This window comes from Phaseolus vulgaris, chromosome 9 (assembly GCF_051622355.1).
Source record: "Phaseolus vulgaris cultivar YP4 chromosome 9, ASM5162235v1, whole genome shotgun sequence".
Lineage (NCBI taxonomy): Eukaryota > Viridiplantae > Streptophyta > Magnoliopsida > Fabales > Fabaceae > Phaseolus > Phaseolus vulgaris.
The window spans coordinates 13,396,453-13,448,731 of record NC_143506.1 but is presented as its reverse complement, the minus strand read 5'-3'; the positions used below and the strand labels follow the sequence as shown (position 1 = coordinate 13,448,731).

The window sequence follows — 52,279 nt, the reverse complement described above, 5'->3', positions numbered from 1 at the left end:
ATTTTGTGAATATATATATATATATATATATATATATTTTATTTTTTTTATGTAGTTTAAAAGATATTTTTGAACAGTGCTGTCAAAACAAACTCATAAAGTTAAGAGAAGGCACATGAATGGTATTATATTTCTAATTCTTAAACATCTCCTTTTCGAAGCCACTTGGATTTTGGGCATGTGCAATGCACAGGCTCACACTTCCTTGCACTGAAATTAAACTTATTATTTTGATAGTGTCTTGTGGATCATAAAATTAATAAAATTGGTTGTATTGATAAAAATAAAAGCATAAAAAAAACACTTATAAAAAAGAAGCTCACTTATTAATTACTATAGATTGAATAAAATAAAATTTTATTAATTTTTTAATATATCTGTTGGGTCATGGATCTGGCCCGATGTTTGGTCATTTATGGATAGTTTCCCGACCTGTGTATCTAACATTATGAGGGAGCACAAGTCAAGGGATCTCAATCAATCAAACTTAATCATCATCAATGACTCAATTAAGACATAATCATGACTAAAGGTGAAAAGGTTACAATTTAATCTATATATACCTGATTATGCTCTACAGAAGGAAGGGATCATCTAAACATCTAATAAACAACACATAAAGTACTTTCAACTCTTATTTCATATTATACTCATTATATTTATGTTCTTACTGACTTGAGCGTCGGAGTGTCATCGGAGAAGGAGCCCTCTCTCGTTTCCAGAAGGCCTTGCTCATCTAGATTCTGACCGACCTTAAATTGGCTAGAACAATATTTATTCACCTTTTTAATCTTTTAATTTTTCCGTAGGTTTTAGTTATTAAATTTTGAAATTGTCACAATTTTAATTATATATTTTTTATCCAATTAAATTTTAGACCTATGCATTTTAAAAAATATTTAGTTAATTAAAATATAACATTAAAATAAATATATTCAAATAGAAAATTAAACTATAGGACTTACTAAAAAATTGTAATATTTGAGTCCCTTAACAAGATAACTTAGGATTCAAATTCTGGCAAAATTACTTTGAATATGAAATAAATTTGTGTATCGAAAAGAAAATACTTAGCTTATATACATTTTATGTAAATTTAAAGTTTTTAATCATAACATAATAAAGTCATTTTTGTCATTTGGCGACTTAATTTTCTATCTTTTACTATCTTTCCCTTGAGTTATTTTGAATTAAAATCACTAATATTAAATTACTATTATTTTAAGTAGAAAATATTTTGAGATTTTAATTCGACAGTTTAATAATCACTTCTTCCCTAATCAATTATTTTGGTGTAAAATAAGTTATTGAGCTTCATTCTCCAATTTCAATCTATAACCAAACACCACAAGTGTCTAACCTATTTTCCAAAGATTTTCTGTTCGATTTCAACCATTATAATTTAATTTATCAGAAATTTTCGTGCCTCAAATCTTACTCCTTCTAACTAGTAAGAATAAGAAAATCAGAATGAATTATAGATAAAATCTAACTATTTTATTCGTAGTGCATTAATTATAACAATGGTCAGGCATGATATTGACTTCCAGTAAAAAAAAAACTCAAAAAGTTATGTTACAAGTACATTTATACTTACTTAAATTGATCTTTAAAGTATATTCTTAGGATTCTAGAATCTTAAAAATAATTACACCTTTTTGGAATGAACTTCTAGAGTCAGTTGAATAAGATTGAAACTTTCAAGTATTTAAAACATGAATATTCGTTATAAAAATTCTAAAAGTAATATTTCAGTAACATTACCCTAAAAATTTTATCTAACACTTAATGTTTCTTTTAAGGTTATTAAATCGTTAGTGTATTTGTGTATCCTTCTTGGGTACAAAGCAAAAAAGAAGAAGATAGAGTTAGCAACTTGCAGTTAATAAATCCTCATAATCTTTCCATAATATGGTCCAAAAAAACCAATAGCACCAAAAAATCTTACAAAAATTTAACTTTAAAGTCCTGACATAACTTCTCAAACATCTTTAACATACTCTTGATTACCAGAACAAAAATTTCTTCCCCAGATAAATAAAAGTATCATCTACACACTCCATTCAGTTAACCTTTACCTTTAATTTCAACTAATAATAATTGTATTTATATGTTAAAGTAAAGAATAAACAGAACCAAACTCGTGTTTATATTTCTATTGTATTTCCATTAATTTTAACAAGACTTCAAAACCCTAAAAAACGATGAAGTTAATTTACTAACTCATTGATGCACTAAGGGTGAAACAAACTCTCAGTAGCCATCACCATCAAATGATTAAATAACTACAAGGACAACAGAACTAAAAAAGGAATTACAAACATTGTAACATGGCATCGTGGCTTTATTTCTTTTTTGTCTTTTAGAATGATATAGGTAAGGTGCAGCCCAAAAGAGAATCATATGTATATGTGTTTAAAAAAGTGCAGGAATACTAGCTAATATTTTATCAAGTTCGAGTTCTTCAACCAGAGTAGTACCTCCGCAAGTCCTTCTTTCAACCTTCTTGGCCTATAGTCTAACTCACTTTTAGCTTTGTCGCAAGAATACTCCCACCGTTGTCCTAGAACATGTACTGTCTGCTCCAAGATTTGCACAACAAGAAGATCAAGGAATTCGGAATTATCAGTGTAAGAAAACATTTTTCTGTTTTGGTTAAGATTTCAGATTTGGAATTCTTGTTTTCAAACAAGCATTAAAAATTTGAAACAAAATTAAATTTCAAGTTTGAAATAAAAATCTAATCCAATAACTGAACAAGTCATAATTGATTTGGTTTGAATTTGAAGTAAATATAATTAATGATAGAACCACTTTAATTAGTTTGATTCTGAATGTTGGATTCATTAAGTAAATCCAACCTATTATTTGAACTAAAGTATCTTTATTCAATCTTTACCTCTACTAAAAATAAAAAATTGTATTACAATGTTTCATGTCTTTCTCCACCGTCAATTTTTCCAACTAAAAGAATAATCACAACGTAACATCGATTTTCCCTTTTCCATTATTTTAAAATAAGGATATAGTTAGAAAAAAAAAATCACTAGAGCTTGGATATAGTTAGAAAAAAGGCTAGCTTGACTCAATATCGACCTGGGCCAACTCGACTTGACATCAATCCAGGCCAGTTCGACTCGACAAAGGTCCGGGTGTGCTTGACTTGAAATCGGGTCAGCCCCGCTCGACTCGATATGGGTCCGGGACTGCTCGGTTAGACATCGGCTCGAGCCCACTCGGCTCGACATCGGCTAGATTGTCTTGGCTTAACTTGGATCGGGCCAAGTCAAAATTCATCCCAAGATGCAATTTGAATAATCCAAAAATGTATCCAATCTATATCTAATTCATATCCAATTAAATGGATTGGATTTAAAATCCAAAAATATGGATTTGGATTTGAAATAAATCAATTTAAATGGATTAAAACTAATATGGATATGGATAATTATGGATTGAATTTTGTAATTTGGATTTTTTTTTCATCTTAACTTCCACACCAAAAAAAAAACTCTAATTAGTTATCTTTAATATGTTTTATATTTTAAATTTTAACAAATATTATTTAATTTTTTAAAATCTGCTCAACTGATCTCCAAAAAGATATTCTTCTATTTTTTTGCTAAAGTTGTAGATAATGCTAGTGAATCTTACTTTAAATAAATTAAAGAAAACAATAAAAAGTAAAAATAAATAATGGTCTACATTTTTAATTTTTAATATGATACACACCATCTGTTTTAATAAATAAATAAACTTAATACTTATCATTTATTTGAGAGTATGCAAAGAAAATAAAAAAGATGAAATCCTTGGGAATTAATGTTTGGAAAGAGAAGAGAGAACTGACCGGTGGACTGATGAGAGGTAGTTTTCCAGTGATTCTAGAGAATAAAACTGAGAGCCACCCATATACTTCAATCACCCACAAAGGGATGCTAAACACTGGTTTTTTAGTATCAGTAATCGCAGCAGCCATATCAAAAACATGGTTGAACGACGCATTTTCCCCCGTTAATAGGTACCTACTCCCGACTTGTCCTTTCTTCATTGCTGAAATGTGCCCCTCCACAACATCCTCAACATGACTGAAAGAAAATTTATCGCTTCCATACCCTATGTAACCAGGCAATCGACCACTAAAGCGTTCAACTATCTATCATCAAATGAAACAAACCCAAATATTAAGCATTATGAATTTCATTTAAAAGTATATAAATAAATAGTCATTTAATCATATAGCTAACCAGAATTCAACAAAAATCATATACCATTCGTGCAACAACGTTTCCTGCAGTGACCTTGCCAGGCCCATAGATTACTCCAGGATACAGTAGCACTATTGGCACCCCCTCCGACGCAGCTTGCACCGCAATCTTGTCCGCAGCGACCTTTGATTTCTCATATTCCGTACAAAAATATTTCTCGTGATGGACCTGCAATTACAATTGGAATCAGAATCGGACTTCAGAGTATCAAAACGCCATAAATAAATGCACAAAACACAGCATCTAGAGGATTCTGAATTGCACTTGATTCTCGTCGGCAACGCCTCCGTCCGTTGGTCCGAGGGCGAAAAAAGACGACGTATACAGGAGTTTCTCCACCGTGCGAGTCTCCGTTATCGCCGCTAACACGTTTTTCAATCCTCCAACGTTGACCTAATGAAAATGAGGAAAGCGATTGAGAATTGCGGTTCGGTGATAGAGGAGCGAGAGTTGGGGGAACTTACGTTGAAGAATTTGGAGGGATCGGGAAGCCAGGGTTCGACGAGGGCGGCGAGGTGGAAGACGATGGTGCAGGAGGAGCAAGCGGCGAGGAGAGAGGCGTAGTTGGTGATGTCGCCATGGAAGATTTCAATATCCGGAGAAAGAGAAGAGATATCGCTAGTGGACCTAACAAGAACCCTCACGGAGTAACCTTGCCGGAGCAGCGCGTCACAGAGTCTTCCCCCGAGGAAACCGGATGCACCGGTCACCAATATCTTCATTGTTCCGGATTCAACCCCTGAAGAATTCCCTGCGCTCTTTCAACACTCTTTCTGCTTTCTTTGACTTGCCAAGAACTGAATTGGAAAAAATAAAATATGAAGGGAAATAAGATATTATTTCGTAGAGGGAGAAAGAAGAGTTTGTTCCAGCTCCTATCAGAAATTTGATTCCCCCACTGCTGTCTAGAAAAGGAGTGGATTTTTTTTATTCATAAATGGAATGAAAATTCGGCATATAATCAGTGATACTATTATTTCAATAGTTTCTACATATATGATTTTTCATTTTTTTTAATATAAATAAATAAATATTAAGTTTATGTTCATATCAATAATGTAATAATAAACTAATATTTTCTTTTCTATTTCTTAAAATTTAATAATTTTCATAACATAAGCCTTAAAAAATTTGTAAATAAAAAAGGGAATAACAATTTTATTTTTTAATGAACATAATTATTTGTTTAATGGAGATGGATCTAGAGCTGAGACTTACCTGCAAAATTTAATAAAGAGGAAGGCAAATATGGAGGATAATACACCTTGCTCAATACTTGCACGTATAAATATACAGTTATTTTATTAAAATATCCCTTATATTATTAATTATTAATTTAATTAATAAAATATAGTATTGAATCCCAAGTCAAGCTTTTAATTTGATGAATTTATACAGGACCAATGATAGAGAGATAACTTCAGAGATGATGAAATTTTATGTAGAAAAAATATAACATGAATTAAAAGATACAAATGTGGTAGTAGGTTATAGAAATTGCTTAAATTATAGAAATCTTATATTTTAGTAGTTGCTAATTAAAATTAATTTTTAGATATTTCTTGTACTTTCAACCAAAAATCAGTATGATGTATTTGTTTGATTTTTAGTTTATTAAATGTTGGAGCTTCAAATGTTTGAACTAGTGAGCATTCAAACTAGCATATATACTATAAACATAAAAACAAATCTCTCAATTTATATTATTGTCTGATTTATGTATTTTGCAATCACTAACATAGTACTATGAAGAGGTAGGATGAGGTCTGTAGGACAAGAATGATGGACATTAATACACAGCAATACATGACAAAACTTATTGATAGACAAAGAGATCGAGTAGCATTCCATTTATTCAACGACGTCAAACAACCTTGATTCTTAACGAACTCAGAAGCAGTGATTAGGACTACTTTCTTTATGAACAGAACTTAAGGTTACAATTACAGTTCCCACTATATTCTCTGTCAAACCATTTTTTTTTCCGTTGAAGTAGCTGTACAAATTACGTTAAAAAAAAAAAAGACAAGCTGCTTAATCACATTACTTAAGTCCACAGTGCTTAAAGAACAGCTAAGGTGGTAACTGTTAGTCCTTTTGGCTCATATTTCAGGTAATACTCTTTACATACTCTTTACATCTTTTGTGCCCATTACATATCCCCAAAAAATTTGAACCTTGAAGAAAACTCCACCTGAGGATTTGTCAGTCAACAATCTTACAACCTTGAACGCCGCATGCATTTTATAGGATTAAATGGAACATGCTTCCCTGTACCTGTTGATAAAGCATTCTTCGAATTTGACCTGATATCCCAATCCTCAACATTCTTAGGCACACAAACATCAAACAATATTTGGCTAAGAAGCCCATGTGCATTGATGCTCGGACGGCTTGGAAGATGAATGTACCCTCCCTTGCGTTCATCTGCTATGGTGCCAAGATCTTTGCCCACGTAATACTCCGTTGAACTAGAAGACAAACTATCACTTGGAGCAAGAGCAAAACCCTGGAAACTAGTTGAGGTTGTTGCTGCTTTCCTCGATTCTGAGAACGGATCTGTGATCTCATCTTTTGCTCCTTCTATACCCAGTTTCTCGTCTTCAACTTGTCTACTGCTTTTGCAACGATAAGTTGCAACTGCCTTGCCAAGGATCTCAGTGATAGCAGCTTTGTAATCAATTGGATGATGCCGAAGATGACCTGTGACATTCAATTCAAGTTCAATACTTTCATCCCTACTCTACAAACTCATTTTAAAATTTTACCCGGCAACTGGCACTGCACTAAAAATTAGTAGGTTCATCATTCCAATTTTACATAAATACCATGAAAAATTACCAATTTTTTCCTTTTGTACACACATTTAGCAAAACTAATTGCCTCTACCAGTTTTAATACGGGAAACAAACTCATTTATAATTTTAGTTTGCAGACTCAAGTGATTGGAACTTTGGGTGCAACCTAGCCCTGCAAACTCGTGTTGGAATGTAAAATGCAGATTTCATCTTAAGGTTAAAGAATTTACCTACTTTTCAAAGACTGCACATAAATGAATGTTGTTTCATCCAAGGCAGGCAAAAAACTAAAACTAAATAACGGATCAGCTAGCTGCATGCAGCGCAGCAGAAGGCTTGCAAAATGTTTACACCAAATTGCTTGATGCAGAAGGCATGTATTTACACCAAAAGAATCGCATATATTCTCATAATGAAATGGCATATATTCTCATAATGAATAGTCATCATGTTGACCATGGAACTAGCATTAACAAAGCTTTGATATAGTAACCAGTTACATCTTAAAGTACAATATCACAATAGGAGCTACAAGGTATTTGAAAGGCCAAGTGCTGAATTAGACCATTATAATTCTGAACTACTATGTGATTAGGAGGAAGTTAGTTTTACATTAATTTTGGATTAGACAATTATGGTTATGGTGTGAGTCGTATGATGTAATGCTGAATACAAATTACATGCAATACAACTATATACCTGTTGTCCCTAAGACAAAATGTATCCAACAGAGAACATTCTCCGTTCACAAACTGCAAATAATACACCTTCTGCTAATTACTAACCCTAATGTATAACTGTCATCTGTTATTTTCTAGAATCAAAGCAGTTTCTAGTCCTAACAATACAGAATAGCACATGCAGGATGCTATTTTATTTTTTATCACATGCAAACAACACATTAATAGTCGTATTGTAACCACCCATAATTGTGAACGTGACAGTTAACAGTACACTTTTATCCAAAAGTACACAGCTGCTCATGACAGTTATTATTGGTTCCCATAACCAGCGCCAGCTGAAAAATCAACCTTGCCTTGCCCCCAAGGCTGAGAGTAGGGAAGAGCTTCTTCTTATTCTCTTCCTCCACTTCAATAACATTACTTCTCCTTCATTTGGTGCTTCAGTGTCTTCAAAAAGCACCAAGGTTAACTGTTTTCCCTCTCATAGGTGTAAAAGACGGAATTTCTCTCCACCATATTGGAAACATAAACCTTTGGTTTTTCTCTCCGTAAGTGCCTGATAAGTTAAATAGTGCAGCTCCTTACTTTTTTCCACAAAATACCTTGATCTATCTCATTCTTCCTCCCTGTTGAGGTGGAAGAGGAAGTAAGGTCACTGTTTTGTGCAAAAATCTAAAGCCACTAAACCAGATTTGAAGACATTTCTCCCACTGCTATTCGGCTCAGCTGCAACAGTTACAGAAATTTGATCCTAATTTTGCCACCCTGTTCCATACTTTGAAGGCCATGCAATAATGTCTTGCTGCCAATTTAGACTGCAACTGTAACTGCTAGTCTCATGATGAATTTTGGCCATTTCAATATCTCTAGCCGATTGCATGCCGTGAAGGCAGGACGTGAGGCTAAAAGTACGGATCCTGCACTAAATATTTGGTTAAAGTCTTCTCATGAAATGGTAACCCAAATATTGCTTCCCAAGAAGCCTATTTCTCAATATACTCCTCTGTGTACATTCAACTTTGTTAATTCTCATATGGATTATCAAACCTTTTTTTATTTCTCCCAAGTGAAATTTCTTCACAAATTGAACCAGTGTATGGTTGATCGCACCATACTTGACCTGTCTGTTTCACTTTATTAACTGTCATATGGTACTCTTCCAAACCGTGGAGATTCAAATCTGACACTTGATCTATTGTTCCATCCTTATGATTGGAACTCTTAATTCTTCCAATGCCCTCTTCCTAAACAGCCTCAACATCCCACAGAGAAGCCTCTCTCCCATGTATCCCACCCTCTTATTCACTTGCATCACGTCATTTCACACTCTACCAATTTTTTCTAATCTATATGATCAGAGAATCATTATTAAATCATTAACTCAATAGTCTCCAAAGATCTCAGTTTTCACCTATATTGAAGGTTGGACTAAAATGATAAAACAGTAATTGATAAACCAATAAAATATAATGTATAACACAAATCACATACAATACAGCACCAAACTTGCTATCCCAGAGACAAAATCTCCAATAGAGAGTACCCTCTCTCAACAAAATGCATATAACGACACCTGCGTAATTTACATGCCCTGCTGCCAAATACACCCTAATAGATTACTACCACCATCAGTTATTTTTTATGAATAATTGTTATTCAAGGTATTTTTCAATTCTTATATAGAACATCTAAAGTAGGATAACTTATTTTCTATAACATATTATAATAACACAATACTGCTCCTAACTTCAACCCTTAACTGCCAACATCATGTTACAAGCGGTTCACATCAGACGGGTATAGAGTGATATATAGGCAATGACAGACTACAGGGCAATTAAGACATGAGATTGGTAATTCCAATGGTTTGAACGAGGAAACTTTTGTTAAGGAGAAACCCTCAGTTTGTTGATGTCTGTACTCAAGTTCGGCCAAAAGCCGAATTATTTCTATTTCATAATTCAATGTTTATTTCTTCAGTCCAACACTATATGTTTGTCAAGAATAAACTTAAAAATTCATTCATGTACCAGTATGCCAAAAATTAGTCTAAATACTGACCTACATGAGGAGAGGCACTCCATTTTAACAGTTTTACATCCCCACCAAGGTCCTTTAGTCTTTGGAAAAAATTTGAAACGACTTGAAAAGGAGCAAGATCATCATTTTCTGAACATAAAATGAGATACGGGACCTGCATATTCTGCAAAAATAACTATTTGGTAAGCAGATAACTCGAGAGACCTGAGAAAAGAAAAAAAAGTGTCAATTTGTTTACTGATTCTTAGCTACTTACAATGGTGGAGTAAAGTGTCTGCCAATATTCTGCTCGCTGTGATTCAAATCTACTGAGGAAAAGAGAATCAAGACCAGATGCTATGCCATTTGCAACCCACGAAGCAAATCTTGGTGGATGGGAGACTTTTAAAACAGTTGGGTGTAGAAGAAATCGAACACCCAAATCACTGGTAAAATCAACTGGACTGGAATCATAAATATAGCCAGAAATACACTCTCTAACTAGCTGGTAGTCATCCTGCGGCATGAAAATAAGTGGTGAAAAAAGTAAAAGATAAAAAAAAACTATTAGTAAGCATGTATTTGTGTGTGGGTGGGTGAACAGGAGACTTAAAATGATAAAAACTACTGTCCCCAATCATAAGTCCAAGTAACAAGAACTTGACCAAAATACTTGGTGAAAGGGAATATATGATCAATTACATCATGGAGCATAGAATGCAGGGTTTGATTCAATCTCATTTCACGAATTAAAATGTTTTGAAAAATTTAAGACAAGGATGAGTTTATCAATTATATAGTCTATGTAACTCAACCGTCCTCTGAACTGCAAATGGAAAGAAACATACCATGTTATGGGCTTCAGAACTGCCATTAATTATCTGGAAGACAAAAAACCAGAGTCATCAGACGTTAGAACTAAGAGATTGTATAGCATGTTGGTCAAAACATAAAAATCAGTCTAGAATAGAATACCTGAAGAATCTTGTACATACAAGCTTTGGCACCGCCTGAAAAGGATGCAAAAACAATGGGGCAATGCCTGATTTTCAGCACCTGTATGTTGAATAAAATGCAGTATTTTTAAGCTTGAAACCAATGGATTGACTTTTGACTAAATTAAAAAATATTACAAATTCAACTGTAGTTTAAAATTAAAAGAAAATAAATTTAATTGATTTCATACTCCTTTACAAAGGTTGTACACAATGAAGATGTAAAGGGACAAAACATGTTACAATAATGCTTTCTATCTAATCCAGACTCACTTTGTTGCAAATCTTAATCAAGATCATCCAAATGTAAACCACTTTAGAATAAATTAAAAAGGAAGCTTTCAGCTAACCTAAATTCATGCTGACTGACCAGAGAAAAAGAAGACTACAGTAAAACTTACCTCAACAAGTTCATTAAGAATATCAACAGCAAGAATTGTGGCTTTCTCAGGGAAGAACCTGCAAATAATAGCAATATTATAATCATCTTTTAGTATACATTGAGATTGAGATGTGCAAAGAACCAAAGTATCAATGGCACCATCTCTCATGAAAATTAATAAAATCGCAAGGCACCTGCAGATCATTTTACATAACGACTAAACCTTTGACTTTCAGTAAAATAATTTCCGCAACTTAACATTAGTTTATCACGCCCCTAGTAAACCCATTAAAGAAGAGATTTGAATGTTGGAAGATTAACCACCCTTTTAAATAATTAAAGAAAAAAATGAAACAAAGTTTGCACACGTCCAATAAAAAAGAAAAACAACTAAAATGCAAATAAACAGCTACAACTTTGACCATGTGATTTGTCAAACAAAAGCTGTGGTTTTAGCATAACAATCAGCTCAATCAAACATTCAACAATTGCAATAAAAACCCCTTCCATATAAAGACACGGCATAACTCCAGCTCATTACGTGTGGTGGTCCCATCAGCAACCAAAAAGCAGCTACACTGGACAGAAGGAACCCCCTCTCCCCCACGTTATATTTTTCTAAAGCATAAATGTTGATCAGGCTTGAAGTTTCAACTATACGAGTAAACCTTATGGCCAGGTACTAATAGTTCACAACAGTAATGCTTATCTGGGAAAATCTCATTCCTCTTCTGCTTTGAAAACATTTGTCTTGAAATGCTCACTTGGCATCCCCACTATTGTATAATAAGGTTTTAGTGGCGCCAATTCCTGCTTTATAATTTAGTTTTGGAGCTGTTACTACCTCGCCGATACCGTTTGCACTATGTATCCTCTTGCCGCCATTGCTCTTTAGTCCCTAATCCCATCTATGCTAAGACAGCAAGACACAGTATGTTTGGTGGAAGAGGGTAATTAATTAGTCATTCATGAGTGGTTTTCTTACTAAGTGGGGAGATATTTTAAAGGGTGGAATTCGTATCCATTACTTGACACAATTGAACAAGAAATAGGTGAGTTTGGCCGTGACAAAGCCTTCCTTCTTCGATTTGACTTCTCTAAAGTACATTTTAGAGGCTAAACTGTGGAGTAATAGATGAAATTGTGACAAAATATTTACACAAGGATAACAAAAGTGGATAGAAAAGCTATCACCACATGCTTCAGGAATCAAATCCTGTCTTCTCACAACTCTGTGATCATTTATGAATGTTTGTGACTAGAACGATGATTAGCATATAACATAATTGAGGGGCATCCAATAGCGAATTAAGTTTAGAACTCACATATTCAGAAATTGAGAATGGCAAACGAGTGAATTCCATCCCACAGAGGAGTAGAGGTCCACGTATTTCATCAAGTGCTTCTCCTCGCTTGACATCCATGCAAACACCACAACTATCCCATCAGCTTTCTCAGAAGCCACCTTTCTCCCCCAGTAATATCTACCACCAAATCCCCACATTCTTCTTCTTCTTCTTCTTCTTAATCCTACCATGGCAAAAGCCACAGAGCTCCCAACATTCAATTTCCAGAGAACTAACTAAATGGAGAAACTCAATTCCAAATTTGCACAAAATCAAAGAAGAAATAGAAAAGGTTTACTTGAGAATAAGACAGGCAGGCGCAATTCAAGCTTTCTCTTAGTTTACGACAATATGGCGCGGGAAAAACAAAACCGTTGTTGGAACTTGGAAAAAGCGAAGTAAGGTTGTCTCAAGCAGAGGTAAGTGGTGTTGTGTGCTTGAGCTCACGCTCCTCCTTCGAAGATCGCAACACAGAAGAAGAACATTTTCTATTGGTAATTGCTTCACCCACTTTTCTTATTAGGTCTGTAGCCTTGTCCACAACTCGTGGCATAGAAAACGGGATTTGGAATTCACTCATAAAGTCAGAAACCTTCACCACAGATATTATCAACACAATTATTATTATTATTTAAATTTGTCTTTACTGACTAAGTTTAAAATTAATTTTATAATTTTAAATAACCTATGTTAGTCTATTTATAGATACAAACAACTATTAATCTCATATAAAAAAGTCTCTAATAATATTTCAATAAAAAAACAAAAATACAATATTTGTGTGAACACGTTTTAGAAGATTTGGGATTGCTTACCACTTACACTTCACAACAGCGTCTAGAATCAATTATTCAATGTAATCAGCATGTTAGAATCGGTAAAAGAACAAGTATTTTATTTCATAAATTGTTTAAAATATATATTTATGATTCAGCAATCTAATCTTCATCTTATGAATGTATTCTCGTGTTTAAATTCAATTCATATCATTTCAAAACCTAACTTTAAAATTTATTAATTTTTGTATATATTGTTTATCATTGATTAAAATGTATTAAATGTCTTTAAATTGTAAATAAAATTCCTTGAATGAACTTCGTACTCGCTTAGCTTTATAGATGATAATAAATTTTAATTGACAATGTAAAAATGTTTTAAAAAGTATATCAAACTATGGATTCCTAATACTCACCACATTGCTTGTCCCGTATTGCCTCAACCCATAAAATAATTTTGAGTAATATTTTTATATATTTGCTTTTTTGGATTTGTTGAGTAGGAGATGAGGAAACTTGAAGATAAATACGAGTAGAGTTTGATGATGGTTGTCCTTATCCCTCCAACGTTACCTTTCTCTTCATTCCAAGGGTTAGGTTTTTTATTTATCTCTCAATTAACAATGTTTTGCATGTTTTACGTCCTTTTCTACTTTCTCAATGACGTAGTTGTTATTACATGCATGATTTTTTTTTATAAATTTCTTTTTGTACCGGTTGATATAGGATGAGAGTTGGAAATCTTACCTCGTGTTTGCTTCTATGGATGTACTGTTTACAGGCAAAGAAGTGAGGGGTTATTAGTTATTTGGATCTATGGTTGTGTGAGGAAGAGAGGAAGAGGATATACCTGTGAACAGTAGATATTCTCTCCTCTTAAAATGAAGAAATGTAGAGGGAAAGCCATGTCAGCATCCCTTATTTTCAAATTTGCACTCATTTAAATATGTCATAGTGCTTCATTTGAATGTATTAGTATTTAAATTTTTTATTGTACGATGTTTAATATATATATATATATGTAATATTTAAAATAAAGAAACAATTCATCATAAGTTTTAAGGAAGTTTTAAGTTTGTTTATTATTTTATAAAATATAAATTATGTAAATAATGATAAACCAGTGTAAAAAAAATATAGTTAAATAAAATCTTCTATTTATATATTAGTTATTAGAGTAAATCAGGTTATACCTATTTTTCAAGTTCTAATAAGATATTTTATTAAATGTGGTTGGATTTAGTTTTGTTTAAAGAAAAGAATATACTATATCTAATTAACATTAAAAATATTACTTGGGTTGGATCATGAGCATCACCAATACTAAAGACTTTTCATTTTATTTTATCCTTATTTTTTATTATATTTTTTTATGAAATCTTTTTCTATGGTTAATTAAGGTATATTTTTATTGTTGTAGTATTTTTTAGATTGCTTTATTGTGAGGTTTTTTAATATTAAAAATTAGTAACTTTCTATTTATATAAAATGTGATTTATTTTTTAATTTTATAGTATATGTTTAATATTTAAAGAAATTATTTGAAGTTATGTTTTTATTTAATTTGTTGTTGTGTTTATATTAATATATTTCTATGTATAGTTATTATGTTTATGAGTTATAGTTTATTTATTATAATTTTTTATGATTTTTTTTATATTTTTAATTACGTTATATGTTTTTTTAATATTTTTTATTTTTCATTACTACAGGGTTTTTAATTTTAAAAAATAATATTTTTTATTTATATAAGATTTGATTTATTTTTCAATTTTATAGCACATATTAAATTATTTGAAATTTTGTTTTTATTTAATTTGTTGAATACAATTTTTTTTCTAATTATAATTTTTATATTATACATATTTACATTTAACATATTTTTTTATAATTTTTAAATATACGAAATATGTGAAAGTTGTTTATTTAAAAAAAAAACAACTCATTTTATTATTAGTTTTTTTAATAGACAAGGGTAACTCTGTAAAGTAACATTTCACACCTTTAAAAAAATTAAAATTCTCTCACAACCATCACATCACTCACAAATTCCTATAAACTTTTCTCACATATTCACCCTAACATACCCCAATCCAAACACCCTCACTTTCTTCACACTTTCCTCACACATCCACTATTTCAAATCCTCACAGATCCTCTCCCTAATCCAAACAGAGCCTTAGTGTTCAATTTGTACCTACAAACATTATCAAATCTATTAAACAACAATGGATTTGCAAGCAAAAAAAGTGATTAAGCATTAGGTGATATAATATGGTCTAATAATAACGAGTCTATAATAATTATATAAATAGTTACGAGTTTCAAGAAAAATGTACATGATTATCGCTCATTAATTACACTGAGTACCAAATACCGATAATTGACTTGAGCGTAAGAGTACCCTTTGTAGGTACCATTCCGATTGAAAGTTTACGAAAGAAGGAAAAGCCGTGAAGAAAGAGTGGTGAGAGTGATTAAAGGAGAGACACTTGTTTAATAAACTAAAGAAAAGAAGAAAAATGTTTGACAGATAAAAAAAAAAATAATAATTATCTCCATCTCTCTCACTAAGAGAACATTTTCTTTCTTACAAAATTGCATATGCATGATTAAAGTTACAACCCGATTTTTCTTTTGATGACCAAGTATATAATTTTCGTATTTGTAAGGATATTAGATAAATCTGTTTATGCACGAGTTATAGGATTAAAACCTTACAAACACAAAGAGAGTGTATAAAATATATAGGCTAGTGTACAAGCTTGCAAATCCATAAAATAAAAAACTACGGAGTTGCATAATATTGGTAACATCATCCTTCAAATTGAATTAAAAACAATCATAACTTATCTTCAATTCAAATAAAAGGGAAACCAGATACAGATTTAGAAAAACCACAACTTTAAATATTTTGACTTTGATTGCAGACATGGAGGTACATAAAGAAATTGTCAGGCCCAGTTGTAACTACTACGTAAAGAGAAATGAGAAATGATAGTTTGAGAATTATGTATAACTTTGATATGATTGATTTAAATATAATTATATATAATAAAAAATAAATTTATAATTAAATGATATAAAAAATATTAAAATAATAGTATTAAAGATTGTACTGTTATTATATAAAAAAAAAGTAGCATTACCTACCTAAAACATAACCCGTTAAAGGAAGTTAATGGCTAAATCAAATAGCAAATAAGTTTCTATATAATATTACAAATTTAACTCAATGGATAATGACAACAATTAACAAGGAAAAGGGATTATTAGGCTTTATTGATAAAAAAGTTTGTCAGAAATATTATTTTTCTTCTTTAGTTTATTTTCTTTCATTTTTGTTATAAATTATATTTTTGTGATTTTTATGGATATTATTTGATGATTTTTTGTTTCTTTGTTTGATATTTTGTTGTTGATTAACTGGTTATAAAAAATCAAATAATACAAAGTATCTGTTCCTATATAACAAGGTTTTTCAATCTAACTAATAAAAACGTTATATACTTTTTTCAATTAATTATTTATTAATTTTTTTTTCAAAATAGAAGTAAAGTAACTGAAATAGAAATATATTAACTTCGAAAATTTAAAAAATATAAATAAAAAAAATCAATTTTCCTTAAAAACTTATTATATAATACATAGGGAAATAGAATTTAATTTGAAAAGAAGGCGCACGTTAGTAAAAAAATGTTGTGCGTAGTTTAGCAGGACCACCATCAAAAATCGCGGAATCACCGAAATGATTAGGTGTTCCGTCTAATTCCCAACTCATCCAACCACCTCAGACAAAAAGCGTACTATGGCTTAGGTATCAGAGAGATCACCGCCGAACAATAGAGAACCCAAAATCCCAAAATTTTTAAAATAAAATTCAACAAATTCTCCGTCCAATAACAAAAGCAAATCGCTAATTGGTGGCGCAGGCTTGTCACTTGAGGTTTTGTTCGATTCTTCGATCTCAGATTAAAGTAGTTGGAGAAGGCTTTTCCCCATAAAAAGGAGGAAGTTTGCAATGGTGGGATGAAGAAGAGAGGGAGAGAGGAATATGGCGAGAGGGAAGTGGGTCTTTTCCTACAAGAAAACCACTCTCTTAGTTTGCTTCTTCAACATTGCCGTTGCTCTCTACGTTCTTCGCTCTCTTTATGCTTCTCTTTATATATATTCCGGTAACGTTTCCCGCAACGGTAAGTTACTTCCAGCGATTTTTCTTCCTTTTAGCAATAGTGGAAGCGGTTGCTGCATGGGTTTTGATTATTGTGTCTTTTTGCAGTTGCTTTGTATAACCCAGATCAGATTCGGAAAATGGAAGAGTCAATGCAAATCCGCAGGGAATTTAAACCCGTGGAGTTAATTAAGTGGGTAAGAAGGTTGAACCCTTTATCTGCTTCCATTTTACGCTAGCTGAAGTTAACGTTGTGAAATCGTTGTGCAAAAAGGTGAAGGCTTTAGAGGGGGAGTTTTCGAGTGAAACTGTGGCGGTTGAGTTGCCCAAGCATTTGAAACAGAACATAATTGATGAGATCTTGCAGAGACTAAGGGGCTTGAATTCCAGTAGCACAGATATTGCCAAGGAACGAGGTGAGTGTATGCTTATAAATTTTTTGGATACGAATCCTTTTTTTTCTACATCTGTAAGTATAAACATTGTTGAGCATAAAGCATTTTTCGTATTGAATTGATAACACTTGTTATTAAGTATCGTGTTTATATTCTTGCTAAGCTGACATGAGATAGGATTTGCACTCTAATTTCTTGTTGCCTGAGGCTGTCTTACTACAACTCTGGCATTTGGCTTTTCAGTTATGAATTGCGTTTTCAATCTCCTTACTGAACTTTTTAGTTTTTGCAATCAATTGCCAGTCTCCTGTGCTCACTTCGTTATTACGACATTACTGCACCAACTGCTGGTCTTATAGCTGTATCTTACTTTTCATTCTAAGGAGTTGGATGAAAAATAAGGAATTGCATTGAAGTTCTTGTTTTTTTACTGTTAACCTAGATCAGTCCTTCTCATGCACTCCTCTTTTGCAATAGTAAGTCCTATGCTAAGTTATAATTGTGGTAATCTATGAGAATGAAGATTCTATTATAACTTTAGATATGAAAAGGAAGGAACATGAAAAAATTCCATATTTAGTTTTAGCTGGGGGATCTCTTTATAGTGATGTGAAACTTAACACTCCTTCATCATGTTGGAATTCAAGTATGAGATAAAATCTCACATTATGTGGAAATTGGCAAATTGAGTAACCTATAAGCAAGAAAAACTGAAACTTATAACATTAATGTTTTGGATTGAAGTGATGTCAAATTCTTTTGTTGTGTTGGCTCGTGTTCTCTCTCAAATTGCCCAACAAGTGGTATCAGAGCCAATGGTTCATCTTGATAACTGACTCAAATGAGTACTATATCACACTTGAGGGGTAAATTGTTGGAGTTTAAATAGAGTTGAAGTCTCGCATTGTGTAGAAATGGACAAGTTGAATAACATAAATTAAAAAGACCCACAAACTTATAGTATTGAGGTTGAGTTGAAGGTGATGCCAAGTTCTCATGTTATTAGCTCGTGGCTTATTGGTGAAGATCTCTTTGTTGTTTTCTCCCTTCTATTTGAATATGATTTTTACTAATCCAATTGATACGTCATCAGTATACAATGTTTGTGTTAATCTTTCTAAAATTTAAGCAACAATAAGAATATAATTAAATGCTTCTTGTTTTATATATTTTGGTAGTGTATCATTAATTTTGACGCATGTTACTCAGGTATAATTTTGTTTTAAATAAATTTAAGATTTTGTAAATAAGTCCATTATTCTAGAAACTTTCAATACAATAGTTTTATACTCTCTTTTCTCTTTGTTCTGTACTTTTTCCACTTCTGATGACTGGATCTCCCCGATATAGAAATCTTGAAAAGCTTTGCAATGTGTTTGATCTTGGAGCCCATCCTCCAATTTAATTGTCTTTTTAAGTAAAAATAAGGCATTGTGAAGATAAAGGAGATTTGTGAAGTAACGTAGCATGTAAATTTATGTTGTGAAGATTTGTGTATAATCATTCATTTCATAATGTATCCAAAGGGATGTGGGCAGCTGAGGAAAAAGGTTCATTCTAAGAATGACGAGTCTATTCCTCCTGTTTAATGAATTATAAGCTACTCTGTTTTGGACATTAAGTTTGGTGGTGTTATGTAAATGAAAAGTTTAAAGAATTTGGAAGTAATCTTTGTCCTAATTCATTTGTAACACAACTCATATATGCATTTTGGTGATATTACATTTTCATCAATACAGAAGTAGTTGAGAATTGGCGCAAGGGAAAACTGGAAGAAGTCAAGTTGGCTCTTGTGAATTCCAATTCAACCATCCCTCACGAAGAAGCTGGTATGAAAATTGATTTTCTATTGTGGAACTTTTAAGATATTGTTCTTTGCAATTTGGTAATGGATGCTTTACAAATCTTTGACACCTTGTTCATAATGTTATTTCAACTTCCTAGGTATACTAGTAAGAGCCCTGGAGTCTGATTGGGCTTTGTTTTGTGAAGAAATTGGCCTTTGGATACCTGCTCAAGTTGCCAATGAAGAACATGATGACAAACCTGAGGGTGAAGAGGAGTTTGGTAATATCAGTCGTACTATCCATTTTTTTTCCTATTGTAGTCTTCTTTATATGCATTGCCTGCATTTGGTTTTTAGAAAATTCATCACTTGAGTGGTTTTTAGGAATCAATTAACAGAGCATGTTCCATGATAGAATCTGGTGGTGTGCACACACACACACACACACACACACACACACACACATATATATATATATATATATATATTTCTTGCACAGATTTATTCTTTGGACTTACCAAGTATACATTCTCTCCAGAGGAGGAGGTTCTTCCTGGCAGGCCCCTTTCACCTGAGTGCCATGCCGAACTTCATACAGATTATGATGGTTCTGCAGTAAGATGGGGTCTTACACACCACAAGGATAGTGCAGCTGATTGCTGTCAAGCTTGCTTGGATCATGCTAAACATGCCAAAGAAGGTGACAAGAAATGCAATATCTGGGTTTATTGCCCATCTGAGTTTGGGTGTCATTCTCCAGATATTTACCAGCACAAACATCAGGAATGTTGGCTGAAATATGTAAGTTCTACCCTATTCTAGCTGTTGATACTTTTATTATCTGATTTAGGAAAATACTATTGAGTTTTCATATATTGTCTGGTTTAAAATATTTCCTTTTGATCCTTTATTTGCCCTCCTCACCTGGCTAATGTACTCTAATTTATTATTTGGATCCAGGCTGAGAAACCTCGATTAAATTTTAAGGATAAGTACCCTGAATGGTATCGAAATTCACACCCTTCTGCACCGGTGATCGTTCCATGGGTCTCTGGTATTACTAGTTCATGAGTCCAATAACCAAACACCAAATGTAACGTTATCAACCAGAGCTACCGTCAGAAGAGCTCAAACATGATCGTGTATTATATACCACTATTCTTCAACATGTTTTTTTTTGTGTAGGAAATGAACTGGGGAACAAAGAATTTTCCCAATGGTCATTTAGGACTTGGTTTTGGTCAAAATGCGGTTTTTGACAGACTCGCCTGAGTGCCAAAGGTTTTCCACGAAGATCGGGTCTAAAACACTGAGGAAAGGTGACTTTTAACCGATGAGGAAGTTGTTTTGTTGTAAGCCATCTAATAACATTATTCATTGTGTCTGTGGGACTTCGGAATCATACTCACAGTATCATTCTTGTTCCTCCCGTGTTGATTCATCAAACTGTTCTCTCCACTTCCCTTCCTTTCTAGTCATCGTCATCATACTTTCATTTATACGTGTACGATAAAATGTATATGTATATCACATGTAGTCGTAGTCATTATATATTACCCACTTTGTTTTCTCAACTCAATAAGATTAAAATACTACCAAACACAAGAGGTAATTAATAACTGATTACTTGTTTCATTTAAGTTATATTCTCTAAAAGGAAAATGCTTTGTTATATTTATACCACCCCGCTTATATCCGTCAAAATGGGTTAGGATTGGAGCTAAAGTTTGTCATGTTACCTTAGTTTAAATCTATATACTTCTAGTTCATCGGGAGTTAAATGTGGTCCTTAAGTCTACCATATTCGTTTATTTTCCCTACTTGGGTTTAGTGTGCAACTTAAGCTGCTTAGGCTTAACTGTTCAACAACCACTGTGGCTTTAACTAACATAGTGTTATACATTAAATTTTGCCGATCAAGAACACAAATTCAACATTTAGAAAACAAACTACGAATGTAATTAAGTCTTATATTTCTCATTTATTAAAATATATACAATTTAAACCTGTATAATTTTAGTTGATTATACAATTTACTATTTTGAAAGGGGATTACTTACCTATGTGTGTCCAAGATTAGTCATTATCTCTCACGATGAATAATAACGACTTAGACTTAGTCATTATCTTATGTTTGTCAGATACACTTTTTACTTATCTCACTGTTTTTAGTTTAATGTTTCTCAAACGTAACACAATGAAAAGAAATATTTAAATGGTGAGAAAAGAAACTACCAATTAAGCACTCTAAGCATAATTATCAGAAAGTGGTCTATAAAAATAAGGTAGAATCAGATAAAACTTGTGGACAAAGTAAAGAACTAATCCTATCATTCCTAGATAAAATATTTTTATGATTTTAAAAATCAAACTTTTCTTTTGTTATTTACTCAATGTGAAACTTTATTTAAAACTCTTAGAATACTCGCATAAATATGCAATATTTGACCGGTACAAAGTTAACTCCTTGCTGCAAAAACTCATGGAAGAAAACCAGCAATTAAAGGACAGAATCTGTATCCTCTTCGGCCCATATTAATGCTTTAAAGTTCATCAATTCAGACTAGGCAGAATCTGATCCATAGTTAATTGTTGCCTTAAATTCAACGAACCAAATTCTTGACATAATTTTTCTTTTTTCCAGTACAAACCACATACTTTTTACAGCAAACGATTCATTGTGAGTCGGATATGATAACATCACATAATTTTCCTTTATTTTCCTTGAAGTCCTTTTCTGATAAAAATCATCATACCATGTGAGCCAATTTCAAGGCATATCATAGGGTAATTTAGTTTAACATGTCACCAAGGTGTAGTCCCTTTCTGGTTTTTTCCCGATATATAACTTCAATTGGATATTTATTCGGTAGCACGTCCCATTAACGATGACTTTAACTTAAAGTGTAACACTCATTAATCACTATCTCTAGGCTCAGAAATAAAACAAATAGTTGAAAGTTACCTGGTGGAGACTTCTTATGTGTACCACAGGCATAATACGCTAAAAAAGACGTCATATATGTCATATACTTACTTGTTGACATGATACAAAATTCCTAGTGCATACAAAAATCTTCCAACCAAATCACTTACCCTTGTCAAATAAACATTTGAATCCTAAATTGAATATTATTGCCATTAGTTAAAATGTCTTTAGGCCATTTTATGTTTGTCTTAACCTTAAAGAACAGAGAACTTTTTACGGCTCCCAGTACGCTGCTGGGCCACTATCAATGAAGCAGGTCGATTCAAACATCAAATCCAGAGAATTGTCAGTACCTTATATATGTGTGTGATCTTTTCCTATCTGACAAAAATGATGCATAAATTTCCACATGGGTGTCTTCTACCATGAGGACTCACCAAATCAACCCAAGATATGCAAATACATTGTTGCAACTCTTAAGGAAGTATTTTCCAGTTGCCAAACTTTTGGTGCACGGCTTTCAACTTCAAGTTTTGAGGATGAGTACCCAGTGAGCGATTTTGACGAAGAACAAGAAGTAAGTGTGTGTTTATTTGAGCGCAGAAACGTGATTGTGATTTTGAAATAAAGTATTTGTGATTAAGTGCTTTTATTTTAAAAGTAAATATATTAATGGTAAAAATCATTCTATAACCTTTTAATCTGAAACAAAATCACATACCATGGTTGATTGTTGTTTCCTTCGTTTACAGGTGTTTATCTCAGCAGTGATAAGCCGCACAATGGAGAAACAGAAGCTCAAGGCAAGCGTGTTGAGACACAGCTTTTCCTGGGTATACTCTCCTGCAACGAAAGAACTTTTCGTGACGGAGGCAGTGGCACCGCAGAAAAGGGCGGAGGGTGATGAAAAAAACGACGAAGGAGAAGAGTTTTTGTCTGTCAAAAGTTGTTTCTCGCGCTGTTCGAGTTCTCCCAGTGGGTCAGCATTCTATTCTGTGAAGACAAACCTTTCACGATGTTCGAGCTTCAACGACCTTCACCAGTCCAAGCATTGGAGACGTTCAGTGATTGAGGAGTTTTGTCACTGCGAGGGATGGCCCTTTGGTCTGTGCCGCAGAGCCGTGTTGCTTCCACCACTGCCCAAGTCACCTTCTGAGTCATGGTTATCGCGTAAAATGCAACCAAGTACTAAGAAACCATGAATTTCTTCACCTGCATCTTCTGTTACTTTATGTTTTCTCCTTTTTCACTTGCAAAGAGTAATCAATATCGGAATACCAAAGCATATATAAGCTTGTTGTATGGTTTTTATAGTGTTTATCCACTTTCAAAATAAAAAATAAAAACACTTAATATATTTTCATTCCATAACTCATGTCAGTAGTTATCAGTTTTCTGAGCATGCCTGCAACAGAAATATTCAACAGAAAATACGAGGAACATACCGTTGCATTTCTGCTATAAAAGTTCAGACTGTCCTCAGAAATTTATACACAAGATTAATCTGTGGATTTACTAAGAATTAAGAATATATAAGAATACAAACTATCTACGACAGAATCTTTACACTTTAAATTTGATAATTTTAAAGCTGGTTTATAAAAAAAAATTTATCTTTCATATTATTAAGATAAAAATGCATTTTTTTTAAATAAAATTTTTTATGTTAGTCATTATTATTTAACTTGACATCTTAACTATGCTGACACTTCAAATAATAACAATGATTTGTCATCGCATAAAAAAAATATTATTAAAAAAAAATACAAAAATATGAGAGACTAGACCAAAATTCATGTATTAACAAAAACGATACATAGATAAATTATACTTATTTATAAAGAATTTTAAGAACATACTACATGATAGCCTATTATACTAATGAAAAGATTCTCTATGAATAAATTCAAAATTAGTCAACTTATCAGCACCTGTATTTTCTAGATAAAAATGCATTTAATCTCCTTAAAGTTTATCTTTTTATAAGTACCTTTTTAAAAAAAAAATCAATTCATTTTTATTTTTTTTAACATTTACTTTAAAAAATAGATTTTTAAACTTTGATCTTGTTCCAACAAAACTTTAAATTTATCTTTTTTCTGTATAAATATTTTAATTTCAATTTAATATTAATTACTTCTAAAATTTATCCCCTTATAAATAGTCTCTTATATTAAATTCGAATTAAAATATTAATAAAGTAAAAACCACAACAATTTCATTATTTTAAATGTTAATATTTTGATTAGTTTTATTTTTATTAATAACTTTTACAAACATTGAAGCTTAATAAAAATTTACTTGAAAAAACTTATAACTAAAATATTAAATCAAGATCTATTTATTTATTTTCCAATTTCGTATTTTTTTATTATATTTCAAAACATGAAAAAATAAATTTTAAGAAAAGACTAAGAAAAAAAAACAATGCATGATTGACATTTAACATGAAATTGAGTTACAGCTGTCTATTTATAAGAACGTAAAGTTTAAGATAAATTGAAATGATATTAAAGTTTACAGTATCTATTTGAGAATAAAGATAAAGTTTAAGGATGTATTTAAGATAAAATTAAAACTTAAAGTATTATTTTATAAAAAATATTGAGATTTAAAATTTAATTTGTATTTCTTTGTAATATATATACTTTGTTTGCATTCAAAATTAATTAATAATTATTTTCCACCACGATCATTGATTTATAACATGTTCAATAGATAATATATACACTATATTATCAATATGAATAATTTAATAATTAATATTTATTGAAAAATTCAATAAATTATTTTTAATAAATACTTTTCTTGTCAAATCGTGAATTAATTTGCTGTTATAAAAATGGGGGAGAAGATGGTTGTAAAGTTATTGTGAGTTGTCTTCTATCTAACAAAAGGGGTGGGGAAGTTGATCTCATAATTATGTCCATAACTACCATCTTATATACTTCACTTTCATTTTTTTTATAGTATTAGAAAAGTGATATTTTTTTTTTCAGTTTTACATTAAAGAAGTAATTTAAATATATTTTCTTAAACTTTTTATATATTTTTTAAAAATAAAATCAAATTTTCAATTTTAAAATGCACAATATCTTGTATTTAGTGATTGACTATAGCAATCATCTTAACAAACTTAAGATTGAAATATTGATGTTATTTATAAAAATCAAAAATTTATTTTTTTAACTTTTAATTAATTAAAAATAATTTATATTTTTTTAATTTATTAATATGTTGTATAAGTACAAAATTGTGATAAAACTCCTTATTTAAAAAATAGATAATATTTTAAATTCGATGATCGACTCTAATTTAAGATTAAAATAGTGTGTTTAAATAGGAACTCAAATATAAAATTAAATATTAATAATATAATTCTCATACATTTGACAATAAATTATAAATCACACTTATATTTTATCCATACAATTGTACTTTAGTAAAATAATATTATTGTAAACAACTTTCATCTAAATATATTGTATAAGAGTTGATTTTACTATTGCCGACATTGTTTGCTGAACTAACTTTACATATAAATATAAATATAAATACATTATTTTTTTCCTTTTTTTATTGCAAATTTTTGTTTTGGCTCTTTAATATATATGATGTTGTTGTTAGGTGAGATATGAAATTACTAAATAGAATAACATTCATGAATCACCATGCTACAGAATTGTTAAAAAAGCATGGTCATTACTGGCTTTTAAAAAAAAGCGTAAACTAAAAATAATTTATATGTAAACTAATTTATATAAATTAGTTCACATATTTTATCTAAGTTTTTATTTTTTAGATGAACATACTTTAATTTAATTTATTTATTTACTTATCCTTTTTATAAAAGTACAAATTACATATGTATATCCTTAAAATAAATAAATATCTACTTAAAAAAATAGAACTTTTCTTCACAAGAAGTAGAAAAAGAGTTTTCTAACCAGTCCCATGTGATGGTGAAAAGTAGCAAGCAGTTTAAAATATTTTTTATTCAAATAATCTAAAAAAAAAGATTAGAAAAGAAAGAACAGAGTGTATTGAATGATTGATTACACATACAGAGGTTAGGACGTACCTATCGAATTTTAACAAACAAAATCATTTGATATTTTTTTTTTCGTTACTTTGACCTTTCTTTTGGATATAACTAGAAAATAAATTAGGAGAAATTTAAATTATGACAATAATATAAAGATTATATCATCTTAGAATTGTATAAGACAAAAACAAGAAAAAAAATTGTAAATATATAAAAAAAAATAGAATTAATTGTGTGCACTGCACCAATCATTGAAATTAAATTATAATATTATTTTATAATTTTTTTAAAATTTATTATATTAATCAAATTATTTATAATTTTTCATAATTTATTTAGTTTTCTTCATCCAAATAATCACAATTTCTACTATATTTTTATTCCTTCTTATCCTCTCATATCCAAAACAATGTATAAAGTGAGTAATTGTGTGTTGAAAAATACCATAACAACATCTATATAATGAAGAGTAAGCTATTTTGTTAAAGAAAATCAAAATCGAATCTTAAAACTCAAATTTCGAAAACATTTTTAGTTGATTCCACTTACCACATAGGAAATTAAAACACTCGTATTTAATCATTTTTGACATGAAACGAGAAATTTCTAAAAATAATTTGTATATCTTAATAGTTTTGGATTTGAAATATATATTTAATTTACTTTCTCATTCAATAATTATTTCATTAGTTTAGTTTTCTTTCTTTTTTAAACTTTATCAAACAAATTTAAATTCCATTTTTTTTATTAATCTTACTTTTGTCACGAAACAATATGTAAAAAAATATTAAATTTGTTTATTAATAAACTTTGAACGCAATTGAAAAATAAAGAATTGTAATTTATCTTTTTTATAATGTAATTTTAATATATATTGTGTACATTGTTTTGAATGATATCATTTCGTTTAGATAATTCTTTTACTACTTTACTTGTGTGATCAGATGAATTTTAGAGAAGGATATTTGGTTTGGTTAAACATATATATTACCTGTCATATTTTTTATTACTTAAACTTTACTTCAAGATTTATGTGGGAGACTAATTGTATAATCCAACAACTTTTAAAACATAATATATGATGTACCTGTTTGGAGAAATGGGGCCCAGCACGGTCGGTTGACGTAATGAGATTGTTGACGTGTCGATGTTCTTCTCCTTAGGTCGGTCGTTCCTTTTTGGTGTCTCCTTCAGTTGGTCGTTCCTTCTTGGTGTCTCCTTCGGTCGGGCGGGGAGGGTACCTGCGAAGGCACTCCGACGCTCAAGTACGTACCTTTCTCTGGCTTGAGCACAGTATTTATAGGGTGCCTAATGGGCTTTTTGTCCCTTGGGCTCAGGGTGGTTATGGATATGTCTTGCCAGTCGTGCTCCGGAATACCCGGGGAACATATCTTCTTTAAACGCATATTCCTTATTCTTCGGAGGTGTATCTTAACCACCTTAGCTTGTTACATAAATGCCCTTACATTTATTGTGCATCCGGTCGGTCGGTCGGTGTGCATCCGGTCGGTCGGTCGGTGCGTACCGGTACATATGACATTTTACTCAAAGCTTATGTGATCTCATTGTTGCATGTAAGTTAAAACATGAATAAACGTAAATTGAACACATACAATAATGTGTTCACATATAGATTTTATCATATCATGATTCTCACACAAAACATAAAGGGAAGAAGAAATAGGCACTTACCTTGATCCATGAGTGATCCTAATTGAGCAGTTACTTTATCTCCTTTATCCCAATCTATCTCTTGCAATTCCGTTCTTGTCTCACACTTTCGTGATGGTTAACAGTGAGACAACTATTATTTGCAGAGACAGAACCTTATAGCTTTAGTACCCAATCTCCATCAGATGTAGGTTTTCATTAGGTATATCATCATATATATATATATTTCTCACATTAACCAATGAGCCTTTATTCTATTATTATTATTAAATCATATTTGGGTCCAAAGCCCAAACTCTAAGTCATGTGAGTCACTTTATAGAAATTAATTTACATAATTTCTTACATTCTCCCACTTGACTCATATGAGTTATAATACTTTCATGATTTAATAATTACATAAATGCGCATTTAAAAGGCCTTACATAAATTGGTTCTATCATTATTCATAATCAAGAATACAGAAATAATAAGAGTCATGGCGGTTACATGTCATTTGAATCAACACATTTCCTTCCATGTACTACTATATCATTCTTTCTCCTTAATATGACTTTATAGTGAGAAATCCATAATAGGTTCAAACATAATGTCATTGTCATCAATAACAACATAATTTGTTTTCTACACCATAATAACATAATTTGCATGCATATACATAAAGTAGAAAACAACATAAATTTCAGAAACTTTATTTATCAATGAGCTCAGAGTGTCAAATAAGCATTAACAACATTCATAATTCACTAGTAGACATAATGCCCATATTTACAACATGACCAGTAAATGTTTTGGGCGGTAACCCTTTTGTTAAAGGGTCAGCAATCATAAGATTAGTGCTAATATGTTCTATTGACACTTTATGTTTCTGAACTTCTTCTTTAACGGCAAAGTATTTCAATTCCATATGTTTAGCACCTTTGGAATACTTGTCGTTTTTAGAAAAGAAGACTGTTGCGGAGTTATCACAATAAATTTTCAGCGGCTTGGCAATACTGTCAACAATTCCAAGTCCTGAAATAAAATTCCGCAACCAATTAGCCTGAACTGTGGCCTCAAAGCATGCCACAAATTCAGCCTCCATAGTGGACGCAGCGATGACTGACTGCTTCGCACTTTTCCATGAAATCGCTCATCCGGCTAAAAGATACACATAACCAAATGTAGACTTTCGTGTATCCACACAGCCAGCAAAATCTGAATCTGTATATCCAATCACCTCAAGATGATCAGATCTTTTATAAGTAAGCATGTGATCCTTCGTTCCTTGCAAGTATCTTAAAACTTTCTTTGCAGCTTTCCAATGATCCAATCCTGGATTACTCTGGTATCTACCAAGCATACCAACTGCAAAACTAATATCTGGTCGTGTACAAGTTTGAGCATACATTAAACTCCCAACAATAGATGCATAAGGTATATTCTCCATCTGTTTCCGTTCCAAGTCATTCTTTGGACATTGCATGAGACTAAATTTGTCTCCTTTCTGTATTGGAACAGGAGATGTCGAACATTTATCCATTCTGAATCTCTCTAAAACTTTATTAATATATGCTTTCTGAGACAAACCTAACAGTCCTTGTGATCTGTCACGGAATATTTCAATTCCTATCACATAGTATGCCTCACCCATATCTTTCATCTCAAATTTATTAGAGAGAAACTTCTTAGTCTCACTTAATAGACCAAGATCATTAGTTGCAAGCAAGATATCATCAACATACAAAATCAAGAATATAAACTTGCTCCCACTGACCTTCAGATATATACACCGATCAACGATGTTTTCCTTAAACCCAAAGGACACAATAGTATCATTAAACTTAAGATACCATTGCCTAGAAGCCTGTTTAAGCCCGTATATTGATTTCTTAAGTTTACACACCATGTGTTCCTTTCCTTTTTCAATGAACCCCACTAGTTGGTCCATATAAACATCCTCTTCTAAATCCCCATTCAGAAAAGCAGTTTTGACATCCATCTGATGCAACTTAAGATCATAATGAGCTACTAATGCCATGATAATTCTAAAGGAATCTTTCTTAGAAACAGGTGAAAATGTCTCCTTATAATCAATGCCATCCTTTTGAGTAAAACCTTTGGCAACAAGTCGGGCCTTGTAACGTTCGATATTGCCATGAGAGTCACGTTTAGTCTTAAAGACCCATTTACACCCGACTCTCTTGCATCCTTCTGGCAATTCTATAAGGTCCCATACATCATTCTGTGCCATTGATTTAAGCTCATCTTTCATGGCATCTAACCACTTATCAGAATTATCATCATTGACGGCGTCTGAAAATGAAACTGGATCATTATCAATACTTAAGTCATTTTCTAACTCTTGTAGATAAACCACATAATCATTCGAAACAGCAGATTTTCTTTCTCTTTGAGATCTTCTTAATACTATTTCTTGTGGTTGTTCTACTACAGGTTCATTGTTTTCTTCATGATCATTAATTTGTTCTTCTTCTTCATCGTTGAGTGACTCAACTACATTAGGAACAACAATACTTGAAGTAAAGGTACTAGCTAAAGGAACTTGTACTCTAACTTCCTTAATCTCCACATTTTGTGAAGTATCACTCCCACTGGTTTCACCATTTTCAATGAACCGTGCATTTCCAGATTCAACAATTCTTGTGCTATGGGTAGGACAGTAAAACATATACCCTTTTGACTTTGCTGGATAACCAATGAAATATCCACTGATTGTTCTTGCATCCAATTTCTTCTCTTGCGGATTGTATATTCTGACTTCTGCCTGACATCCCCAAACATGCAAGTGTCTCAAACTGGGTTTCCTTCCTGTCCATAATTCAAAAGGTGTCTTTTGAACTGCTTTACTAGGAACCCTGTTCAACAGATACATGGCAGTTTTTAAAACATACATCCACAATGAAACAGGTACAGTTGACTTACTTAACATGCTCCTAACCATATCCATTAAGGTTTGATTACGCCTTTCTAAATACCATTTTGTTGTGGTGTACCTAGCATTGTGTATTGAGCACAAATACGACGTTTCTCAAGGAACTTAGCAAACGGACCAGGGTGTTGTCCACTTTCATCATACTTTCCATAATATTCACCACCTTTATCTGACCTGAAAATTTCCACCTTTCTGTCTAATTGCCTTTCCACTTCATTTATATAAACTTCCAAGGCATTCACCGCTTGCAATTTTTCATGCAGTAAATAAACATAACCATAACGTGAAAAATCATCAATAAAGGTGATAAAATACCTTTCTTTATTGAAAGAACTTGCATCAAAAGGTCCACATATATCAGTGTGTATAATTTCAAGAAGCTGAGTACTTCTTGTGGCTCCCTTCTTTGTGTGTTTTGTTTGTTTGCCTTTAATACAATCCACACATACATTCAGATCAGTAAAATCCAAACTTGGAAGTATTTCATACTTTACCAATCTCTCCATTCTTTCCTTGGAAATATGTCCCAAACGTTTGTGCCACAAGAAAGCAGAACATTCATTCACCAAACTTCGTTTAGTGCCAACATTATGATGCGAGGTCATAAGAGTTTCAGCATATAGCTTATCGAAATTCAATCTATATAATCCATCATAAAGAGTACCAGATCCAATAGACTTAAGTCTTGCCGCAATATAAGTCATTTTAATGACATGTTCGTGCATAGTACGAGAACCATCAAATTCCATGGTGGTTAATATACTCATTAATGTCCCAACAAGAGACTTATCAGTAGTTTGGGAGCGCTCTTCCACAAATTTCATAAATTCTTTTGCACCATCAGTTTTGGAAAGAGCAGACTTAATATTACTTGCTATGCTCATTCACATAAAGATACAGGAACAATACTTGATCACACATGCTTAACGTTAATACTTTGAGTCATAAACTAAACATACTATACAGATTCAGAAAACATTCTATGTATACTAATGTTCTCCTTTGGGAGATCCATTAATACACAAAACATAATGATGCTAATAGTATTAACTTTATTTGGTAAGATATATGCATTAACTAGAAACACTTGTTATCTTTGGATATACAAGCAAAAACTAATAACACATACCCACTACCAACAATCATATCCATTAATTATAAGGACAACTAATCAACCTTTGGGTGATCCATAATGCCCTATAATAATGAATTTCCATTTATCCATATACTTCATAATTTAGCATCCATTCTATAGGTAATTGGAATAAAATTTATCAGTAATCTGGAATTAAATAAAACTTAAAGATTTGATCACTTTGGTGATTACAAATCTATCATACAAATAATTCCATAAATAATATCATTATATGAAATAAAATTTCATCATCCATAATTTGGAATTAAATAAAACTTAAAGATTTGATCACTTTGGTGATTACAAATCTATCATACAAATAATTCCAAAGTTTTAATTTAAAAAATTAATACATAAAGTGGAAAAATAATTTTCCATTCCTCACTTTCAATCAATTAATTAAACTTTAATTTAATGAACATAATAAAATTTCATTAAAACTTTAATTAAACTTTAATTTAATGCAAATAAAATTACATTAAAACATAATAAAATTTCATTAAAACTTTAATTTAATGCAAATAAAATTACATTAAAACATGATACATAAAACAAAAAATAATTTTTCGTTACTCACTTTTAATTAATTTAATTAAAGTTTAATTTAAATGTAAATTTAATTACATTATAACATAACCTAAATTACAAAAAAGTAACAATTGATTAAACTTTAATATGGGGTGCAACAAAGAATTCATGCATTTCATGATGACAGAGAATAATTCATACATAGATTCACTAATTGAATTCTTTTCATGCATTTTATTAATATTATATTATAATATAATATTAATAAATTGATAACCTAAGGCACACTAAATCAAATTTGCTTCTTTTTCATGAAGCAAAATTGCTTAGGCTGTAGGGATGCCGTTAACCACCCTCTCACAATGAGTCACCGTGCCGCAGCAGCAACAACCACTCTCTTGCGTTTGGGTTCAAAAGGTTTTACGCCGTTAATGGCGTTGATCCATAAACCCTAATTTTAAAAATTAGGGTTCTTCAATTGGGATTAATTAAAATTAGGGTTCTTTAATTTGGGATTAATTAAAATTAGGGTTCTTTAATTTGGGATTAATTAAAATTAGGGTTCTTTAATTTGGAATTAATTAAAATTAGGGTTCTTTAATTTTGATGGTTTAGGACAATTAGGGATCTATTATAGAGGAATGAAAACCTTAATCTATAAATCCTAATTTTAAAATTAGAGTTCTTAAATTAAAAATATTTTAAAATTAGGGTTCTTTGATTTTGGAAAAACATTAATGGAGAATCACAACATGAGCAACAAGGCTCTCATACCACATGTAAGTTAAAACATGAATAAACGTAAATTAAACACATAATTACATATTACATAATTTACATAATTTCTTACCGTTTGAGTAAAGATATTTGTTATATACTCCAACCATTACATATTACATATTGTCATTTAAGAGTGTCAAAATCAATAAAATTGTTTTAACATCTTTTCTATTCGAATAAGTCTTAAACAATCTCTGGTATGTTTTGTTTAACTTGAAATACCATTATTACCATTTTATACCCTATTTAATTATATATAGTAACCACTCACAATTATTAGAATTCCCTTTTTAAAACTCCATAACAATAATCCTATTTACCCAAAAATTCCAAAAAGGTGTATAATAATATTCCAAGAAGAAAAAGTTGATTCAATCGTTGAAGATATACACTTAATTAACTCTTCTCACTTTGAAATAGTCCGCTTACTAGCAAAATTGCTTTTTCACCTGTACCATAAAAAATTCCAAATGTATAACCCTACATAATAAACACATTTTCTTAATCAGAATATTAAAATAAAAATAAAAAGTTGACTCAACATTACATAATTGTTTAGTTGCTTTGAATAAGAATACTTTTTAAACTATCTTGATTTACTTGTTACTTCATAAGAATATAATTTATTATAGAAAAAATGTAATTGAACAACTCAAGCTTTTGAGAAAAAAATCTATAATCATTTTTTTAATAAAATTAAAAATGAATTTTATTATTTATGTATTTTTTCACTTATATCAATTTAAATTATGCCTCTAAAAAATCTAGATCTTACAAAATTCATTAAAGATCACATTAATTTTTTTAGGTTTTTTTTATCCCACGATTTTTTTCCTTTTAACTTTATAATTTGAAATAAATATTAATCAACGATACAATGCGTGATAGAAATATTAAAGACTGACTTACACAACCCATCTTTCATCAAACAACCAAATATATTAATTAATACTCCACTACAGTTGGTCAATCAATTGTTGTAAATTTCAATCACATGCATTATTCTTACAAATAAAATAATAAAAAAAACCCAACCAAATTATGATATGCATCTTTGTCTCACTGTTTCAAATAGAATAATAATAATAATTAAAGAACTACCTTCTTCATTTTATTTGGACCTCAAAAGTCACTATTGTCTTGTGCCATTGGACACTACAATACAGACTAAGACAGTGCAGAGAGGGAGAGAGAAAAGGGATTTGAATTTCCTTACACTCTAAGTTTTGCAAGTCCCACATGGAAATCTCCATGGACGTTCCTCCGTACCTTCGAGTGCACAAAGATGGCACCGTTGAGCGGATGGCCGGTACCCAAGTTGTTCCCGCGGGTTTCGATTCCAACACCAACGTTGTCTCCAAAGACATCCTCGTCATCCCCGAAACCGCCGTCACAGCCAGGCTCTACCGTCCCAATTCCACCCCGCAGAACGCCAAGCTCCCCCTAGTGCTCTACTTACACGGCGGCGCCTTCTGCATCTCTTCCGCCTCCGACCCTGTCTACCACAACTCCCTCAACAAACTCGTTGCAGACTCCAACGTTGTCGCTCTCTCGCTCAACTATCGCCTCGCACCAGAGCACCCTCTTCCAGCCGCGTATCAAGACTCTTGGTCCGCGATCCAGTGGGTCGCTTCGCAGGCGAAAGCCCAAGAAGATTGGTTCAGAGACAACGTTGACTTTGAGAGAGTGTTCTTGGCAGGGGACAGCGCAGGTGCCAACATAGGACACTACATAGCCTTGAAGTTGAACAATGTTTCAAAAAATGATTTTGATTTCAAGGTCAAGGGTCTTGTCATGGTGAACCCTTATTTCTGGGGAAAGGAAGCAATTGGGGTAGAGATTACTGATCCCGAAAGAAAGAAGATGGTGGATATGTGGTGGGATTTTGTCTGTCCTTCTGATAAAGGGAACGATGACCCCCTGATTAACCCCTTTGTGCAGGAGGCTCCGAGTGTTGAAGGGGTGGCTTGCGAGAAGGTGCTTGTGATTGTTGCGGAGAAAGACATTCTGAAGGAAAGGGGAAAACTGTATCACAAAATGTTGAGCAACAGTGGTTGGAAAGGAAAAGCTGAGTTCTATGAGACTCTTGGGGAGGATCACGTGTTTCACATCTTCAATCCCGATTGTGACAAAGCCAAGAGTTTGATTAAACGCATCGCTGATTTCATCAATGAACAAACAGTGAATGTTTAGTATCACAGTGTTGTGTTTGTTGTGTGGATGCATAATAATAAAGTTGAACAAAGGTTAGGAAGTGTTGTCTTGTCTATGAATTTGAGCTTCTCACATTTCACTGGTGGAAATCAGTAAAATTTGTTCTGCTTCGGTGTTTATAATTTACTGTTATATGCTTTATTAATTACCGAGCTGTGTTGTACGCGATATGAAGCAAAAAGTGGCAGGGAATTATGAAACACATAGTTTGAAACAGAGTGAAAAGCAGAAAGTAACAACTACAGAGAGCCAATGCACACGAGGACAATGTTCTGCACATGTGAAACAGGTAGGCGTTGAAGTAAAAGTAAAATGTAAGGGTTGAAGGGCAATGTTTTCAAATAAATTAATGTTCTGCACATTAACCTTGATTTCCATAATAGTATTTTATTGTAGATCATTTTATGTACTTGTAGTTTGTCTAAAATTAATGAAAAAATTAAGAAAATTTGAGATGGTGTATTATTTAACTTGAGGAATCTTAATTAACTTACCCTAACGAAAAAGTTATGCATCATAGGAACGGTGAAAGTACAAATTTTACTTAATGAACAGGGTCTATTATTACTTTTTCTTAAACTTAAAATTCAACTAAAGATTTGCGACATCAAGGTTCCTACAAATACGAATTTGATTTATGTGCAGTATGTGAGTTTGGAAAATCTCATAAATTACCTTTCAAAAAGATTTCTTCACGAGTCAAAGAGCCTTTGAACATTGTTGGCTTAAGCTAAAATGCTCCAACGTTTTACAGTATTCATTTCTATGCTGGTCCTTGAAAATAGAGTAAGTTGGCACAAATTCAAATCATGTTATAAAATATACCTTAGATGCATTTTGCTGGATTTTCTTTTTCAGTTTTTGACGTTTAAGATCTTTTAATTTGTCATCAACAAGTTCCACTTTATGGGAAATTGCGATAAGAGACATACTAATTCATTCAATTTATTGTTTAATATTTTTAAGTTGAATTGTATTTCAAAATATGATTTTAATTTTTTTTATGAAAAATATAGTAGACAGGAGAAAGAGACAAATATATTATAAAAAATTAAACTTAAGTTTATTATTTAATATAATGTTATTTAGAATTTATTCTGATAAGATTGGTTGAACTCATCAAACTATCAGACCACCTGTTAAGTACGTACAAGTTAAGAGTCTTATGAAGTAGTGTATTCAAAATCTCACATTGTAGAGATGGTTGATGGACTTTCTACCTTATCAAGGTCAAAAGAATGTCATAGACTTAGTGGTGATCAAAATCAAATTTAAAGTTGATGACTCCATATTGTTACTGATACCCAGCATATGAGACTATGCTGCCTTTGCATCTAGATAATGATTATGGAGATATCATTATTTGGAGAGTTACATATCTAGAGTTACATCTAAATTTTCCTATGCTTAGTTTTTATAGAAACAATTAGCTGTGCTTCAAGTTTAATTCAACTTTCTAAAACTAAATTTATTTTCTTAAAATAAAACAAGTAGTTAAGTTGGATACTAGTGCTGTCAAAGAAAAAGTTGGAGATTGAGTGTTTTCTGATGGTGGTAGAGTCTTTAAAAGTGAATAAGAATGAAGAAGATAATAGATGTGGTTAAAGAAAGGTAATGGTTTGTATTATGTAAATTTAGCTTATAGCACACTGCAAAATCCAATACTAGATGATGACTAATAAACTTTGATATTCCGTGGGGTATTCCAACTCTCTCCATTTTGCATGGAGGGTGTGTTATTGGATAGAGTACCAACTATATTCGTTCATACCTTATTATCTGGTATACCATTATCTATGCAATGTAGCATTATACAAATAGAATCCAACAAAAACAAGAATACCAAGAGAACGAAGGAGAAATATTATTTGTTTTCCATCAGGATCTTGTTTGCTCATGTTGTTATCTATGTTTATCAGAAAACACTACTTTTATATTAGGCTTCTTGTATATGGTTGTGGTTGTAGCATCTCTCAAATACTCCAAATTATTTATCTTCTTATCATTGCTGATAAACAAAAATGTTAAATAGTCAAATTAAGAATTAAGTTGCATTGATGAGCAACATTAAATTATTAATTATCAAACAAAACAAAACTTAAGAGAGGAAACTCAGAGTCATGGGAACAACTAATGCCTCACTATTCTAGGGACTTGTTAGTGTGAGGAGATTTCAATTCTCGGAAACTCCTCTCGTCTGAAAGCATTTTCGCAAACCTGCAAAATTTAGCTTCAATATTAATTTTACTCACTAAAAACTATGTATAATATAAGTCTGCCAAAGAAAATGGATGTGACAGCAATTTAGGAATATTGCTGATATTTTGAGATTGTTCCTGTGAATATGATGTTGTTAAGTTTACATTCTGAACAAGATCTTCACAAGGTTGTTTTGATCCTTATCTCTGGGGTTCTTGAGTAAATAGGAATTAAAAATCTGGGATCTCTCTTTTCATATTGTTAAATTAAGGAAAGACAGCTTTCTTGAAAAATCAGGTAAAAACACTGAAAATTAAACTCAAGTCACAGGTAATGTGAAAAGAACTCCTCCCAACCCAATTTATCAATCGTTTAATAATAATATGTTTAATTTGATATGATGAATGGATGTTTTTGTTTTAAAAATAATAAGAAGAAGGACTCAAGTAGATGTACATGAGGCATGAACTGAATGGGACATTAGTTTTTTTATTTAATCTTACCTTCTGAGAGCATCTTCATTGGTCTCCCCATCTCCCATCGGTTCAAACAGACCAGTCTCCAAATTGATCTGAGATACTGGTTTCTTCAACAACCTATCACCAATTTGGCTAAGTTTTTCCATATTTTCTTTCGTGGCAATATCAAGTGAAGCATCTACACCGGTCAATGTATCATCCTGCATGTTCATGAATTTCCCAAAAGGTGTGAAAAAATTAATCTCTATTGAACTTCAATGATTTTTACAGAGACAATATTAGAAGTGTATTAAGTAGACACACACACATACCTGTATACGAAGGTAGTTATTTTTTGAATGAAGAGCTTGGGTGACAGTAGCAAGATGGAAATCAACCATATCTGCACTGGAGTGAGTCAAAACATCGATCAAGGGAGTAGAGCCACTGTTGGTTAACCAATCGAATAGACCCCATTTTGCTGCCATTTTAGCGTTGAATTTGTGTTCATTCTTGGGGGTCCCAGTGCCCAGAGAGATTACCAGGAAACGACCATATTCCATTGGCTTGATGGAAAAGAAGTCAGGATTGTCATTAATGATCTGCTTCGTTACCTGATTTATGGCTACTAAACTCTGCATCACCAACTCCCAACCATTAGTCATGCTTACAATACATAAATACTAAATTTTACCTAAGTTTTTATTTATTAAGTCATGCACTTTTAAATCTGCTTTTTCTTAAATTTACAAGGAAAAAAACTTCATCAACCAAGAATGAATTTAATAAAATGGACATATAAGAGAGGTTTAAATCACCGGAACAAAACTTCTCACTACCGGAAGACACTAAACCTACACACATCCACAAGGAGTAGTTAAAAAAAAACGCCAAACTTCAACAATCAACTAGTAAGGGTTAATAGTGTGCCTAAAAGTAACGACCATTATAGATAGTGATGCATCCCACTTATTAATTATAGAAAATTCTAATTACTTAAACAACACAAATCTAGTATCTCCACCCTTTTTTGGATCCATTACCATAAACTTATAGATAGATTCACTTTCAACAGGTTTTTGCATATGGGTAAAGCTTTGAAGATTTGATTTTTAGAATTACTTAATCTAAGAATTACCTCATCATTTTAGTTTTAAAATATAAATAAATATGTTTTATTCGATATATATAAAATGTTTTAAATCCTTTCCTATTCATTTCCCGATCTCTCAATATTGGACAAGAACAAAAATTAAATAAAAGAAGAGTTTCTTTTCTCTTCCTTTATCTTTTTACCTCTCTTAAAAAATGGATTAAGCAAGAAAGTTTTAAGAAAGTTTCTTTCCTACCTATTGTTTCCAATCAATCTCTACGAGTGAGTAAAAAGGTATAATTTAAAGAGAGATTATCTAAAATTAGGATATTTATTCCCTAGATATAATTTTCAAAAGAAAGTAAGTTATTTGTAAGTACCGGATTATTAGCACAAACGCCACCATCAATGAGGTTGAATTCGTGCATGGTCCCTTCTGAATCTGAGTTCTTGAAGTGGTAGGGTGGAAGATAAGTTGGTGCAGCAGAAGTGCTGATGCATATGTCAGAGAGTGGAGCATCCAAATAAGGAGACCTCTTGATTTGATAAGAGGAGAAAATGATTGGCTGCAATGTCTTGATGTCAAAGGTGGGAATCACAATATTGGTCAAAGTTTCATGCAAACGTGTCTCCCCTAGCTTCTCCCTCACCACTCCTTGAAGGTATTTTGCATCGTATTTTGGTCCTCCTAATGATCTCAACAACTTTTGTATCCATCCCCAAATGCTACTGTGTTCAATTCGTACAACTTAAGCTCGTTAATATAAATCTAACACGCTTCATAACAATTTTTTGCTAGTTTTATATCAATCGCATCTTTTTTCGCATATTATGTGGAACTTTGTTAACTTCTCTATGCTTTGTCTACTTTCTAGTAAACTCGTTTTGTTCGATAGAAAAGAATATAGAAATATACCTGCGTTGTGGGAAAATCTTTGGAGAGTGGTCCAAGTAAAAGGGTCTGATATCCTTAGCAGCAAATAACGGACGCTGATGATCATTTGGAGCACTTAACATGGCTGTTACAAGTCCACCTGTGCTTGTTCCTGCAATCACATCAAAATAGTCTGCAAGCCTTGCATCCTCACCGTCCAATTCCTGCATGCAAACATCCTTGTTAACACGTAGTTCATCCTTCATGTTTTCTTTTCACGAATAGTTATAATACCACCTGAAGTTGTGCTTCAAGGAAAGCAAGAATAGTTGCGGGGATAATTGCCCTAATGCCACCTCCATCGATGCTGAGAATTGTGACTAAGTTTCCATAGGTTGGAGGCTGAATCTGTAGAAGGGATGACTTTGATCTCTCCATATATATTTTAACCACAAGTTACTCTCAACCTGAAAGCTTATGAATTGTTTGCACAATTGAAAACTTGCGATTATAAGAATGCTGAAGAAAGTTAGATTAATCAAGTTTTTCGTGGCTGTTTGGTGGCTTTTCTTAAAGCTCTACTTATAGGGCAATGCGTGCAAAATTAAAGTTGAAATTACACTATGACGCACCAGATTAATGTTATTATGCGTTGAATAATCCAAGTCCAAATATTGTCTTAAATATAACAAGACTTGTGAGACAAAACAAGAAGAAAAAAGTAGTGAGAAACAGGTCTTAGAGTTTTTCATTTATATATATTTTTCAGCATGCACACTACTATTATCCTACCAGTAATTTCTACGAATGTGGTTTACAAAATGAGTGGATAGAAGCATTTGGCTTTTCCTCACGAAAAGTTTAACAATTAATGATCGTTTCTACAAGTTTTAATTTCTAAAAAGAGAGTAAAACTAACCACTTTTGTAGAAAAGTCTCGCTGAGCAGTGTTTTTGAACACTATGTTGGACACTAGGTAAAAAATATAATAAAATAAAAGAATATTGAAAATCTTATAAAATATCAGAAAATTGTAAATAAAAACTCATTTTTATGCATATCAAAAGAATACTTTTAACTCTAAATTTTTTTTTAGTGTTAATGACACTTGTCTTAATTTTTTTATTATGTTAGTATAGTGTGAGAGTTAAATAATGTTAAATTTGATACGTCAATAAAGCATTAACACACTTTCTTTTACTACATTTTATAATGATACAATAATATTTTAAATTAAAAAAATAAAATAAATATAATTAATTTATTAAAAGTTGTTCAATAGGTGCTTTTATTAATTACAATGTTAAAAAGTATCAGTGCTCTTCTAGAATAAAAAGTTGTATAGTTTTTGTTGTTGAAATATTTTAACAAATTATAATATTATTTTAAAATAGATTCAAGGTGGAGTGATTCCGAATGAGGAAATATGCATATTGTATGTTGCCCTCTAATTTAAACATGTGGTATTTTTTAAATCATAAATTAATTTTCACCTAAACTTTTTAAGTATCTTTGTTGCCTCTTCATTAGTTGATAAAGTGATTTCTAGAAGTTTGTTTTACTTATTATTACACTATCTAATAATAACCTTAACGAGAAAACTTTATTGTAGAACTCTATTCAAATTTTCTTTCATGAAGATTATATTTACAAAACTTTAGATTAGATACATTAAAATTGATGTAATATACAGCTTCGAATTTTATAAAAAAAATATATTTAACTGCATTTTTTTATCTTTATTTATCATAATAGCATAATTTACTGTGTAAATGTTAGAATTCAATATTCTAATTTATTTTTTAACAGGACATGTTTTGTTTTTATTAATTTAGAAGAGGTGAGGATTGGGTTTTGTGGAAATTAAATTCTAATATTTGAGAAGAAAATTGTAATTTATGAAAAATAAAGATGAGAGGGAGATTTTTACTGGCACACAGCTAGATGGAAAAAAAAAATATATACTATTTTACTGGTTTTTTTGTTATGTTGCAATTATAACCTGTATATAAATTGTAATAAGATTAGAGTATCTATAAAATGTTCCATATCATTTTTTTTAATAGAAAAAATGGAAAAAAAAAACATAACTTGTATAATGACAAGTTGGAACAGCATGTGGCTTAAGTTGGAAGAGCAAGTCACTTATGACATGTATTTTTTTTTAATAATAAAAAACAAAGTAAAATAAGATTTCATATTTTTGGAAATATTTCGATCTTTATACATATATTTTAGAAATGTGTTAATCTTTATACAAATATTTTAGGAATGTCTTAGTCCTTGTATATATTCACACTCTGTATGTCTCTAAACCAAACTTGAAAAAAATAAAATAAAAATCAGATCAAAAATCAACCCTTAAGTGACTTATGACATGCTTAGTCTGCAGAACACGCATTGGGAACATTAGATGGCTTCGTGAGCTACATATTTAGGCAACCGAAGATTATGAAGGCTGAACTAACACATAAGACATTGTCTCATCTTCCATTTTTTTTGGGTCTTCATCAAATTGGAACTGATCTTAATTGGTATACAAGATGGTGGCTGTTCTGTTGACAATGATGTGTACATAACTACTGCAGTTTTTCCACCTTTGTGGTTCATATTGGTTATTTGTATTAAAGTTTTAGTAATTAATTTTAAGTCATTAAATATAATTAAAGTATGTGTTTAAATTAATTTTAACCGTACACTTTACATTAAAACATGCGTTAGATAATAAAACAAGCACCATCTTTGGGTGTTTTAAACTTATAGAAGTAGAAACTGTGCATTGCTTTATGTGCATGCAATGTATTATAGCTATCAGACGCAAGTTAGGTTCACATATCAGATTTAATTAAAACTTAAAAACCATGGCATCCATATATATTAGGCTGAGGGAGTTCACGTACTTTATATTCTTATTTAATTTAATATACAAGAACATTTAGATGTATGAACTTAGACTCCACGAAAGAATCAACCACATGTCATAATGAATAGTAATTAAAATGAAACAATATTGAGTTAAATATGCTTTCATTATTTTACTTTCACACGACTTTCACATTAAATTGTTTTTTTGTTTCTAATAGAATTTAAAACACCAAGTAGGTGGAAACATTATGAATATATCTACAGTTGTGATTTTGTGATAATAAAACACCAAATACTTAGCATTTAAGTTCATTTACTAATGAAAAGAAAGTATTTTTTGAAGAAAAAGAACAACCTTATTACACAGTTTTCTGTTTTATCTATTTTTTTTTTCCATTCTACAAGACATGCATTAAGTTAATTAAACACTAGATAAGGATAAATGTGAAGAATATATGGTAGAATTTAACTAATACGTTCAATGACATCACACATTCGTGTTGTATCTGACGACACAGTCTTGTCTTCCCAATGAAATCAAGTGAATCGTCAACACCTAAATTAATTTATAGAGAGGTTTCTTGAGGATAAACAATTAATATTATTATATATATAATGCCAATGAGTGGTTGGGTCAATGAACTTGAAGCTTTCTTGAGTGACTATTTTCTTGAAAAAGAAGCCTTACTTCTTATAACTTTCATATGTTGATAACCTTCAACCAACGTACAACACAAATATTTTGTTAATATGGACAAATATTATGAGGTTTCCCTTTCAACTATAAGATACAATAGTGGAGGAAATCAAAATAGAGATAAATTCAAATTAGGGGTACGTGTTTATCAAATTATCTTCATTTACGTAAAACACTACTTGATAAACATTTACGTAAATCAGCTAAGTTTTTTTTTATTTTTAGGCAATATCGGATAGATTAGCAACAAAATAGAATTTGCAAAGAAGAGGTGTGATATTGAGAATATACTATGCGTGTTTTGTGGAAAAGAGGAAGAGACATGTTCACATATCCTTGTTTCATGTGAAGAATCAATTAAAGTATGGAACTTGTGCTTTAGTTGGATGGGAGTTAGTTCAGTGAACTATAATGTATTGAATCATCATTTTGAACAATTTCCTGGCATATATTCTAATCAAGAGGACAATAGATTATGGAAAGGTCTTTGGGTATCAATTGTTTGGTGTATATGGAAACACAGAAATAAGATTATCTTCAACCAAGTCAAGTTAGATGTGGAGGAAATTTTCACTTTGGCACAAGTACAATCATGGGTTTGGATGAAACACAAAGAAAGGAAAGTCACTTTTTCATTTTCCGATTGGATTTTATCTCCTATAACATGCATCAATATGGTTATTAGATAATGTTTTATACTGTTATTAATATCATGCATGTTGGTTGGCTGCTACAACAATTATAAAATCAAATTGCTTAAGATCTATGGGCTGGATCTGGTTTTGTATATCTAAGTTTTGATGAGGTGGGGAAGGTGTTTTTTGTTTTCTTTATTGGAGGCAAATAGGGAGGATATTGTTGATTTTGGCTTAATCCCAAGTCCCATATCGGTGGGTTCATTGTTTGGGAAAGAGGTTTGAGGGTTATAAATTAAACTTTCCTCCTTCACTGTTAGATATCCCAATTTGTAATATCTTATCCCATAATAATAAAAGTGAGCTGTTTTTGCTGTGCTCGGAGATTAGGCTAAACAGGTCAAACTCCGTTAACAATTTTCGGGTGTGTTTTTTCCTCTTTATCTCTTTTATTATTCCGCTTTATTTATTCAATATTATTTGTCGGGTAGCTCTGTTAGGGTTTTGTTTTAGTGGGAAAATTACCCGTTTTTCCCAACAAGTGGTATCAAGAGCCGAAGGTTCGCCCTTGGGTTGTTTGAAATTATTTGTAATATTGAATACAATATTTTGAGTTTGTGATGGCAAGAGGTCGTCAACAAAGCCAAACAAAGGGGAGAAGAGGGAGGTCTAAGTCTAAAGGTCGAGCCGTTGCCAAAGATGAGTGTGCTTTCTGTCATGAGAAAGGACACTGGAAGAAAGACTGTCCAAAACTGCAGAAGAAAGGGAAGGCTCCACAAGATGCAAATGTTGCAGAATGCAAAAGTGATGTGGAATTAGATATCTCTTTAATTGTCTCGCTTTCAGCATCATCGTATCCAGATGAGTGGATATTGGGTTCAGGTTGTACCTATCATATGTGTCCCATTCGGGATTGGTTCTGTGAATTTCAAGAACTTGATGGCGGGGTTGTTTACATGGGTAATAATAATCCATGTAAGACAGCTAGGATAGGTTCAATCAAGCTGCGGAATCATGATGGATCCACCAGAATTTTGCGGGATGTACGGTACGTGCCAAAGTTGAAGAAGAATCTCATCTCATTGGGGGCTTTAGAATCTAAAGGCCTAGTTGTAACGATGCGAGATAGAATTCTTAAAGCAACTTCAGGAGCACTGGTGATGTTGAAAGGCGTGAGGAAAAACAATTTGTATTACTATTAAGGTAGTACAGTGGTGGGGACAGTAGCGGCAGCAACTTCTAGCTCTAAGAAGGATGCTGAGGCAACGAAGTTGTGGCATATGAGGTTGGGACATGCTGGAGAGAAATCCTTGCAAATTCTTACCAAGCAGGGATTGTTGAAAGGTACGAAGGCTTGCAAACTTGAATTTTGTGAGCATTGTGTTCTGGGAAAACAACGAAGAGTGAAGTTTGGCACTGCAATTCACAATACCAAGGGTATTTTGGATTATGTGCATTCAGATGTGTGAGGACTTGCCAAGACTCCATCAATCGGAGGTAGGCATTATTTTGTCACTTTTGTGGATGATTTTTCCAGGAGAGTTTGGGTGTTTACTATGAAGAACAAAAATGATGTGCTTGAAATTTTCCTTAAGTGGAAAGCTCAAGTTGAAAACCAAACAGGAAGGAAGATTAAGGTTCTCCGAACAGACAATGGAGGAGAATACAAGAGTGATCCGTTCCTGAAGGTATGCCAAGATTGTGGCATAGTTCGACACTTCACTGTTAGAAAAACACCACAACAGAATGGGGTGTCGGAGCGTATGAACAAGACACTTGTGGAGAAAGTTCGTTGTATGTTGTCTAATGCTGAGTTAGGCAGAGATTTTTGGGCTGAGGCTGTGACATACGCTCAACATCTCGTCAATCGTTTGCCATCATCTGCTATAGATGTCAAAACCCCGTTAGAGGTATGGTCTGGAAAACCTGCAACTGATTATGATTCTTTGCATGTTTTTGGTTCTATTGCATATTATCATGTGATTGAATCAAAGTTGGATCCACGTGCAAAGAAGGCTTTTTTCATGGGCTTTAGTCCTGGAGTGAAGGGATACCGTTTGTAGTGTCTAGAGGCAAAGAAGACGATTATCAGCAAGGATGTTACCTTTGATGAATCTGCCATGTTAAAGAAGGTAAATCCAGAAGGAGCTGATAGTACTCCGCAACAGGTGGAGTGTGCCCGGAAGCAGGTGGAGTTTGAGCCGACAGTGGTGATCCCAACACGAAATACCACAAGTGACTCTCCTATGGCAGAAGAAGAGTCAGATGAGGAAGAGGTTCCTACCCAAGAATCTCAACAGCAATCAGCGCCAATTGCAGTTAGAAGACAGAGACGAGATATTCAAAAGCCTGCTCGTTTCATGGATATGGTTGCCTATGCACTTCCAGTTGTTGATGACATTCCATCCACTTACTCAGAAGCCATTCTGAGTTCAGAGAGTGCTAATTGGGCAGGTGCGATGGAAGAGGAGATGCAGTCTTTGAAGAAGAACAAGACGTGGAAGCTGGCACAATTATCAAAAGGTAAGAAGGCAATTGGGTGCAAATGGGTATTTGCAAAGAAAGAAGGATTTCCTAATAAAGAAGATGTTCGCTACAAGGCAAGGTTAGTTGCTAAAGGCTTTGCTCATAGGGAGGGAATTGATTATAATGAGGTATTTTCTCTAGTTGTTACACATTCCTCCATTCGAATTTTGTTGGCCTTGGTAGCACAGTTGAATTTGGAGCTTGCTCAACTTGATGTAAAGACCGCGTTCCTACACGGTGATTTGGAGGAGGAAATCTATATGACTCAACCAGAAGGATACAAGGTTGATGGTAAAGAAGATTGGGTTTGTAAACTTAGCAAATCGTTGTACGGACTGAAACAATCTCCGAGACAGTGGTACAAACGATTTGATAAGTTCATGAAGGATCAGAAGTACAAGAGAAGCAAATATGATCACTGTGTGTATTTGCGCAGACTTGAAGATGGTTCCTAATTTACTTACTCTTATATGTTGATGATATGCTGATTGCAGCAAAGAGCCAAGTTGAGATTGACAGGTTAAAGGCTCAGTTGAGTAAAGAGTTCGAGATGAAGGATTTGGAGGAAGCCAAAAAGATTCTCGGCATGGAGATAAACAGGGACAGGGAGAGGGGAAAACTTTGGCTGTCACAGAAGCAGTATTTGCAGAAGGTACTACAACGTTTTGGTATACACGAAGATACAGAACCTGTAAGTACCCCACTTGCTCCTCATTTGAAATTGAGTAGCCGTTTATCTCCGACGACTGATGAAGAACGAGAATACATGGCGAAAGTCCCATATGCAAATGCAGTTGGAAGCTTGATGTATGCAATGGTGTGTACAAGACCAGATATTTCACAGGCTGTGAGTGTTGTTAGCAGGTACATGCATAATCTGAGCAAGGGTCATTGGCAAGCTGTGAGATGGATTCTACGGTACCTCCAAAATACCTTAGATGTTGGACTGGCATTTGAGCAAGATGAATCACTTGGTCAATGCATAGTTGGATATTGTGATTCTGATTATGTAGGTGATTTGGATAAGCGACGGTCTACAACTGGCTATTTGTTCACTTTAGCAAAAGCGCCAGTTAGTTGGAAGTCTACCTTGCAATCTACTGTGGCTTTGTCTACGACAGAGGCAGAGTATATGGCGATTACAGAGGCTGTGAAGGAAGTAATTTGGCTTCGTGGGTTGCTTAAAAACTTAGGAGTTGGTAAGAAACAACTTGAGTTATATTCTGATAGTCAGAGTGCTATTCATTTAGCAAAGAATCAAGTCTTTCATGCACGGACGAAGCACATTGATGTTCGCTATCACTTTGTGCGTGAGATTTTCGAAGAAGAGGAGATTGTTCTCTAGAAGATTCACACTACGGAGAATCCTGCAGATATGCTCACCAAGGTGGTTACAAGGACCAAGTTTGAACACTGTTTAGACTTGGTTAATATCTTGCACATTTGAAGTTGGCGTCCAGAGGCGCATATTTGAAGCACACTAAAGTTTGTTTTTGTTATGTTTTGAGAAGATTTGTTTTAGGTGGGACTTGAAATTAAGCCAAGGTGGAGATTTGTTGATTTTGGCTTAATCCCAAGTCCCACATCGGTGGGTTCATTGTTTGAGAAGGAGGTTTGAGGGTTATAAATTAAACTTTCCTCCTTCACTGTTAGATATCCCAATTTGTAATATCTTCTCCCATAATAATAAAAGTGAGTTGTTTTTGCTGTGCTCAGAGATTAGGCTAAACAGGCCGAACTCTGTTAACAATTTTCGGGTGTATTTTTTTCCTCTTTATCTCTTTTATTATTCCGCTTTATTTATTCAATATTATTTGTCGGGTAGCTCTGTTAGGGTTTTGTTTTAGTGGGAAAATTACCCGTTTTCCCAACAGATATCAGATAAAAATCAGCAGATATTCCTATCATGCAGTGGTAAATGAAGTGTGAATGCTTCCTATCTTTGACAATTTTTGCATGCAGAGTCGGTTGTTGCAGCAATTATAAGTAAATTGATTAAGACCAATTGGGATGAAACTGTTTTTATTTACCTATGTTACTGGGAAGGTGTGGAAGGTGTTTTCCTTGGTGCAGGTAAACGGGAGGACAACAACTAACATTTTTAGATGTTAGAGGATTATGGAAAGCAGAAGAGTGAAGAATGTTGATGGAAGCTGGGGCATAGGGAGATTATAGAACAATCACAATCGCAAGCTGTTACATATTCTGTTAAAGGAGCTACCTTAGAAGTTAGAATTTTGGAAACCAAAACTGGTTTGTGCAGTAAGTGATGGTGTGAGGTTCTGCTGTCAAGATTTTATAAGTAGCTTTAAGAAGGTAGGTTTTCTTTTTTCTTTCTTTTTTGTTTGATTTTTCCTTTTTCCTAATCCATTTTTAGTGGGTTTGTATAAGGGTTGAGACACTACTCATTACTCCATTTATCTATGTGTACTCAAGTTCTTTCATTATTTTGATACTCAAATAATTAACAATGTATGTAATACCATATTTGATTAGACAAACTTTTTGCATAAATACTTTTTATGAAATAAAAAGTAAAACTAACTTTATCATTAAATAAAATATTCTTATGTATGAACTAATTTATTGATTTTTTTTTATAAGAACTAATTTCTGATTTATATATATATATATAACATAATGTAAGTTAAATATTTATAAATAATATTAAAATTATTTAAATACATTAATTTAATTAATAAATTTAATTTAAATTAATAAAATGAAAAATAATATAATTATATTTTAATTTTTAATTTTATTTATCTTAATTTTACATTATTTTATTATTTTATTTATAATTGAAATTTTACATTATTTTAATTAACTAAAATGTGCACAAAATTAATTATTATTATTTTTGATACCTAAGGATAAATTTATAATCTTAAAATTTACACAATTAAAAATAATTCAAAATACTCTTGCAACTATCAGCATACTTCAATCAACTTTCATCACATATTCATTCTAACCTATCCCAATCCAAATAAATACCCTCAATTTTCTTCACACTTTCTTCTCAAATCCTCACACTTCCACTCCCCTACCTCTTTAACTTTCCACTTCTCAATCTTTAAAATTTGAGTGAGTCTACCTACATAAATTACATTAAAAAGTAAATAAAGAAGGTCTAGCTCACCCACCCTTTTATATATTTTGGTTTCGTCATTGTTTACTTTAATGTCTTGATGTCACCGAGCTTTTCACACAATAGAGTGTTTGTTAATCATGATAGTGTAAAGAATTGATTTTACAGGTTTCTTTTACCATATTTTTATTTATTTTTAATTCATATCCTTTCGGTTTGTTTTGAAATTTAGATCCAATATCAGGTAAACAGTTTGTAATAGTTTTTTTAAAATTTTTTTTTTCCAAGTAAAATATTAAAGAAATGAAAAAAAATGTGTATTAAATATAATGAAAGTAGTTTAAATTTGAAATATTTCATTTTAAAAGTCCTTATTAGATAGAAGTATAATAACTCTTTAAGAAATATCTATATATATATATATATGTATACATACTGGTTATTAAGGCACGGGAAAGATTTTATCTATGGGAAACATTATATTTATAAAATATTATTAATATATTAATAAATAATTAAATAATTGTAATTTATGTAGGTATATATTTTAATTTTTTTTTTACAATAAAGATGCATAGAAATGTCTTAGAGTGTCTTATATAAATAATTTTATACAACTTTAAATTGAAATATTTTTATAATAATAAATTTTACAATATATATATTTTCACCTAATATAATTTGTAAGTAAAGAAATTTATACAATATAACAAAGATACTAAATTTATAGAAAATAACAAAATACCAAATAAAAAAAACATAAATTAAAAAACAAAAATATAATAGTTATAAATATTAATAATGTCTGAACAAGCTATGGTTGTCCACATTAAGTCCAACCTGTATAGTTAGCATATATATTTAGTATGAAGTAGGAATACGTTTTTTTAAATTTTGGAAAATGACAGTAATAGTAAATAAATTATTATTTTCCATTATGAATAAGAAATAAAAAAAATCATAAAAAAAAAGATTGGGTAAACAATGAATTTAAAATGTAAGAGTTTAAAAAAAACTTCAAAAGTTTAAGTATGTTTTAATATGAATTAAGAAACTTTTATGACACAACCTATCAATCCATATATATATATATATATACTTCACAAAAATATATTTATATATACTTTAAAAGGTTCACTTTTGTTTTTGGCTTTCTGCCTGCTAATTTTTTTTACATAAGACTTGACTGTTCAATTCAATAAAAAGAATTCAACGTTACAATACTTATGCAGTTTGCATAGGAGGGTAATCTGATTGTTTCAAAGCATAATTAGCCAGCTAAACCCTCTGACCTCTTCTCTCGCCATGTATCTCTCAAGCTTTCAAACAAAATTTATGAAACCATGCGTTTCACTACCCTATTCTTCTTTATGGATCTTCTCTATTTTCTTCACAAAGATCATAAATGGAATCCAAAGTAAGTTCTGGATATCTCTTATCAGCATTGCTTTTGTTTTGTCAAAGTTACATTTGCATGCATGCTTTACATTACACCTTCCTTGGAAAATGAGAAGATCTGCTTCTAATTACTTTTCTTTAACAGGACCCTCCAGATATAAAATCTTTCAAGAAATTCCCATTAACATTGAGGTTTGTAGTTTTAGTTTTGGCCGTGCTTTGTGGAATATACATTTTCACAATATCTGTAGATCAAAAAGGTGTAATAAACACAAGCTACAAGTTGCTAGACAACACTGTCTTCAAGCAGCCATGTTATCATCCTCCTGGTGTGGAAAAATCAGAAGTGTTTTACTTGCACTATCCAGAACCCACAACCTATAGTAGGTAACATATACGTATATGTTGAAATGTTTCATTAATACTAAAAAATAATGAATGGTAATTTAGTGACGGATAGATGGCTCCCTCTTTATGGTTGGTTTGTTTATATATATTGTTGATGGTTGTGCATTGTGCAGAGAAGAGTGTGCCTGCAATCCTGTTCGGTTTTTCTGCATTGTATCAATGCAAAGATCTGGGAGCGG

General features: G+C 31.9%; 7 protein-coding genes across 8 annotated transcripts in view; 4 read left to right on the top strand and 3 right to left on the bottom strand.

Annotated features, from left to right (window-relative positions):
* Positions 1 to 2,126: 2,126 nt before the first annotated feature.
* Positions 2,127 to 5,227, bottom strand: FLDH (NAD(P)-binding Rossmann-fold superfamily protein). Its single transcript, XM_068626155.2, has 5 exons — positions 4,733 to 5,227; positions 4,533 to 4,661; positions 4,272 to 4,436; positions 3,851 to 4,156; positions 2,127 to 2,579 (listed from the first exon to the last, which is right to left on the bottom strand). The coding sequence occupies exons 1-5, from the start codon at positions 4,988 to 4,990 to the stop codon at positions 2,439 to 2,441; spliced, it is 999 nt and encodes a 332-aa protein (XP_068482256.2). The 5' UTR covers positions 4,991 to 5,227; the 3' UTR covers positions 2,127 to 2,438.
* A 941-nt stretch (positions 5,228 to 6,168) lies between these two features.
* LOC137821522 (peptidase, S9A/B/C family, catalytic domain protein (Protein of unknown function DUF829, transmembrane 53)) lies at positions 6,169 to 13,092 on the bottom strand. Its single transcript, XM_068626149.2, has 8 exons — positions 12,790 to 13,092; positions 12,471 to 12,675; positions 11,165 to 11,222; positions 10,744 to 10,824; positions 10,617 to 10,649; positions 10,046 to 10,285; positions 9,811 to 9,952; positions 6,169 to 6,971 (listed from the first exon to the last, which is right to left on the bottom strand). The coding sequence occupies exons 2-8, from the start codon at positions 12,647 to 12,649 to the stop codon at positions 6,487 to 6,489; spliced, it is 1,218 nt and encodes a 405-aa protein (XP_068482250.1). The 5' UTR covers positions 12,650 to 12,675; positions 12,790 to 13,092; the 3' UTR covers positions 6,169 to 6,486.
* A 3,916-nt stretch (positions 13,093 to 17,008) lies between these two features.
* On the top strand, positions 17,009 to 21,044 carry LOC137821523 (dimethylallyl, adenosine tRNA methylthiotransferase). Its single transcript, XM_068626150.2, has 7 exons — positions 17,009 to 17,460; positions 17,547 to 17,635; positions 17,713 to 17,854; positions 19,573 to 19,662; positions 19,778 to 19,900; positions 20,158 to 20,420; positions 20,580 to 21,044. Exons 1-7 carry the CDS (start codon positions 17,322 to 17,324, stop codon positions 20,688 to 20,690), a joined length of 957 nt encoding a protein of 318 aa, XP_068482251.1. The 5' UTR covers positions 17,009 to 17,321; the 3' UTR covers positions 20,691 to 21,044.
* A 1,775-nt stretch (positions 21,045 to 22,819) lies between these two features.
* On the top strand, positions 22,820 to 23,916 carry LOC137822898 (uncharacterized). Its single transcript, XM_068627921.2, has 2 exons — positions 22,820 to 23,125; positions 23,301 to 23,916. Exons 1-2 carry the CDS (start codon positions 22,958 to 22,960, stop codon positions 23,748 to 23,750), a joined length of 618 nt encoding a protein of 205 aa, XP_068484022.1. The 5' UTR covers positions 22,820 to 22,957; the 3' UTR covers positions 23,751 to 23,916.
* Positions 23,917 to 34,784: 10,868 nt separating this feature from the next.
* On the bottom strand, positions 34,785 to 41,035 carry LOC137820458 (patatin-like protein 2). 2 transcript variants are annotated; one of them, XM_068624566.2, is made up of 6 exons: positions 40,778 to 41,035; positions 40,523 to 40,704; positions 39,987 to 40,335; positions 38,846 to 39,148; positions 38,559 to 38,734; positions 34,785 to 38,073 (listed from the first exon to the last, which is right to left on the bottom strand). In XM_068624566.2, exons 1-6 carry the CDS (start codon positions 40,916 to 40,918, stop codon positions 37,998 to 38,000), a joined length of 1,227 nt encoding a protein of 408 aa, XP_068480667.1. In that variant the 5' UTR covers positions 40,919 to 41,035; the 3' UTR covers positions 34,785 to 37,997. The 2 variants fall into 2 exon arrangements, with proteins under 2 accessions (XP_068480667.1, XP_068480668.1); XM_068624567.2 differs by having other exon boundaries at positions 39,987 to 40,332.
* On the top strand, positions 34,882 to 35,975 carry LOC137820459 (alpha/beta-Hydrolases superfamily protein). The gene has a single exon (XM_068624568.2). It carries the CDS (start codon positions 34,882 to 34,884, stop codon positions 35,833 to 35,835), a length of 954 nt encoding a protein of 317 aa, XP_068480669.1. The 3' UTR covers positions 35,836 to 35,975.
* A 10,664-nt stretch (positions 41,036 to 51,699) lies between the features above and the next one.
* Positions 51,700 to 52,279, top strand: part of LOC150025175 (uncharacterized) — a 1,660-nt gene continuing 1,080 nt past the window's right edge. Inside the window, exons 1-3 of the mRNA XM_090295653.1 lie at positions 51,700 to 51,711; positions 51,838 to 52,079; positions 52,214 to 52,279. The exon at positions 52,214 to 52,279 is cut by the window's right edge and continues 193 nt beyond it. Of these exons, the coding sequence (XP_090151779.1) occupies positions 51,700 to 51,711; positions 51,838 to 52,079; positions 52,214 to 52,279 (320 nt within the window). The remainder of the gene's footprint in view (positions 51,712 to 51,837; positions 52,080 to 52,213) is intronic.

Excerpts from the sequence above, each read along its gene's own strand:
- LOC137820459 (XM_068624568.2), top strand. The coding sequence starts at position 34,882 with ATGGAAATCTCCATGGACGTTCCTCCGTACCTTCGAGTGCACAAAGAT.
- FLDH (XM_068626155.2), bottom strand. The coding sequence starts at position 4,990 with ATGAAGATATTGGTGACCGGTGCATCCGGTTTCCTCGGGGGAAGACTC. Across the intron at positions 4,437-4,532 it reads GCGTTGCCGACGAGAATCAA|GTCCATCACGAGAAATATTT; the intron begins GTGCAATTCAGA and ends TTGTAATTGCAG. Across the intron at positions 2,580-3,850 it reads TACCTCTCATCAGTCCACCG|ACAGTACATGTTCTAGGACA; the intron begins GTCAGTTCTCTC and ends ATCTTGGAGCAG.
- LOC137822898 (XM_068627921.2), top strand. The coding sequence starts at position 22,958 with ATGGGTGTCTTCTACCATGAGGACTCACCAAATCAACCCAAGATATGC. Across the intron at positions 23,126-23,300 it reads ATTTTGACGAAGAACAAGAA|GTGTTTATCTCAGCAGTGAT; the intron begins GTAAGTGTGTGT and ends CTTCGTTTACAG.
- LOC137821522 (XM_068626149.2), bottom strand. The coding sequence starts at position 12,649 with ATGTGGGGATTTGGTGGTAGATATTACTGGGGGAGAAAGGTGGCTTCT. Across the intron at positions 10,650-10,743 it reads GTATGTACAAGATTCTTCAG|ATAATTAATGGCAGTTCTGA; the intron begins GTATTCTATTCT and ends TTTGTCTTCCAG. Across the intron at positions 10,286-10,616 it reads GTTCTGAAGCCCATAACATG|GATGACTACCAGCTAGTTAG; the intron begins GTATGTTTCTTT and ends TTCATGCCGCAG.
- LOC137821523 (XM_068626150.2), top strand. The coding sequence starts at position 17,322 with ATGGCGAGAGGGAAGTGGGTCTTTTCCTACAAGAAAACCACTCTCTTA. Across the intron at positions 17,636-17,712 it reads CCGTGGAGTTAATTAAGTGG|GTGAAGGCTTTAGAGGGGGA; the intron begins GTAAGAAGGTTG and ends TTGTGCAAAAAG. Across the intron at positions 19,663-19,777 it reads CATCCCTCACGAAGAAGCTG|GTATACTAGTAAGAGCCCTG; the intron begins GTATGAAAATTG and ends TCAACTTCCTAG.
- LOC137820458 (XM_068624566.2), bottom strand. The coding sequence starts at position 40,918 with ATGGAGAGATCAAAGTCATCCCTTCTACAGATTCAGCCTCCAACCTAT. Across the intron at positions 39,149-39,986 it reads GCGTTTGTGCTAATAATCCG|AGTTTAGTAGCCATAAATCA; the intron begins GTACTTACAAAT and ends TTGGTGATGCAG. Across the intron at positions 38,735-38,845 it reads ATAACTACCTTCGTATACAG|GATGATACATTGACCGGTGT; the intron begins GTATGTGTGTGT and ends ATGAACATGCAG.